The 72,089-nt window shown below is 47.8% G+C and overlaps 1 protein-coding gene across 1 annotated transcript; it reads right to left on the bottom strand.

Moving 5' to 3' along the window:
* Nucleotides 1-5,038: 5,038 nt before the first annotated feature.
* On the bottom strand, nt 5,039-35,085 carry LOC143934798 (integrase/recombinase xerD homolog). The gene is given in 6 exon segments (XM_077458423.1): nt 5,039-5,111; nt 32,377-32,423; nt 33,684-33,764; nt 33,870-34,315; nt 34,318-34,827; nt 34,911-35,085. Coding segments are annotated over 6 exon segments (1,332 nt in total).
* Between the last annotated feature and the right edge of the window lie 37,004 nt (nt 35,086-72,089).

Here is a 72,089-nt window from a genome sequence, read left to right on the forward strand (position 1 = left end):
CCCAGTCAGGTCCCTTATTTTACCACCTTAGTATTTCACACATGATCTCCCTCCTACGGAATCCATCTCCGCTTCGGAGAGGCTAAATTGCATAATAATTTATCTTTTCATTATCTTCTCTTGACGTTTATACAGTAGACGAACTGCAGCTAATGAAACAACCTCCACCGGAGATCTTTCCTACCCCCTTGAATGCTTCTTTCACTCATAGACACGCTGGGTGTCCCCCCCCCACTCACAGCTTGATCCCCATAGAGGTGAGTGGTCGGGAACAACCCCCCAGAAAACGTACACAGTGGACGAGTTCCCGAGTCGACATATGTGGGTCATTCTCCATCTATGTTTTTCTGAAGACCTGCATGTGTCTACTTATTTATATGCAACTACTTGTGTTTTCCTAATGTTTTAGTGTTTCTTTGCTGAGTCATAAATCGCTGCACTTTGTATTTGTACCATTTTACTTTCTGAATGTGCTATACTCAGTATTTGTTTTATGTATATTTGCATTATCTCAATAAATAAAAATATTTGAAACGAAAAAGACTTAAGTCTGTAACTGGTGCCAAAGGAGCTTCACCAAAGTATTGAGCAAAGGCTGTAAATATGTACAGTATCTCACAAAAGTGAGTACACCCCTCACATTTTTGTAAATATTTTATTGTCTTTTCATGTAACACTACTTTACATTGCTACAATGTAAAGTAGTGATTGTACAGCTTGTATAACAGTGTAAATTGTCTCTCCCCTCAAAATTACTCAACCCAAAGTAATGTCTAAACTGCTGGCAACAAAAGTAAGCACACCCCTAAGTGAAAATGTCCAAATTGGGCCCAGAGTGTCAATATTTTGTGTGGTCACCATTATTTTCCAGCACTGCCTTAATCCTCTTGGGCATGGAGTTCACCAGAGCTTCACAGGTTGCCACTGGAGTCCTCTTCCACTCCTCCGTGTTGATATCACCTTGCATTTGAGGATGCCCCACAGATGCTCAATAGGGTTTAGGTCTAGAGACATGCTTGGCCAGTCCATCACATTTACCGTCAGCTTCTTTAGCAAGGCAGGGGTTGTCATGAAGGTATGTTTGGGGTCGTTATCATGTTGGAATACTGCCCTGTGGCCCAGTCTCTGAAGGGAGGGGATCAAGCTCTGCTTCAGTATGTCACAGCACATGTTGGCATTCATGGTTCCTCCAAAGAACTTTAGCTCCCCAGTACCAGCAGCACTCATGCAGCCCTAGACCAGGACACTCCCACCACCATGCTTGACTGTAGGCAAGACACACTGGTCTTTGTACTCCTCACCTGGTTGCCGCCACATATGCTTGACACCATCTGAATCAAATAAGTTTATCTTGGTGTCACCAGACCACAGAACATGGTTTCAGTAATCCATGTCCTTAGTCTGCTTGTCTTCAGCAAACTGTGGGCTTTCTTGTGCATCATGTTTAGAAGAGGCTTCCTTCTGGGACGATAGCCATGCAGACCAATTTAATGCATTGTGCGGCGTATTGTCTTAGCACTGACAGGCTGAACCCTACTTCTTTAACCTCTGAAGCAATGCTGGCAGCAGTCATATGTCTATACACCTAGTCAATCTTTATGTAGACCAACAATTTTTTTTTTCAGATCCCCAGAGAGTTCTTTGCCATGAGGTGCCATGTTGAAGTTCCAGTGACCAGTATGAAAGAGTGAGAGTGATAACACCAAATTTAACACATCTGCTCCCCATTCACACCTGAGACCCTGTAACACTAACAAGTCACATGACACCAGGTAAGGAAAATGGCTAATTGGGCCCAATTCGGACATTTTCACTTGGTGGTGTACTCACTTTTGTTGCCAGCGGTTTAGCCATTAATGGCTGTGTTGTGTTATTTTGAGGGGACAGCAAATTTACACTGTTATACAAGCTTTATATTCACTACTTTACATTGTAGCAAAGTGTCATTTCTTCAGTGTTGTCACATGAAAAGGTATAATAAAATATTTACAAAAATGTGAGGGGTGTACTCACTTTTGTCAGATACTGTATGTATATGGGATTTTTTATTTTTTATTTTTTATAAATTTGCAAAGATTTCAAACAGTCTTCTTCATGTTGTCATTATGGGGTATTATTTGTAGAATTTTGAAGAAAATAATGAATTTAATACATTTTGGAATAAGGCTTTAACATAACAAAATTTGGAAAAAGCGCTGTGAATACTTTCAGGATGCACTGTATGTACAGCACCCTGCTGGCCCCTTTCACCAGCCACAATCTACCTGAATCACATACAGAAGCAGTCATGACATCACTGGGTCTAAAATATGATATGTAACAAAAGTAAGAAGGTTTTATATATACATTTAATTAGCCTATTGGTAGGGGGTAAAATAGCAACCTGAAATGAAAATTATAAGCAGATCAAACTTCAGCTTTACAGAGAAGAAATAAAGGATTTGGCATATGTAGTGTGTTTTGGCAAATGGTGTGTATGATCATATTGTGCTGAACAGTGGCCATGACCTATTCTCAGTGTGTTGGGCCAGGCAGCAGTGGCGAGATTTAAGTAAGAAACCGCCAGAGGGAGTTGGGAGAGGCCTATATGGTCATGCTGGAAATCTGTTCCTGCCTCCCACATCCTCAGTGCACCAATGGGTACCACCTGTGGCAAGGCTCTCCTCTCATCCTATGGCGGGTGCACCACTTGCAGAGGAGAGCCATTTAACTTTATAAAAGTAAAGATGTTAGGCCGCGTACACACGCGCGGACTGTTCGCCCAACCTTGTCCGCTGAACAGTGTTTGGGCGGACAGTCCGCTCGTGTGTGGGGCTTCAGCGGACAGTTTCAGCGGACAGTTGGACGAACAAGGTCTTACGGAAATTCCGAAAAACTGTCCGCTGAAACAAGGTTTCAGCGGACTGTTCGCTCGTGTGTAGGCTTGTTCGGCCAACTAAGTCTCGCGCATGCTCAGAAAGGATTTCCACGCCGAAAGCTATAATGCAGTGTATAGGACGTCGTATTTTTCGTCCCGTCGTACGTGCCGTTCACGTCATCGCGCACGGTTTCAGCAAACTGTTCGTCCGTCGTGTGTGGCCATGTCCGTCCATGCTAAGTTTGAGCGGACTGTTTGCCGAAACTGTTGGACGGACAAAGTTGGGCGAACAGTCCGCGCGTGTGTACGCGGCCTTAGAGTCTATGCAGATATATTATACCACATATATTATAAAAAACTGGCAATCTACAGCACTTATTTGATGTGCCAGCTCTTGGTGTCCACTGGAAATTCTACTACTTTTTCCTAGTGCCCAATAAAAAGTATATTAGTTTCTTGTATTAACTGGAAATTTGGCTGAGTGTGACTTTAAATGTCTGCCTGCAGGCCAAATCAATGGTTTTACCCATTGCTCACACATTTTACAATTTTATTTCATAGCCTTAAATGCTTTCAAAATTATTTTATTAAAGTAATAGGTATTCAAATGGTGGAAAATGTATTTCTGTGAAACTATAAATTTCAACCAAATTAATCCAAAAATGTTGTAAAACCACAAACCAAACCTGTCTGCTCTGCCATAGTTTAGTAAAGTGCGCTGGCACACACTTCCTCAGGGAGCCACAGGACGTCCATGCTGGATGACAACCACAGAGATATTCATCATTTTCTGCTTAATCCAAATGATGCTTTTTTTTTTTTTACAGTATTTGTAATACAGAACATATGAGGGACCCCAGTGGAAAAGTCTTCTCATTCTGCCACTTTCACTTCTTTTCCTCCTCCCTGTGGAGTGACAAATATATGAAATCTTTTCCTTGGATTCTCTGCATCCTGAGGTGATCAATGGAAAATAATACTTGAGGGTATGACTGTGAGAGATCATCCATCATGCTCCACTGACATAATATATGTGATTGATTCCACTGTCTCTGGTCTCACGTTAAAGTTAAACCCTGCTGTTTTTCAAACATATCAGCGTTAACTGTTCTTTTCCATTTCGATAAGTTTTAAATCAACCTAATTCTTATCTTGAGCTCTTATAAATGAGGTTGTGGTTATATAACAAAACAAAGTACTTGCAGAGAAAATTGTAAATGGTAACATACAATATGATAGTTCATACCACTCTTTTGTCAATTGCCCCTTCGAGCTTGTCAGTAAGTTATCAAGGTTATACTGCTGCCTACAGGAGAAATAGACACTAGGCACATAGAAAACTGAAGGGCAGCCTTCCTTGAGGATCTAACCCCTTCCATCTCATGCCTGCTTGGATGTTCCTTCCCTTCTGCTCTATTTTTGAAAGATGTTTTCTACTACAGTTATCTACTGTCAACAGCCACTGGTGGAGTTAGGCTAGATATTGGAAATTCTGGACATTTCTTCAGCTAGGCAATGAGAATAAGTTCTCATAGTTCACAGAGAAACACTGGTCTACCTAGTGAAGATGTAGTTGTAGTCAACAGTGACTACTCGTCTGTGCTTGAGTTCCAAAGGACTCCGCTATTCAGGTCAGGCCAGTATATCTGGGTATTCCTCATGGAGTTATCTAAAACCAGAGCAGTGACCCTTTTCTCCTCACCTTTGACCAGTGTAGTCTAAAGTTCCTTCCCATTCACCCTGTTATCCATTATACTCCACCCCCAATCCCCTTATCCCACTTATCCTTGAAAAATGAGACCACACCTTGATTTGGAGTAAAATGGCCATAACAGATTTATTAACATAACTCAAACACTCCAATCCAATATATATATAAATAACCATGAATAACCATAAATATAACCATATGCAACCATCCGGCATAACAAACAAATAGCATATAACAACCTGTCCTGTCTGGTGATCTCTGACGGTGACCCATAATTTTACCAAACAACCAACTCACTGCGGTACCCATTTTAACTTAACCAGGCCTCCAGCTGTGACCGCTCGGAGACAACTTCCGACAGTGATAACCATAACCGTATTCCATCCAACGTTCTGGAATACACCGGAGGGACCCATACTAGTGATGGGCCCCCCACCCCTTTCAGATGACCTCTGATTTACCACCCACCGTCAAGGGACCACCAGACAAACACCACCAGCATCGTCCGTCCACACCGCTGTCATGACGCCCGATTCACACCACCTGAAAAAGAAGAACAGAAACAACAAAGAAAAAACACCCCAGTAACCCAACATTAGGGAGGGAGGGTGGGAAAACTGCCTCCTCTCTCTGTCTTCTTCCCCGTACAGCACCTTTGCTCCGCCCACTCCACACTTTTATCCAGCTCCTCCCCCCTCTCCTCTCTCTCTCTCTCTTTACTCCTCCCCTACTATTCCTTCTAAACTTTAACCCTTACCTATGCTGCCTTATCCAGCACTGTCATGCCCGGCCCTTCTTTACCTTCCTTCCAGTCCAGCCATTCAGGGCCTCCCTTGACTAGTGTAGTCTAAAGGTCCTTCCCATTCACCCTGTTATCCATTATACTCCACCCCCATTCCCCTTATCCCACTTATCCTTGAAAGATGAGACCACACCTTGATTTGGAGTAAAATGGCCATAACAGCCTTTATTAACATAACTCAAACACTTCAATCCAATATATATAAATAACCATAAATAACCATAAATATAACCATATGCAACCATCCGGCTTAACAAACAAATAGCATATAACAACCTGTCCTGTCTGGTGATCTCTGACGGTGACCCATAATTTTACCAAACAAGCAACTCACTGCGGTACCCATTTTAACTTAACCAGGCCTCCAGCTGTGACTAGCGATGGGCCCCCCACCACTTTCAGATGACCTCTGATTTACCACCCACCGTCAAAGACCACCAGACAAACACCGCCACAGCCCGAAAGGATGACCTCCCTCAACCTTTAGGGCAACCCCACACCCTCAAGGCCTTCTGTATGCCTTCCTGCAACCCCAAGGACCATAGCTCAATGCCTACGTCTGAGAGGTGCACCCCATCCTTCCAAAGATACATCCTCACGTTACACTCAAGCTCCCGGTGCCGAATGACGATCCTGCCATTCCGCACCACAAACCTCCCAACCACTTTATTGACCCTAATGCGGGTCTTGTTAATACTAGCGATGGACCTAGTCCACCTCCATACCGTCCTGGCCACAATGTCAGACGAGACCAATATGGTACCCGGGAAAAGGACCCGCAGTCTCTCGAAATCGGACTTAATGTCCGCAATCAGGTCCCGGACCTTCCGGACTGCCAGATCATTCCCGCCCGCATGCATCACTAGGACATCCGGGGGCCCATCCCTACCCGCATACTTCACCACCTCCCCCAAAATTCTCTCCCACTTCATCCCCGGGACCCCCAACCACCGTAAACAAGCTTCCCGCCTAGAAATACCAAGCTGCCTGCCATCAGGTCTTTGGTCTCCTCTCCTGGCCCCCCAACACACGTAGGAGAGCCACACGATCCAGACGAGGCGAGCCGAACCTCCATCTGAAAAGAAAAAAACAAACATAATTCCAACAGACCGCAAACCACCAACTGCGCCCCTGCAAGATGCACAGCCCTCCACGGATCCTCCCGTTAACTTCCACTCCCAGTTGCTTTTATTTATTTATTTATTTATTTTTTAAATCACAGTTGAAACGCTAACCTTAGTCGACCGCCAACTGCGGCCTCATATAAGTACGAAATCGGCGAGATTCCCATCTGCCAATCCTACGTACCGCCGCCTCGTCCAACCCGCAACGGGCAGCTTCCGTGGCTGCCCCAATACGGAAGGAGTGCGACGCATACTCCTTACAATCTAAACCCACCTCCCGTAAACAACGCCTAAACACCGAAACGAACTGGTACCTGGACAGAAAGGACCCATCCTCATGCCGCAGGAAGGGGCCCTCCCCTCCCCTCCTCATGCTCCTGAACTCCTGAACCGCCGCCACCGGGCACACCCTGAAGCCTGGGAGCGCATACAGAGACACCAATGCTCCCTTACCTCTCTGGTCTGTCTTAGACCTGCGCAGCCAAAGCCCGACTCGGTCCCCATCCAAGCGTACCTCCCCATCCAACAATCCCCCAGCCACCTTCCTGGTAGGGCTCACCAACTCCCCAATCTGGAATGCCCCATAGAAGGCCAGTGAAAACGCGGCCGTGAACAGCTGCACCTCGTAGCCCGATACACAGATGTCCCCCAGCCGGGCACACATCGCCTGAAGATTCGCAAACGTGATCGGCCGCCTGACATCCCTCTGCATGTGCCGCTTACGGTACCCCTTCAATGCCTGCTTTACCCAAAAGTCTTTGGTCCAATCCTCCTCCCGCATCAACTTAAATAAGAACGTGAGACCCGCCAGCTTCCGTTCAATGGCGGACACCGACATCCCCCGCTCAGTATTCCTAGCCACGAAGTAGAGCACTAGCAAACGCCTATCGGGACCCTGATCACTTACCCTTGCTTCACATGCCAATCCAGACCACTCAGACCAAACCCTCGAGTAAGCTGACCACGTTGCCGTACTCACCGACTGCCGGATCCATCCTGCGGCGATGCCAATGGCAGCCTCCAAATCCACTCTGGGCAAGGGACCCCCTCTGCCTCCGCGCCCGGAGCCAGCTCCCTGAACTTGTCCCACTGAAAACGAGACAGGGAGTCAGCCAGCTCGTTGTCCACTCCCGGGATATGCACAGCATAAACAAAAACATTTAACTGCAAACACCGAAAAACCAACTGCCGCATCAGCCGTATTACAGGAGGTGAAGAAGCTGACATGTGGTTCACAACCTGTACCACCCCCATATTGTCGCAATTGATGCGCAACTTCAAATTCTTACACTCGTCCCCCCAGAGCTCCAACGCTAGCACAACCGGAAAAAGCTCCAGCAGAACCAAATTCCCCAGTAGACCTGCCGTCACCCACGACTGCGACCAAGGCTCTGCGCTCCACCTGCCCTTGAAAAATGCGCCATACTCTGTCGAACCAGCCGTATCCGCAACCAGGTCCACGTCAAAGTTGCTGACCGGGCCAGCCATCCACATGGCCCTACCATTGTAGGAGGACAAAAACTCGTGCCACACCCGCAAGTCCTCCCTATGATCCCGGCGCAGCCGCACAAAATGCATCGGGGCCGTCACCCCCGCTGTAGCTGCCGACAGCTGTCGGCAGAAAATCCTCCCCATGGGAATGATCCTGCAAGCGAAGTTCAGCTTACCCAGGAGCGACTGTAAAGTCCGCAACTGGACCTTACTCCGCCCCTGGATGTCCCTGAACTCCCGCTGCAACTCCTCCAACTTGTTCCTTGGCAACCGGCATTCCATCGCCCCTGAATCAATCACTATCCCGAGGAAACTGAGTTCCGACCTTCGGACCCTCCGTTTTCTCCACCGCCAAGGGGACCCCAAACCTGCCTGCGATGTGCTGCAACATAGACAGCAGAATCACACACACAGCGGAGGCAGGCGGGCCCACGCAGAGGAAGTCATCCAAATAATGGATAACCGACTCTAAGCCCGAAACATCCCTCACCACCCACTCCAAAAAAGAGCTAAACGTCTCAAAATAGGCGCACGAAATTGAGCAACCCATAGGCAGACACTTATCCACATAGAATTGACCACGCCAGTGGCACCCCAACAGCCGAAAGCTGTCGGGATGAACCAGGAGCAGATTCGATATCGGCTTTAGCTTTAACTGCCGCATCAAGCGATGTATACGATACCGTGCACACCTCAGGGTCAATTAAATCGTTGACCGAGCCCCCTTTTGGAAAAGACAGATGATGGATCAAGCAAAATTTGGCCACCTCCTTCTTGGGCACCATCCCCAACGGGGAAACGACCAGGTCAGGCCAAGGCCTATCCCTGAACGCCCCCCCCATCCGCCCCAGGGCCACTTCCTTACCCAATTTGTCATCCACCACCCCCGTATGCTGCAAAGCCGATTTTAAGTTCTCCACCACCGGTGGCACCGCCGTCAGCGAGCAGGGAATCCTAAAGCCGTCCTGAAACCCTGCCGCCAGCAACTGAGCCGCTTCCCGCTCCGGATACCTACTTAGAAAAGGAAGCATCCTTGCCAGCATCACCGGCGTCCTCCCTTTTCTGAGCAGTATCTCCTGCCCGCTTCCCTTTTTGGAAACATCTGGACAGCATGTGGGCACCCCCGCAGCCGGAGCACTCGTGCTTGAACTTGCACATTCCCCAAAATTTGCAGGCGCCTTCATTGTTCTGCCAGCACACCCCCATTTTTTTCCGGCCGACAGTCTCGAGGCTGGCACACTCCCGGCCCCCCCCTGAAGAAACTGAGGCGGGGCCTGCCCTGAGGACATAAGCCTCATCCAGAGGCTGATGTTCATGTGGTCCCAGCGCAGTTCAGGCCGCACCACCTTTATCAACAAATACAAAGCTTCCTCAGATTGACTGAGGCAGAGGGATAACATTAAGAACTCCATATCAGCCAATCAAACAAATCCTTTATTCATTGATAAAATAAAAGGCTTCCTGTGAATGGCTGAGCAGAGATCAGCCAGACTTGATTTTGTTCATGCAGCAGATGGGAAGTCCCCATTCCACTGCCAGAATACAGCGCTGTACACTGTACAACGTAGCTGACGCTACAAACAGTTGTTACAGCACTGAAAGCGAGTATATCTGTTCATAAAGGAAATTGTTTATTTGGACCAGATTGGCGCTAAAGGAACTATTTAAAGTCACTGTAAACATGAAGTTAGGTTTTAACCCCTCCACTGTGCTATAAGGGTAGTGGGACCTGCTCTTCCACCTCCATCCAGACTACACGCTTGGCCATCAAGGGATGGACTGCAGAGCCAGGGGACCATGTGGACACCAGGTACAAGAGGGGGGCCCAGAGCATTGCTGACTACTTCTGGCTTGGTTAGGACATAGTAGGGGAGATTGATCACCATCAGGAGGTCATACATCTGTAGCATCGGTGTAGTGTGAAGCCTTTGCCCACCTTTTTTTTTTTTTTTTTTATACAATGTTTACAGAGATTTGCTGCCACCAGTAAAGTTTTGCCTCAAGGGGACTGCATATTCTAGGCTTTATATGACATAATCCTGGCCCCTGTAATATTTATAAGGTAGGCTGTATGTTGGAAAGCATATGCAATGGGAAAATTTTACAAACTAATATGCTGAAGTTTGTTAGACTCCTGGCACAGTAATTAAAGCATATTTTTGGGGTACAAGGGCTGTGATATATGATATCGTACACACAGTGAGTAGGGTTTTAAGCACAATTTTTCCACACCCACAATTTCTCACCGTGTGGCAGACACACAAATTAATTATTGTCCCATGGGTACCCATGGCTGAACCCCCCCAGGAAGAAAAATGATCTATGGACCTGCCAGTAGGACCCAGGAGCATTGATGATGGTGCAGACTGCACACAGCTGGAAGCAGGTTGCAATGGTAAGTGCAGCAGACAGGATCAACAGGTGAGTAATGAAGGTAGGTGCTGCAGGCTGGGTACAGCAGATAGGCACCAAGGCAGATTACAGCAGACAGGGCTCAGCAGAAGGTATAGTTGGGGAGGGTAGGAGAGGTCAGTGAGAAGTCAGTGAGCCAGTGGTCAGCAGATCGGGTAGCAGAGTTTTGGTATGGCAAGCTGGGGTCATACAAAGGGCAGAAGACAAGAGAAGATCCGTGAACAATCTGAGATCAGAGCTAGGAGCGAGACAAGAGAAATCCAAGGGCAAGCTGAGTCGATAACAGGTCACCAGAAGCAAACATAGGAAGGGGGAGCAGGAAGCTGAAGACCAGTCAGAGATATCCATGTGCCACCGTCATCCTTTTAAATGCCTGAGGGCACCAGTATCTGACATGCATTCCAAGCGCACACATCTTTGCCATGGCAAACATGCGTTTGCAATACACGTGCGCATATTCGTGTGGGTGAAGCCATATTGAGAATTGGCTGATGTGCCAGGCCTGCGCATGATGATCCTCCAGCTAGGGATGAGCCCAACACCTCCCCGGTTCGGTTCGCACCAGAACTTTCGAAAGGACTGGAAATTCGTACAAACTTTAGAACCCCATTGAAGTCTATGGGATTCAAACATTCAAAATAAGAAGTGCTCATTTTAATAGCTAATATGCAAGATATTGTCCTAAAAAGGGTTTGGGGACCCGGCTCCTGCCCCAGGGGACATGGATTAATGCCAATTTTTTTTCTTTAAAAGGCCTGTTTTTTCGGGAGCACTGATTTTAATGACGATTAAAGTGAAAAAAACATGCAGTGCAAACAAGACAGGGACTGTGTAGGTTTGTTGTGTTAAGTAGAATCTGTTTGTAATTTTGAAGGGGTACATTTTTAAAGTGTAGCTCCAGTCAAAAAAATTATTTTTAAGCTTTTTGGAAAGCATAGGAAAGGGTTATCACCCCTGTATATTTTTTTTTTTTGCCGTCCGTCTTTTGTTATCTCCCTTCCTGTTGTCTCCTTCAGTTTGCAAGTAGGAGACGTTTGTAAGTTGGATGTTTGAAATTAGGGGCCTGCCCTATATGCTCTGCAGAAATGTGGGCCTAAGGTGTTGGTGTTGCCACAACACTGTAAGCCCTCAAAGTGACACTTGGTGGGCACTGGAGCGCCCTGCTGTGAACGATTATATCAAAAATTGTAATCACACGCCCCTGTTAAACAGGGGCTGAAAAATTGGGCCTTAGGCACTGGTGCTGGTGCCACGACACTGCAACCTCTCCCAGATACTCTAGTTCAAGTGCAGGAATGAGCACCGCTGCAAAGCATTGCATCAAAAATTCTAATTACATGCCCCTGATAAACAGGGGCTGAAAAATTGGGCCTTAGCCACTGGTGGCGTCACCCAGAACCAAAAATGTTCTTCCAAGCTATCAGCAGGATCATTGAGGACGAAGAGGATAGTCAGTCAACATAACAGGACAGTCACTCAGCATCAGCATAGGCAGTCTTGAAGGGATGTGACATTTCAATTAAAATTATTCGGTTACATCAGCTTCAGGTGCTTGGTAGCTGGTGGTGATCCAAGACTGATTCATCTTTATGAAGGTCAGTCAATCAACCGAGTTGGTGGACAGGCGCCCCCTGTGATCGGTTACAAAGCCTTTAGCAGCACTGAAGGTGCTTTCCTGGAAGAACGCCGGATGCAGGAGAGGCTAGTAGCCCAATTGCATACCGTGCAAGCTCTGGCCAGTGATCCATCCTCAAGACCCAGTAAGCCAGAGGATTTTCGGTGGGAAAGGTGTCCAAGTCTGACCTTGCCCCTAGGTATTCCTGCACCATGTAAATCAGATGCTGGCGATGGTTGCTGGAACCGATCATACCTTGGGGCTGCGGACTAAAAAATTGTCTGAACGCATCGGTCAGACGGCCACCTTCTCCACCGCTCCTTCTGTGACTGACCGAAGCCTCAGCAACACATTGTCCAGCACCAGGAGTTTGTAACCTTCCAGTCTCTGGGAACACGTTGTACAGACCTTTCTGCAAGGCCTCCCAGAGATGTCTCATCCTCTGCTCCCTCTGCGACAGCAAGATAAGGTCCGCAACCTTACCCTTGTACCGTGGATCAAGGAGAGTGGTTAGCCAGTAATGATCCCTCTCCTTGATTCGAAGAATACAGGGATCCTTCTGCAGGCTTTGCCGGATCAGGGAGGCCATGCAGTGTAAGTTAGCTGAGGCATTCGGTCCGGAGACTTCTGGGTCACTAAGGACAACATGATCCGCAGCCACCTCCTCCCAGCCACGTACAAGTCCACAGGTTTCTTGGGACTGTAAATCATCCCTAAAAGACTGCTGCTGCTGATGCTGAGTGCAAGGCTCCACCTCCATGCTGACACAAGCCTACTCCTCCTCCTCGTCCTTTTCCTGTGTGATGGGTGGGACAGCAGGAACACTGTCGGGATAAAGGGGGCCTTGAGAGGCAAAGAAGTCCTCCTCTTCCTGCCTCAAATGCCCTGTTCATTATTCCACGCAGCGTATGCTCCAACAGGTGGGCGAGAGGTACAGTGTCACTGATGCATGCACTGTCACTGCTCACCATCCTCGTGGCCTCCTCAAATGGTGACAGGACAGTACATGCATCCCTGATCATGTGTCACTGGTGTGGTGAAAAAAAACCGAGCTCCCCTGACCCTGTCCTGGTACCGTAGTCGCACAGGTACCCCTTGATGGCCCTCTGCTGCGTGTGCAGCCGCTGAAGCATGGCCAACGTTGAGTTCCACCTGGTGGGCATGTCACATATAAGGCGGTTCTTGGGCAGGTTCAACTCCTTTTGGAGCTCAGCCAGCCGAGCACTGGCATTAAATGATCGGCAGAAATGCACACAGACTTTCCTGGCCTGCCTCAGGACATCCTGTAAGCCCGAGTACCTGCCCTAGAACCGCTGCACCACCAGATTAAGGACATGAGCCACACAGGGCACATGGGTCAGTTGTCCCTGGGAGAAAAGGTTGGTGCCATTGTCGCAAACCACCATTCCTGGCTTAAGCTGGCGTGGCGTCAACCACCTCTCGGCCTGCCCCTGCAGAGCTGACAAAATATCTGCCCCAGTGTGGCTCCTGTCCCCCAAAATAACCAGTGCAAGCACGGCATGTCATCCTTTTGCCTGCGTACTTGCGTAGCCCCTTGAACACCTACAGAGCACCGCTGGTTCCGAGGACAAAGCACTGAAAGAGGCCAATGGAGGAAGAAGAAGAGGAGGGGGTGGAGGAGAGAGGTGTGTCACAACCAGTAGTAGCATTTTGGAGGGGTGGTGGCGGAACAACCTCCAACACTACTGCACCTTGTCCTGCATCCTTCCCAGCTGCCAGAAGAGTGACCCAATGGGCCGTGAAAGATAGGTAACGTCCCTGTCCATGCCTGCTGGACCATGAGTCAGCGATAATATGCACCTTACCGCTGACCGCCCTGTCCAGCGAGGCATGGACATTGCCTTCCACATGCCGGTAGAGAGCCGGAATCGCCTTCCGTGGGAAAAAGTGGTGTTTGGGGACCTGCCACTGAGGAACCACACATTGCACAAACTCACGGAAGGGGGCCGAGTCTACCAACTGAAAAGGCAGCAGCTGAAGTGCTAGCAATTTAGCCAAGCTAGCATTCAACCGCTGGGCATGTGGATGGCTGGGAGTGAACTTCTTTCGATGGTCCAGCAGCTGGGGCAGGGAAATTTGCCTGGTATAATCGGACGTTGGTGTACTGCTAGCAGAGTGTCCGCAAGTACTTGGCTGTGACACGCCTAATTCTACACCTTCATTTATCTCAGTGCAGGTTCCAGAGAGGACTGATGGTCTAGTGGGGTTGGAGATCCCAGCTGATGAGGAGCAAGGAGAGGTCCACTTTGTTTTTTGGTGTGGGTCTTTAACCACTTAAGCCCCGGACCAAATAGAGCCTTCTTTTGATGGTATTTGATTGCCACTGCAATATTTATTTTTTACGATATAAAAGGAAAAAGACTGAAAATTAAAATATATATATATATTTTCTACTCTTTGTTATAAGAAAAATCGAATAAACTAAATTTTAGTCATACATTTAGGCCAAAATGTATTCAGCCACATGTCTTTAGTAAAAAAAATGTCAATAAGCGTATATTTATTGGTTTGCGCAAAAGTTATAGCGTCTACAAACTAGAGTACATTTCCTGAAATTTACACAGCTTTTAATTTATGACTGCCTATCTCATTTCTTGAGGAGCTAAAATGGCAGGGCAAGTACAAACCCCCCCCCAAATGACCCCATTTTGGAAAGTAGACACCCCAAGGAAATTGCTGAGTGGCATGTTGAGCCCATTGATTATTTATTTTTTTTTGTCCCAAGTGATTGAATAATGATACAAAAAAAAGTTTACAAAAAGTTCTCACTAAATGATATATTGCTCACACATGTCATAGTTATATGTGGAATTGCACCCCAAAATATATTCTGCTGCTTCTCCTGAGTATGGGGATACCACATATGTGGGAATTTTTGGGAGTCTAGCCGCGTACGGCACCCCGAAACCAATCACTGCCTTCAGGATTTCTAAGGGTACACATTTTTGATTTCACTCCTCACTACCTATCACAGTTTGAAGGCCATAAAATGCCAAAATAACACAAACCTCCCCCCCAAATGACCCCATTTTGGAAAGTAGACACCCCAAGGAAATTGCCGAGGGGCATGTTGAGCCAATTGAATATTTTTTTTTGTCCCAAGTGATTGAATAATGACACAAAAAAAAAAAAGTTTACAAAATGTTGGCACTAAATGATATATTGCTCACACATGCCATAGTTATATGTGGAATTGCACCCCAAAATATATTCTGCTGCTTCTCCTGAGTACGGGGATACCACATATGTGGGACTTTTTGGGAGCCTAGCCACGTACGGCACCCCGAAAAGGTGCAAATTTTTGATTTCACTCCTCACTACCTATCACAGTTTCGAAGGCCATAAAAACACACAAACCCCCCCCCATGACCCCATTTTGGAAAGTAGACACCCCAAGCTATTTACTGAGAGGCATGTTAAGTCCATGAAATATTTTATATTTTGCCACAAGTTGCAGGAATATTACAATTTTTTTTTTTTGCACAAAGTTGTCACTTAACCACTTCCCGACCAGCGCACGACGATGTACGTCGACAGAATGGCACGGGCAGGCATATTGGCGTACAGGTACGTCCAATATTCAATGCTGCCCTGCCATCGGGAGCGCGCCTCCCGCGGCGAGCTGCCGCGCTGGTCGGGACCCCCATGAGTCCGGTCGCGGGACCCGCGGACTCGATCGCCGCGGGCATCCCCGCGATCGTCTCACGGAGTGGCCGAATGGAGGAAATGCTAAGTAAACAGCATTTCTCCATTCTGCCTAGCAACTAGTGACGCTGATCTCTGCTTTATGTGATTGGAGCAGAGATCAGTGTTCACTAAATGAAAGCCCAACCCCCCCACAGTTAGTAACACACCCCTAGGAACACTTGACCCCTACACTGCCACCCACTGGTTAACCCCTTCACTGCCAGTGTCATTTACACAGGAATCACTGCATTTATATAGCAGTGATTACTGTATAAATGACAATGGTCCCAAAAATGTGTCAAAAATGTCCGATGGGTCCCCCACAATGTCGCAGTCACAATAAAAATCGCTGATCGCTGCCATTACTAGTAAAAAAAAAAATAATAAAAAATTATTAATAAAAATGCTATAAAACTATCCCTATTTTGTAAACACTATAACTTTTGCGCAAACCAATCAATAATCGCTTATTGCGATTTTTTTTACCAAAAACATGTAGAAGAATACGTATCGGCCTAAACTCTATTTTTGTTTATAGCGCAAAAAATAAAAACCGCAGGGGTGATCAAATGCCACCAAAAGAAAGCTCTATTTGTGGGAAAAAAAGGACATCAATTTTGTTTGGGAGCCATGTCCCACGACCGCACAATTGTCAGTTAAAGCGACGCAGTGCCGAATCGCAAAAAGTGGTCTGGTCTTTGACCAGCAAATTGGTCCGGTCTGAAAGTGGTTAATGATATATTGCTCACACATGCTATGGGCATAAGTGAAATTACACCCCAAAATAAATTCTGCTGCTTCTCCCGAGTACGGGGATACCATATGTGTGGGACTTTTTGGGAGCCTAGCCGCGTACAGGACCCCGAAAAACCAAGCACTGCCTTCAGGATTTAAATATAAAACGCTACCAGAAAAAAACTGTTAGTGACCGCAGGGATCAGGCCTGACTCTGCAAATGCTGCAGTTATGTGTTTAGTGTTTTGTAAGTGACAGTGATCGATCGATCGATACTTCACTTGGGTGGGCTGGGCGGAGGGGCAAAACGCAGGTGCTAGCAGGTATCTGGGCTGATCCCGCTAACAATGCGTTTTTTTGGAACCCTAAACTGCTGGGGACGCTAGTATAGATCTGATCAGATCAGATATTGATCTGTTCAGATTCTATACCACTACGGGAGGTGTATGCTTTGCACGTGGGTGTTAGCGGTACTGGCACTAACCTAACGCTGCCTGGGGCGACGCAGACCCTCACCCTAAAACCTAATTGATATCACTCGCCGAGTGATCAGGGGGTTAAACCTTTATTGGGTAATAAATGGTGGGTGCCCTGATGCTATAAAAAGCAAACTAACTAACCAGAGTCACCCGTAACACTTATACGGTGATCACTGGTGAAAGGGTTAACTAGGGGCAATCAGGGGGTTGAAAACTTTATTAGGTAGTATATGGGGGGTCCCTGACGCTATATAAAAACCTGACGGGGAACCTAAATAACTAACTGGCTAATCAGCGTCACCAGTGACACTTATACGGTGATCGCTGGTGAAAGGGTTAACTCTAGGGGCAATCAGGGGGTTAAAACCTTTATTGGGTAGTATATGGGGGTACCTAATGCTATAAAAACCTGCCGGTGAACATAAAAAATAACTAGCTACCTAGCGGCACCAGTGACACTAATGCAGCGATCAGAAAAATGATCGCTTAGTGACACTGGCAAAAGGGGGTGAAAGGGTTACCTGGGGGCAATCAGGGGGTTAAAACCTTTATTAGGTAGTATATGGGGGTCCCGGACGCTATATAAAAACCTGACGGGGAACCTCAATAACTAACTGGCTATCCAGCATCACCAGTGACACTTATACAGTGATCGCTGGTGAAAGGGTTAACTCTAGGGGCAATCAGGGGGTTAAAACCTTTATTGGGTAGTATATGGGGGTACCTAATGCTATAAAAACCTGGCGGTGAACCAAAAAAAATAACAAGCTACCTAGCGGCACCAGTGACACTAATGCAGCGATTAGAAAAACGATCGCTTAGTGACATTGGCAAAAGGGGGTGAAAGGGTTAACTAGGGGCAATCAGGGGGTTAAAACCTTTATTAGGTAGTATATGGGGGTGCCGGACGCTATATAAAAACCTGACGGGGAACCTAAATAACTAAATAACTAACTGGCTATCGAGCGTCACCAGTGACACTTATACGGTGATCGCTGGTGAAAGGGTTAACTCTAGGGGCAATCAGTGGGTTAAAACCTTTATTGGGTAGTATATGGGGGTACCTAATGCTATAAAAACCTGGCGGTGATCCTAAAAAAATAACTATCTACGTAGCGGCACCAGTGACACTAATGCAGCGATCCGAAAAAGGATCGCTTAGTGACACTGGCAAAAGTGGGTGAAAGAGTTAACTCTAGGGGAAATCAGGGGGTTAAACCTTTATTAGGTGGGTAGGGGGCTACCCTGGACCTAACACTAACTGCCCTGACACTTTTTACTGTCACAACTGACACTAAATGCAGTGATCAGTAAATAAACGATCACTGCAATCAGTGACACTGTGACTGGGGGGGCGATCAGGGGGTGATTTGTGTGCCTATGTGTACCTACATGTCAGTGTAGTGTTGGTGCACTTACTATTGTGTTCTCCTCGCAGTCTGGTCAAAAAGACCGCCCGAGGAGAATGACATCACTTCCTCCCTGCCTGTGTTTACACTACACAGGCAGGGGAAGCTTCTCATTCGCCAGGAGCGATCGAGAGGGTATGGCCAGAAACCAATGGCCATCCCCTCATACCGAATCGCTCCTAAAGCGGAACGGACCGCCGCAGCCAGCGGGAGGGGGTCCAATTCGGACCCCCCAGCCGCTGGAAGGCAAGCACGTACATGTACGTGCTTGTGCCTGTCGGTGCCATTGTGCCGACGTACATTTACATGCGGCGGTCCTTAAGTGGTTAAGGTACGCTTGCCAACAAGCTGCATGGCAGGTCAACATATGTCTGTTCAAGCATGTGGTGCCCAAGCGGCTGATGTTTTGGCCATGCGAGATACGCTTGGGACATATGTTGCAGATAGCAGCGGTGCTATCTGCAACTTTTGCAATAACGCGCAGAGGCAGAGCCCTGCACAGGCGGATCTCTTTGGTGTGATTCAGTCGGTGTGCTGCCCCTAAGCTGGCCCCCGGAGGGCATCCTGCCTCATTGGAGATGTGCCTCCTTCTCCTCCTCTCTCCTATCAGGCACCAATGTGGAGTCAGTGACCATATCATCCCCTCCCTCTTCATCACTGGAGCAAACCTGGCAGTATGCTGCAGCTGATGGAACATGACTGCCAGATTGCTGTCTTTCTTGAGCATCCCCTCTCTCTGTGCTCACGCTACTGCCTTCCTCGAGCTGGGTATCCTCATAAGAACCTTCAAAATGCTGGGCATCCTCCTGGAGCATGTACCAGTGGCGGCTGGTGAAGTTTTTGGATGGGGGGCGCCAGACCCCGCCCATCATGACCCCGCCCATCATTTTGGCCCCTCCCACTTCTCATAAAACACGCCCCTTATGTAATCTGAAAAAAAATTTGACATGGGTTCCCCCTCCGAGAGCATACCAGGCCCTTAGGTCTGGTATGGATTCCAAGGGGAACCCCCTACGCCGAAAAAACGGCGTGGGGGCCCCCCCCAGATCCACACCAGACCCTTATCCGAGCACGCTACCCGGCCGGCCAGGAAAGGGGGTGGGGACGAGCGCGTCTGGTGTGGATCTGGGGGGGACCCCCACGCCGTTTTTTCGGTGTAGGGGGTTCCCCTTGGAATCCATACCAGACCTAAGGGCCTGGTATGCTCTCGGAGGGGGAACCCACGTCAAATTTTTTTTCAGAAATTTGGCGTGGAGTTCCCCCTTCAGAGCTCATTCTCTGATTGGCCACGGCAAAAGTCGCCTGGCCTGGGGAAACCTTTCTGGCTGTGAAAGCTTTTTGCATTCATTCAGCTAAATGCACGAACATTCTCCACAAAGTAGAAGCTAGAAAGCCTTTATGCGGTGACTCACCTCTCACTGTCTGGCAGCTCCGCTCGGGCTAAGGAACGGAGCTGCCTACATCACTTCCGGGTTTCGTGAAGCAGCCGAAAGCCGGAAGTGACTGCCTGTCTAAGAATGACAATGCTCCCGCCCGTAGAATCACAGTGATTTTACGGGCGGAAGCTAGTCGGCGTTCTGCAGTGCGCCGCAAGGCGGGTTTTTAACCCGCAAATGAAGCGCCATGGATGCAATCTTGTGATTGCATCGACGTGGCGCTTCTCATAGTGCACTGTGACCGGCGCCACAGTACACTATGTTAAATTGTTAAATGACATTTTTTTTTTTTTTTTAATGTCTTAAAGGGCCCGTTTTTTTTTTTTGTTTTTTTTTACTTTTTTTTTTTTTTTACACCTAGGGAGAGGGGGGGGCGGTGCCCGGGCGCCCCCTATGGGCGGGCCGCCACTGGCATGTACTCAACACTGGTCAAGCAGTTCGGGGGACTCCTCAGGAGGACATGGTGGGTCTAGGGAAGGAGTGACTGATGACATTGAGATGAGGGAAGAGGACACGTTGGCAGCTGCTTTGCTAGTACCCTGAGCCTGGGTGAGAGAGGATGAGGAGGAGGGCTTGGTCATCCACTCTACCAAGTCTTCGGCATGATGCGGCTCAAAACGTCCAGCTGTCGAAAATAAGGACAAGCGTGTCCCATGGCCACGTGCTGATGATGATGCACCGCGTCCACGATCAGCACTGTTGTCTCTAGACACAGAGCCTGCTTGCCCTATTTTATTGGCTCGTGACTGTCTACCTCTCCTTGTTGGCCTTTCAGACATAGTAATGGCCTGCAGGGAGATAGGAAAACCAGCAGTTGGGTAGCTTTCGGTGCACACTGAGCAGATGACACAGTACACTGTAATTACTGCAGCTGCCTGCCTGTGTTACAGAAACAGAACAACACGAGCAATAAGGGGTAGCTTCGGGTGTATACTGTGCTGGAGGCACACAACGCCCACTTTAACTGCTGCAGATGCCTGTATTACAGAACACCAGCAATAAGGGGTATCTTCAGTTGTATACTGTGCTGGAGGCACACAGCACCCACTTTAACTGCTGCAGATGCCTGTATTACAGAACACCAGTAATAAAGGGTATGTTCAGGTGTATACTGTGCTGTAGGCACACAACACCCACGTTAACTGCTGCAGATGCCTGTTTTACAGAACACCAGCAATATGGGGTATCTTCAGGTATATACAGTGCTGGAGGCACACAAAACCCACTGCAACAGCGCTAGGTTTTCAAGCCACGAAGACACTGTCCCTGCCTATCCTGCTCTTTCCCTGACCGCCACAACACACTACACAAGGCCGCCGCGCTGGCAGCCTTATATAATATGGGGCATGTACTTAACCCCCCTGAGCTATAATTGGCCACAGCCATCGTGCCTGTGGCCAATTATGTCTCTACTCGCTGCCGGCGATGTGATTGGCCAAGCATGCGGGTCACAGTGCATGCTTGGCCAATCATGAGCCAGCAATGCACTGCGATGGCGTAGTGCTTTGTGGGCCATTCGCGCCACACAAATATGGTGCGAATTGTCCACAAAGTTCTGAATTTGCCGAACGGCCGTTGTTCGAGTCAAACCTGTGTTCGACTCGAACAACGAGCTCATCCCTACCTCCAGCTAGTTCCCTGACAACAGCTCCTTTCCTGATCCCTTGGACAACCTTTTCTTGTGTCTTGTTTCTGGTGAATCTTGAACTCTTTACTCCTCCCATGAACTTCTTGATTTAAGCCATGTCTCTGCACTTCCTGTTTGTCTGATTATTGTGTTATCTCCACTCAATATTTTGTTCCTTTGCGTACCTGCAGCTGTTCTTTTCTTCACTACCACTTGTTATCAATTTTGGCTTTTTCATTGATTAAGCTTCCCTCTGATCTTTTCTTACTAATACTAGTCATTGTAAAAGCAAAAAGAAGGGAAAAAAGCACCACTACTAAGTGTGGCACATATGAAATGAAAAACAATAATCATGCACTGACATTTACAAGCTATTAAAATGTGTATTGATAAGTCTCCAGCAGTGTCTGGATTTATCACATGGATGAGAACCACTGTGGACAGCAAGGAAGAGTTGTAGGTGAACAAGATGGCTGTGATGATGTCCTTTTACATAAATAGGTGCGGTTATGCTTTTTGGGGTGTGGCCTCCCCCCCTGTCAAAATACTCATGACTGACCCATGGATTGTTAATCAACTATGCTTCTGCGTGTTTCTTATGCCGCGTACACACGAGCGGACTGTATGGCGTACTTAGTCTGTCGAAACACATTTCAGCGGACAATCCGCTCGTGTGTGGGCTTCAGCTGACTTTTTCAGCGTGCAGTCTGGCGTACTAAGTATTTCGGTTTTTTCGAAATTCTGTCCGTCGTACTTTGGTTTCAGCGGACAGTACGGTCGTCAGTATGCTAGTTCGACAGACTAAGAATGGCGCATGCCCAGAAATGATTTACACGGCGGAAGGGTGCTTTGCTGTGTCTTGGACTTCCTATTTCTAGTCCCGTCGTACGTGCTGTACACGTCATCGCGCAAGCTTTCGACGGACTGTTTGTGCATCCGTGTGTGGTCAAGTCCGTTCAGTGGAAAGTACGACAGACTGTCCGTCAGATTGTATGACGATGAAGTATGCCATACAGTGCGCTCGTGTGTACGCGGCATTATATGCTTCTCAACTGCTTCAACCACTGGCCTCTGAGCCTTACTACAGACCATGACACTCTTAGCCCTTGTACACACGATTGGAGATTCCTTCGGAATGTGTCCGATTGGAGCGTTTTGTCGGATATTCCGACTGTGTGTGGTATGCATTGGACGGTTTCCGTCGGAATATCCGTCGGACCAAATTTTCCAACTTGCCGGAAATATTTTCCGACAAACTGCTCCGATCGGACTCCGATCATGTGTAGCCTACTCTGACGGACAAGGTGCCACGTATGCTCACATTCAAATTCCGTAACGGAAGCTCTCGTTCAGGTAAAACTACTGCTCGTAATCGATATAGCACATTCGTCACGCTGCAATGTTAAAAATTCTTTGCAAGCACATTCTCTTGTTCTTTACAATGCTGCAAGAAGGAACTTCTTTTGATGCTCATAGTCACACACACTTCTCCCGAACGTATTTCATTACTCTTTTTTTAACCATTTCGGCAATACAATTTTTGTTTTCGTCACATCTACACAATTTTAGATTTTGTTTATTCTTTTTTGGATGTTTTTTTTTTCCTAAAAATCTCCTTTAACCACTTTCAGACCGGACCATTTTGCTGGTCAAAGACCAGACCACTTTTTGCGATTCGGCACTGCGTCGCTTTAACTGACAATTGCGCGGTCGTGCGACTTGGCTCCCAAACAAAATTGACGTCCTTTTTTTCCCACAAATAGAGCTTTCTTTTGGTGGTATTTGATCACCCCTGCGGTTTTTATTTTTTGCGCTATAAACAAAAATAGAGCGACAATTTTAAAAAAAACGCATTATTTTTTACTTTTTGTTATAATAAATATCCCCCAAAAATATATAAAAAAACATTTTTTTCCCTCAGTTTAGGCCGATACGTATTCTTCTACATATTTTTAGTAAAAAAAAAATCGCAATAAGCGATTATTGATTGGTTTGCGCAAAAGTTATAGCGTTTACAAAATAGGGATAGTTTTATAGCATTTTTATTAATAATTTTTTTATTATTTTTTTTTTTTACTAGTAATGGCGGCGATCAGCGATTTTTTTATTGTGACTGCAACATTGTGGGGGACCCATCGGACATTTTTGACACATTTTTGGGACCATTGTCATTTATACAGTAATCACTGCTATATAAATGCAGTGATTACTGTGTAAATGACACTGGCAGTGAAGGGGTTAACCAGTGGGTGGTAGTGTAGGGGTTAAGTGTTCCTAGAGGTGTGTTACTAACTGTGGGGGGGTTGGGCTTTCATTTAGTGAACACTGATCTCTGCTCCAATCACATGGAGCAGAGATCAGTGTCACTAGTTGCTAGGCAGAATGGAGAAATGTTATTTACAACGGCATTTCTTCATTCGGCCGCTCCGTGAAACGATCGCAGGGATGCCCGCGGCGATCGAGTCTGCGGGTCCCGCGACCGGACTCACGGGGGTCCCGACCAGCGCGGGAGCGCGCCACCCGATGGCAGGGCGGCAAATTTAAAGGGACGTACATGTACGCCCATTTGCCTGCCTGTGCCATTCTGTCGACGTACATCGTCATGCGCTGGTTGGCAAGTGGTTAAAGACAGTTTGCTCATTTCTCCTTTTTTTGTTTTTTTTTTTTGTTTGTAAACTTCCCACAACAACATTATTGTATTTTTTTATCTTTGGTTTTTCGTTTTTAATCTACAGGAGGTTGTTTAGTGTTGGTACCCCTTGTTATTCATTTCTTCCTTTTGGAAGGAAAACACATATGCAAGTATTTCATCAAACCAAAAAAACCTTTATTTCGGTCGGAATAAAATAAAAAGAGAAACGCAGCGCTGGAGAAACTTGTTACTTTGGTGCAGCCTTTGGCCCCCAGTGCAGACATGAACAAATTAGAATAAGAAAAATTGGTGGCCTGGGGAGTACATATCTCAGGGAGAGAAGTCTGGTCCCGAAGTCCTAGAGAACAGGAAATTCAGATGCCATTTATGTCCCCAGGATGTGGTTCTTCAAGAGGCTGCATCTTCTGGCAGACCAGACTGAACCCAGGCCATCACTCGCTCGTCTTCCTTCGGCACTTCCCAACAGGCATCCTTCGAGGCTGTGGCTGGGCTCCTGTAGTTGGGGCAGGAGGAGGAGAACGTTGGTCGACCTCCTGACTGCCACTTGCCACAGCCTCCCCCCGACTGAGGTCTTCCTGTTTATGAAAAGGGGACATAGTTTTAGTTTTTTGCTCATCAATCACACCATTTTGTGCTCCTGGCTTTTGCAAATTGAATGTTACAAAATAGAACAGACTATCATTCTGAGCCCAGCATTTTTATTTCTCGTCCCAATCATTTTTGGTCACTACTGTCTCTTGAGATGTAAACCACTTTGTTAAATCCCAACTTACTGATCAATAATAAAATCTAGTTAACATCATTAAATGTAACACAAGAAATATGTTCAACAATGCAATACCTGTCTCAAGCTGGGCCCCACCACATGTTGCTGCCTGGAAGGCCCAGGTTGGACGTTGGAAGCCTCAGCTGGGGGTGAAGGATGCCTTGAAGGAAGACGGTCGAGTGGTGGCCTGGGTACCCCCTGGTCTACCAGAAAATGCAGCCTGTGGAAGTAAACCATCCTGGGGTAATAAACGGCATCTGGATCTCCTGCTCTCAAGGACTCCAGGTGCTTCTTTCTCTCCCTGAGATATGTAATCTTCATGGCCCCAATTTTCATATTCATATAGGCCATGTCTGCCATGGGGACCATGATCCGCACCAAAGAAAGACGTTTCTCCAGCGCTGCCTTCCTCTTTCTTATGTCGTAAAAAAAATCGTTGTGGATCTGCCACAGGCAGGGCATCTCCCTGTACATTTGGAGGAATAGCCCCATAAAATTGGGGTTTTGGAATGGATCCATCTTGTCTGCAAGACACAACACAAGACAAACCCTCAAATACTAATAATGCCATTAAAAACCCTCCTAATCTTGTCCCAACATCGGCCTAGATAGAAGCAGTCTAGCCTAGTGATGCACCAAGTTACAATTTTTGCCTTCATTTGCACGATCATCGCGTCCGCGCCTCACTCTCTTCCCAGATCGTACAGACGATACATGCGTGTTGCGTTTTATATACAGTGTGCATGTGTGAAACTCCGCCCGCCCCTGACGTTCTTTCTAGACTATTCCCTGCCCCTTCGCTTTCGGCGCAGTGGGGAGAGCACATGGCGGAGAGAACGCAGGTGCGGAATCACAGTTCCACTAACAAGGAGGAGGGGGAGGAAAGCCCGGAGCCTGAAACGTCCCGATCCAGGAAGAGAAGATTTAAGGTCTCAAATATGTCTTTTGGAGAGATGTTGGAGATGGTGGACATATTGAACAGGACCGACTATGTTGGGAAGTATGGACCTTACCCAAACCCAAATATCAGACTAAAGTTGTGAAGAGTCTTCAGAAGAATTTTGGGGTACAACGATCCAAGGATCAACTGAGAAAACGCTGGTCAGACCTGAAACTGAGGGAGCACGAACAGTACATAATGATCAAGTGTGTTCTTCAAAAAAGTAAGTAGGTGTCGTGTGTTCATATGATTATTCTTGCTTGCATACTGCTCCATGTGCTTTGATTTCATGTTGTGCATTTTAAAATGGCCACTTTCAATTTCATGGTTTCATTCGTTCGTAAGAAACATCGTTCTGCAGGTAATTATTCCAGCTTAACAAAGGGTCCACAATAATGTTCTCACCTTGGAACTCGGCCAAAAAACACAATTGTACAACACTTCCAAGCAATGTTTCAGATTCCTATTTCTGCCTCATAGGGGAGAGAAGACTCGGCAAGTATGAGGACACCAGGGACCACACCCCTCCCAAAGAAGGGCAACTTCGAAAACCAGAAACAAAGGAGCAGGAGGAGGAGGAGGAGGAGGAAGGAGAGATCGTTGAGGTTGGGCAAATTGTCACCACAATAGGTGAGTGTCGGAGAACACAGCTTCGGTAAGCTCATCAATGTATGTCACCATATTTAGTACATGGTGTGTTTTTTTGCTTTGTTTTGTAGGTGATGGGGAAGAAGATTCCCGTTTTACCAGTGAAAGTGCCCAGATCCTGATTGGGGGGATAATGGGGTGCAATCGGGATTTGGAAAATATACAGCAAAACATCAATGATGTTACAAAATAAAATGAAGAACATCATTGATGTTTTGAGGAGAGTGTGAAACAGAAAAAACTAGATAGGGTTTTAGTTTTGCTATTTTAAAACACAACTTTTGTATTTATCAAAATTACAAATTTGGAAGATGCACAGAGTGGGTAAACAAAACACATGTTTTGTATAAAGTGGTTGAGATGAAGGGGTTGCAGCCCCAAAGCATGTACATTGATCCCCCATGATGGGAGATAGCACATGTTGACACACTGTGTGCATCTTCCAAATTTGGATTTTCCAGGGGTGACACCCCATGTGATGAAGGTAATATCAGCCCAGTTTGTACATACTCATGTCTGATATTGTCTTCACTTTTCAAAGTTGAACTTTGTAAGCTCCTGTGTTCTGTATTTTACGCTTTAATACATGCCTGTTTACACAAAAACACCAAGTAAACAAAATTTTACAGAAACTCTGTTTTTGATACACACAATTTCTTGGTTTGTTGTAAAAACCTTTTCTAAACGCACATGTGAATGTGCTTGGACTAAAAAGTTAAATTATCAACAATGTGTGGCTTCCTTTTTCATTGTGCCAAAAATGTATTTGGAGTAAAATTTTAGTTTGTGCTGAGAAGGAGTGTGATTTACTAAAGGAAACTCCACATGTGCCTTTAGTAAAAAACACCCACAGTGGGGTGTAAATTTGGACAATCATGCCATTTTCCTGCCATGGTGCTGAAAATGAGCACGATTTTGGTCAGTAATCCACTACATACATTAGTTACCAAAAAAAAGGTGTGTGTGTAGCAGACCCACAACATAATAAGATTATCTGAAGAAGAGACTGTCCCCTCATCTCACTCTGAACTTGGGTTTGCACTGTTGTTGAAAAAGGCACAACTTGAAAAAACATAAATATACCTAGGAGACACCTAAAACCAAGCCAAGCAGTAAATGAAGGAGTTTCTGAGAATTTTTTTTTGGGGGAAAATGCCTCTCAGACATTGTCTGGCATATCAATGGCCCCCCTACCCACAAAGTAGTCCATGTATTGGGTTATAACCTCACGGGCGCTTTGGGGGGGGCAAGCCAGGATGAGCAGGTTCAAGGCCCGTGAGGTTATCTTCATTTTCCAGCAAGTCTGCTTCTTGTTGGCCAACTGAGACCGCATAGTTCACAGAAACTTTTTTAAGAAAATTGTGCAGAACACAGCACGCCAGCACTATGTGATTCAGTTTGTATTCCGCTATGTGAATAGGCGTAAGAAAAAGGCGGAACCCGCTGGCCAGTATTCCAAAGGTGTTCTCCACCACTCTTCGGGCTCTGGACAGGCGGAAATTAAAAATCCTCTGGTCTGGGGTGAGGGTGCTCATCGGGAAAGGCCGCATCAGATGGTTCGCCAGGGCAAACGCCTCATCCGCGACGAAGACGAACGGGAGTCCTTCCTGATTCTCCTCTGGGGGTGGCAAGCCCAGACTGCCATTCTGGAGACGCCAGTAGAACTCCGTCCGTGCGAAGACTCCACCATCCGACATCCGTCCATTTTGCCCCACGTCCACATACAAAAACTCATATGTCACAGACACCACCGCCAACATCACGATACTATTAAACCCCTTGTAGTTAAAATAGTACGACCCCGAGTTGGGTGGTGGGACGATGCGGACGTGCTTCCCATCTATTGCTCCTCCATAATTGGGAAAGTCCCAATGACTGGCAAAGTGGGAGGCCACAGTCTGTCATTCCTGTGGCGTTGAAGGACACTGTGGAGTGAAACAAGAACCAAAATTAGTAATTTGACAAATCAACATTGCAAGCAGATTAGACACCAACATTTTTGGTCAGAATTAGTATAACATTTTGGGAACTGAGTATTTAAAGCCTAAAGTATAAGGTCCCCTTATGAGAGTCATCACCCCCCCCCCCCCCATCTGATGGGCCCTTGCTAAAAAATGAGGGGGGATGTTTTGGACAGGTAACCCTCTCCACTTGATTGAGAGCTGAATGCCTAAATAATGTGTGATACTTTCCTTAGTTACACTATTGGCAGCCCACCTTACAGGTAATAAGTGTCATAATACCAAAAAGAAACCAAAATGGAAGCACATTTTGACAATCTGCTATTACATATCAAGATAATTAATAGGTGAAAAAACTAAATAAAAATAGCATTTGAAAGTATTGAGGCAGGCCCTTGCACTACATGCTTAGGTGAATTCATCCATAAATGTCATCATCAAAAAGGTAGGTATAGTGTGTATTGGGTTTGGTAAAGTCATCAGATAGAGGATTGCTATCAGCTGAGCTAGCAGTTGGGGGGAGGGGGGTTCCTATTGAGTTTGGCACAACCCCAAAAATTAAAAAAAGTGACTCTGTACGAATTGAAGCACACACATCACATTTGTAGACATTATAGGGGGTGTTTAGGGGAAAACAATACTATGGACAAAAAGCTGACAAAAGACATTGGTACGTGACTAGACTATAGTTTTATGGGCCAAGAAGAGCATGGTGGGGAAGTTAGTGAGGCAAATATGCCTGAGGACAAAGGGGCAGAGCATATGAATTAGAGCATATTGCAATGATGGTAATTAGGGAATGAGGAAAGAAATGCAAGACATTAGCAATCATGAAATACATAGAATGTGATGTTAAAGGATAAAACTTACCTTCATATAGTCCTTCTGCAGGACCTGAATGATGGCAGAACAGGTCTATGGAATAATGATACCCAGAGCCTGGGGGGAGATGCCTGTAGAGAACTTGAGGTCCTGAAGGCTTCTCCCTGTCGCCAAGTAGCGCAACATGGCGATGAGGCTCTGCTCCGGAGTGATGGCTTGCCGCATGCAGGTATCCTGCCTGCTGATATAAGGGGTCCGCAAAGCCAGCAGACGGTGAAAAACGGGGTCCATCATCCGGAGATAATTCCTGAAATCATCAGGATTATTCTCCCGGATCTCATGGAGCAAAGGCATGTGCGAGAACTGGTCACGCTGGCGCAACCAATTCTTGGTCCACAAACGCCTCCCCTCCCTGTTCATGGACCGGGCTTGTGTCAAAGTAAGAACCCCAACACGAAGCCCCTGCACAGCACAAACTCTACGACGAGTACGTAGACGAAACATGGTTTCAAAACGGTTGGCTGGTCAGAACGGACAACAGAAAGCACCGATAAACAGCAAGGCCTGAAAGAACGACCTGAATAGCAGAAGCAAGTAGACAATAAGAAATTCCTTTCAAAGCGTACTATACCAAGATATAGTCCACAATGAGAAACAAATACTTACTGACTGCACGCACTGATTATCAGATACGCACACACAAGCACAAACCGAAAAGGAGTAGCGATCTGAATCACTAATCTGAAAAGCGCGAATCGTCTCTCACCAAACTTCTACTAACATGCGATAGACACGAGATCAGCAGAAGGAGCCCAAAGGGTGCTGGACGTGATGCTGAACTTCCCTTTTGTAGGCCCGCCATACACGGCTTACATCACCGCTTTCCGACAACTTGGTACGACCATGTGTATGCAACATCACTCCGAATTAAGCCGTCGGAATAACTCCGACGGATTTGGTCGTCGGAATCTCCGATCGTGTGTACAAGGGCTTACAGGTTTAGGGCAGCTGAATAAGAATGACAGGTACATGAAAACAAGGGTAAAGTTAACAGGTACAAGGTGCAAGTACAAGTACAGAAGCAAGATCTCTGGCTAAAAGGCAGCAGAATCAGGATGTTTGGCACACAGGACAAAGGAAGTATGAGCCACCTGAGGTGGAGGTGGAGACTAATTTATAAAACCGGTTGACTGCTGTGAAACACCTGTTGGTGGACACTAGAACTAAACTAAATTCTGACCCAAACGGAGAACCCTACCCTAAGTTTATGGGACCCAAACTTAAAAAAGCAAAAGTCCCCATTTTGAAGCACGTATATGCACGTTATTGGCCATAAAAAGGGTATGGAACTCTGGAAAACCACCAAATGTCTGCCATTTGACAGTTCTTATATAGGTAAGGGCAGGGCCACCTGGCGACATCACCTGGTTTGACCACCCCCTTGTGATGTCACTGACCCAGCATGCACTGGTCAGTGATGTAACAAGGGGGCAGTGCCAGGTGGCTCCACACCTTACCTATATAAGAACTGTCAAACGGCAAGCCAGGCATTCGGTGGCTTGCCTTAGTTATATGTAATGGCAAGGACACCTGGTGACATCACCTGGTGGCACCACACCCTTGTGACATCACCAACTCAGCATGCCCCAGTCAATAATGTCACAAGGGGGTGTCACCAGGTGGCTCCACCCCTTACCTATTGTCAGGGAAATGGTCAAAGAATGGGCAATCCTGCCAGCACTTGTTATGGTTGCGCCAGACACGTCCTCATGCGCGCACGCAGGTGCTCGAAGGAGGGTGCACACAGACGCACTTGCACACCATGACAGATGACGGCGCCCCCCTGGCCTATTTAAACCTGCCACTGACACTTGTAGAATGCTGTTATATCTTCAGCTTCCCAAGTCTCCTGTGCCTTGTGTATCCTGATCATTGGACTTCCCACTACCAACCCGGCTTGCTGTACCTGTGGTACCACCTTGCACGGCTGCCAACACAGTTTACCCAGCGGACCCTAGCTGCTCTCTGCTAACCAGCTCATCCAACAGCAGTATCGGCAAACCGTGCTTCTTTGGGCACTGCACTCCCTGTATCACTCCCAGGGGTGCGGTGCTCTTAGCCGCAAGGGACACCCTCTCAGAAACCCGGCCTTACACCAAAGACTTGACACCTGTATAAGAACTGTCAAATTGAAAGGCAGGCATTCTGCATTCTTTATTTAAAAAACTGTCAATTTTTTGGGGGTGAATGGGTAGGGGTATTATGTACCCCTACCCATTCACATGGCGGGTGGGATCTGAGGAGACCATTCTCCAACAACATGGGGACAAGATGCTTTAGGGCAGAGGGAGCAGAGCCCCCCACCCCAAAGCACCTAACCCCCCCATGTTGAGAGCATGTGGCCTGGTAAGGTTAGAAGGGCACTTGCTCATCCCACCCTTTCCATGCTTGGATAAGGATCTGGTATGGATTTGAGAGGGGGGCTGCGTGCTGTTTTTTTTGTTTTTTTTTGGCATGGGGTTCCCCTTAAAATCCATGCCAGACCTGGAGGGCCTGGTATGGATTGGGGGGACCCCCACGCCCTTTTTTTTTCACTTTTTATTGTTGGCAATGCTTTTTCTTTTATCAAGCTTTCAGCAGGGAAGCCCATTGACAGCTGATTACTTCTCAATTGTTAAGGATGCGGCGGGCAGCTTCCCAGGCTTGCTCCTTAACAACCAGCCATTCACTATGCCATGAATAAAGTATAACTGATGTTGCCCCCTTTGTATGTTGCTACCCAGCCACCCAACTCCCTCTGTCACCTTCCCATTAAAGAGACCACACCTTTACTTGGAGTAATAAGTGGCCGTAGCAGCCTCTTTATTAATTAAACATAATAAACATATCAAAAGAAACAATGAACTTATCATATAACTGAATACACTGAAAACGCGTTGGTCTTCTACAGGGCCTTCCCTCTCCCCACCCATTAACATACCAATCAACCGGCACTGCAATCGTATTAACTGTACCAGGCCTCAAGCTGATATGCTAGCTCAGAGGCCACCAACTCTTGACCGCAGTGCCCCCCATTCACCATCTTCCATATAACCATTGTTATATGGCATCAGCAACGAGCCCATATCTCCAATGGGTCCTGCATCAACTTCTCTGTGGGGAGGGGTTATCTTCCATTACCTGACAGGAACCAACATCCGCCAACCGCTACGACATCCAACCAACATCTGAAACAAAAACATGTTAACACCTCCTGATAACAAAGGATTGCCACGCCCATCCACCAGTACCCCGTCCCCCCTCATCGTATGCAACTAGGGAGGGAGGGTGGGAATCTTCTAACCCTGACTGACGCTGGGGCGGGCAGCGCTCACTCCTCGTGGCGCTAAGCTCCGCCCCCCTGCTCTATCTACCTATCCTTGCTTCCCCAGTTCACTTCATTCATGCATCTCTCCGCCTATCCCCTGCGTGGACGTCTTCGAGCTTTCTTGAATAAAGTATAACTGATGTTGCCCCCTTTGTATGTTGCTACCCAGCCACCCAACTCCCTCTGTCACCTTCCCATTAAAGAGACCACACCTTTACTTGGAGTAATAAGTGGCCATAGCAGCCTCTTTATTAAACATAATAAACATATCAAAAGAAACAATGAACTTATCATATAACTGAATACACTGAAAACGCGTTGGTCTTCTGCAGGGCCTTCCCTCTCCCCACCCATTAACATACCAATCAACCGGCACTGCGATCGTATTAACTGTACCAGGCCTCAAGCTGATATGCTAGCTCAGAGGCCACCAACTCTTGACCGCAGTGCCCCCCATTCACCATCTTCCATATAACCATTGTTATATGGCATCAGCAACGAGCCCATATCTCCAATGGGTCCCGCATCAACTTCTCTGTGGGGAGGGGTTATCTTCCATTACCTGACAGGGACCAACATCCGCCATAGCAAGCAAGGATAAAACCTTAACCTTGCGCGCACCGCCACACCTGCAATGCCCGTTCAATCCCCTCCTGGAGACCCAAGGACCACAGATCCACCCCCACGTCGTTCAGGTGTACCCCATCTACCCGTAGGTACCTCAATGTGTCCACCTCCAGCACCGCGTGTCGCACAGCCAGCCCCCCATTGCGTACCACGAAACGGCTGATGTCTTGATTTACCTTCCTCCTGGCCTTGTTTATCTTTTCGACGGACCTGGCGAACCGCCATGTGGACCTGGCGACCATGTCCGACCACACTATGATCATCCCAGGAAACGCCGCCCTAAGGCGCAGGAAATCGTACTTAATGTCTCTTGTGATGTCTAACTTGGTGCGCAAGCCCAGGTCATTACCCCCTAAATGCAACACCAATACATCAGGGGGCCGATCAAAGCCCGTGAAGCGGTGAACCTCGTGGACCATCCTGCTCCAAAGCATGCCCGGGAACCCAAACCATTTTATGTAAGCCTCCCTCCTTGAGATGCCCAGTTGCCTACCCTCCGGTCTGACATCACCCCTCCTGGCTCCCCAGCACACATACGAGTGCCCCATAATCCAGACCAACCCCGGTGGACTACCTGAAAGAAAGAACAAAAAAAAAAACACATAACAGTCACAGGACGTTCACCACACAAAAACCCATGCCGACAGCCCCCCCTATTGCTATCCAACTAAACACACACCAACTCCGGTCTAACATAGGACCTAAACCTCCGCGATTCCCACCGGCCGATCCTCTTCACCGATTCCTCATCCAATCCCCACCGGACCACTTCCATCGCAGCCCCGATCCTGAACGAATGAGAGGAAAAATTTTCCCCCCCTAAACCCAAGGCCAGTAAACATTTCCGAAAAACCGGCATGAACTGGAAACGCGACAAAAATTCCCCTCGTTCGTGCAGCAGCAAAGGACCCAGCAGAGCCGGTCGGCAATCCAAAAATTCCCGCAGGACGAGAACCGGACACAGATGGCAGCCCGGAATCGCAAACACCACAACTTCCTTGCCTTTCCCATTCTGATCCGTTTTAGACCTGCATACCTTCATGGTTACCCTGTCAGTCAAGCAAGCAACCTCCTCCACAAACAAGCCTCCCCGCCCCCGCTTAGAAGGGCTGACCAATTCCCCTATCGGAACGCCCCGAAAAAGGCCAAAACAAATGCGGCTCTAAACAACACAACCTCGTACCCCGAGGCACACACCACCCTCAGCTTTTCACAAATTCTGCCCAATAATTCAAACGACACCGGCCTCCTGTCGTCCTTTACCTGGCGACCCTTCCGGTAACCCTTCACCGCCTGACGCACCCAAAAATCTTTAGTTAAGTCCGGCTCACCTCTCAGCTTGAACCAGAACGCTAAACCCGCCAATTTCCGCCCCACACTGGCCACCGATATGCCGTCCTCCAAATTCCGAGCCACAAAGTACAGCACCAACAGCCTATGATCCCGCACGTCCGCCTGCACCTGCCCACACAAGGCTTCCCACTCATTCCAAGTCCTCTCGTACGCCGACCACGTTCCCCCACTCACCGACCTTCTGATCCAACCGGAGACTCTTCCAACGCAAGCCTCCACAGTCACTCTGGGCAGGGGATCCCGTGTTCCTCCGCTGCAGGAGCCAACTCCCAGAATTTGTCCCACTGGAAACGAGAGAGTGCATCAGCTATAACGTTGTCTATCCCCGGCAAATGCACTGCATGTAGAAAGATGTTCAGTTGCATACAGCGAAAAACCAAATGGCACAGCAATCGCACCACTGGTGGGGATGCCGCCGACATTCTGTTCAGCACCTGCACCACCCCCAAGTTGTCCACATGGAAACGCACTTTCCGATCCCGGAAAGCTTCCCCCCAAAGCTCCACCGCCAGCACCACCGGAAAAAGCTCCAGCAGCACCATGTTCCGCAGCAGCCCCCCAGATCTCCAGGACGTGGGCCAGGGGCCCGCACTCCATGCCCCTTGAAAGAAAACCCCGAACCCAGCTGCCCCAGCCGCGTCCGTGTAGAGTTCCATGTCGAAGTTACTCACCGGCCCCGAAATTCAACAACGCCCATTGAATTGCTCCAAAAACATGTGCCAAATCCGAAGGTCTTCCCGATGTGCTTTCGACAAGCTCACGAAGTGTTTCGGGGAAACCACCCCACCTGTACTGGCCGCCAACCGCCAACTGAAAACCCGTCCCATTGGTATAATCCGGCATGCAAAGTTTAACTTCCCCAGCACAGACTGAAGAGTCCTGAGCTGAACTTTGCGAACGCCTACCAACCTCCGTACCTCCTCCTTCAATGCCTCCAGCTTGTCAACCGGCAGCCGACACTCCATGGCCCCCGAATCCAAAACTATGCCCAAAAAGCTGAGTACCGTGGTCGGCCCTTCCGTCTTGTCCGGGGCCAGAGGAATTCCAAAACTCTCCGCCACCCGCTCCAGTGTCGTCAACAGCACAGCACAGAGCGCCGATGAGCTGGGTCCCACGCACAGGAAGTCATCCAGGTAGTGGATGACCGAACTCACTCCCGCGACGTCCCTGACCACCCATTCCACGAAGGAACTGAAACGCTCGAACAACGCACAGGACACGGAGCACCCCATTGGCAGGCACCTGTCAACATAGTATTCATCCCGCCAACAGCAACCGAGCAGGCGAAAACTGTCAGGGTGCACTGGCAACAATCGAAACGCCGCTTCGATGTCCGTCTTCGCCATCAGCGCCCCCCCCCCCCTACCGTATGGCCTCACCCAGAAAACCGCCGCATCGAAGGACGTGTATGACACCACGCTCAGCCTGGGATCGATGGCATCATTAACCGATCCCCCTTTTGGGTGCGACAAGTGGTGTATCAGCCGATACTTACCCGGTTCCCGTTTGGGCACCACCCCTAAGGGCGAAACCACCAAATCCTTGATGGGCATATCCTTGAACGGTCCCGCGACGCGCCCCAGCACCACCTCCTTCCGTAATTTCTCAGAAACCACCTCCGGATGCAGCAGTGCCGACCGCAGGTTCCGCGACACAGGAGGGGCCACCTCCAATACCGCTGGAATTCAAAACCCCTCCGCAAACCCCGTACCCAAAAGCCGCACTGCTTCCCTATCCGGATATCGATCGAGAAAAGGCTGCATCCTTTCCAGCCTCACCGGCGTCGTCCCTCTTCTGCGCAGAATCTCCAACCCTACCTTTCCCTTGTTTAAAACAACGTGAGGCCGGGTGGGCTCCCCCACAACCCGAGCACTCGTGTTTGTATTTGCAGCTCCCCGCAAATCTACAACTGCCCTCGTTGTATTGCCAACAGACTCCCTTTTTTCTAGTGGCCGATTGACCAGAAGTCCCAGATCCACCGCCCCCCCCCTGAAAAACTGAGTCGGTATCCTTGCAGAAGACATCAAACGCATCCACAAGCTGATGTCCTTATGGTCCCAGCGCAGCGCCGGTCTGACTGCCCTCCGTTGTCGAAACTGCTCATCATACCGCAGCCACGCCAGTCCCCCGTAGACTCTGTGCGCCTCCCCGATCGTGTCCAGATAGCAAAAAAGCGCTGAACACTGCTCCGGGTTCTTTTCCCCTATCACGCTGGCCAGAATCGCAAAAGCCTGTAACCAGTTCGGAAAAGTCCGCGGTATCAGCCGGTACCGCCGTTTCTCCTCGTCCTCCTTCTTGTTGTCGTCCGGCTTCACCCTGTCCAAATTAAACTTCTCCAGGGGCAACAGCGAAAATATTTCCACGTATTCCCCTTTCCAAATCTTGTCCCTAACCTCCTGCTTCAAATGCGCGCCCAGCGGTCCCTCAAAACACACAACATACACCTCGCACCGCGCCGCATCCGCCAACCGAATCACATCTTGTTTTTTACCCGCGTCCCCCCCAGTCCCCGTCTTTTCCCCGGACGTACCTGGCAGAACCGCGGCCTCCGCGGTCGCCACCGCAGCACCCGACCCCCCCCGGTAACCTCCGTAGGCGCGGCGGGCGGAGGCGCCACCACCACAACCCCACTCTGCGCTGGGGCAGGCAGGACACCGGCCCCCGACCCATCCCTTGCCCCCCCCGCACCCCCTTCCCCCGGCGCGGCCCACGCAGCCCCCGGCGCCAGCGGCACGGGACCGACTTGCTCATAGCGGCCCACCAACTCTTTCAGCCCCGCCAAGAAGCCCATCAACCCCCCATCCGCCGGTGCGCAGTCCAAGACCCGCGGAGCCAGAGGGGGGCGGAGCGGGGAGGATGTCCCCCCGCCCGGGGCCGGCGCCCCGACCCCTGTACTACCCACCACCCCCAAGCCCCCCCCCAAATGACCCATAAGAAAAGCTGACTTACCGTGCCGCCTGGAAGAACTCCCACCAGCCGCCGACCGACCACCAACCGTTGACGGACCGCCACCCGGCACCTCATCTTTGGACGCCGACAATTCGTCTTCGGATCGATCCGGACTCTGATCGGCTTCTCCAAGCTGGCGACTGGACGCACCCGACTGCTCCGCAGGAGAGTTGTGCCTGGGCCGTCCCCGACTCCGCCCGGCGGGTGCCTTGCCCACCGACTGGTCCCTCCGCTTGGCTCCATCACGCTGGTTGGCTCCCTTCAGGCACCCGTCCGGCGACCCTCGGCTCCCTCTGGATGGCCCAGCGGGCCCGGCTGTGGCCTCTCCTCATCTCCCACCGCTGAGCCCCGCCCCCGCCGATGCTGTGCCAGGGGACAGGCCCGAACCTCCTCCAGGAAAGGTGCTCACCTCCTGCGATGCCACTGCCGGACCGGACTGCGGCCTGGTGGCACTGCGCCTGCCCGCCCGCCTCCTCCCTAAGGCCTCCACCGCCGCCATTGCCGGCCGTTTTGCGGGAGGCTCGCGGGGGCGGAGCCAGCGTTCCCCGCTCTGCGGAATGCAGCAGACCCCGGAGATTCCGGGGAGAAATGAGCCGGCGGGCGGGAGCGCCGCGCCCGAGCCACGTCCTCCCCCTGCACACTGCCGCCGTCCCCTGCCGGTCCCAACACGGCCGCCACTTGATCGTGGAGCCAGCGCTCCCCGTTGGCTGGCACCGCTCCCCTCATTTGTGCCACCAAGTCCGACAGTGAGGAAGCCATGGTCTTCTCTCACCAATCTTCTAACCCTGACTGACGCTGGGGCGGGCAGCTCTCACTCCTCGTGGCGCTAAGCTCCGCCCCCTGCTCTATCTACCTATCCCTGCTTCCCCAGTTCACTTCATTCATGCGTCTCTCCGCCTATCCCCTGCGTGGACGTCTCCGAGCTTTCTTGCAGTGTGCAGTGCATTATGCCTTTCAAATTCGGGTGGTTGCCAAACTTTTGCTCGGCCTGAACCGCTCGCCCAATTCTAGTTGTTGGTTTTAGCAAAAATGTAATCTCCTGATCAACATCCTAGAGTTTTAAGCAATTTATGTGTCACTACTTAACCGGACACCTGTTCTGACTGAAGATGGGAGGGTGTCATGCTCGCTGACCCCCCTCCTTTCCGGGCCACCCAGGCTGCATGCCCCAGATAAGGGTCTTTTTATGAATTTTAAGAGGGACCCCATGCTATTTGATCCTTTAAAGGACAGCACCATTTAGAACATTTTGGCATGGGGTCCAGGCATTATCAGCAGTAACAAGGCTGCCAAACTTCTCCTCAATCTTCATGAGGATGCTGCTCTACAGGGAGACAACCCTGAGTGAAATCACCCGCAGACAACATAGCCTCATCACTTTGAAGAGAAACCTTAGGACTGGCAGGATCACCGGGTATTTAATACAGTATATATGAAGCAATTGACACTAAGGCTCCAGTTTATTTCCTATTTACAGTATAGGATGGATTTTTTTTTTATGCTGTTTACTTTATTTGTTATTCTTGAATATTTTTTCTTTGTGTGACTGTATAATGTAATGTAAGTGCTTGTTCTCTCAAGGTGCTTTACTGTGGGCCCCATGCAGGTCTGTGTTTTCCTGGTGTTGCGTGCATTCCCGTGCTGGCGTCCCATTAATTTCTATTGGGACATGCAGCTGCATGGACACAGCTGCGGTCCTTATATGACATGTGATGGGGTGCGGGACCCTGAACACACCCTGTATACGTTTGGGGACCCATACTTGCACTCACCTGCTGCATGTTGATGCATGCAGCAGGGAAAATACAGGCCTGCAAGGGGTGCCGCAGTACAGCCCCTCGTGTGAAGGAGTCCTAAAGAGAAATAAAGTCAAAAGAGCCTAAGCGCTGATACGATAGTATATATGTGATAAGAATAAAAATAGAAAAAACCTTAATGATCAGGCTGCGACCATAGATAGTGTTCTGTCACTCAAAAGGTTAATAAATCAAATAATGGTGCGCACTAATCAATTTTCCATTTAACCACTGCAATGGACAGGTATAAATACTACTCTATATAATTACATGCATATAAAGTGCTAAGTGCAATCATCCATCCTCCGTATATACCCCAAAAGGTGCTAAATATTATCAAAATCAATATACCGAAATAATTATAAAGTGGCAAAGCACTGTGCAAAAATGATCAAATCGTATGTGCAAGAGGAAATATAATACATACAATACATCATAAATGAAGTGCTAAAAATTGTGCAGAAAGCTCATAGATGAAACTACAAATATATGTGCAAAATTTGCTGTGCAGAGTAGATATGTTATATCATACATGCAAAGAAAAAAATGGTTCTATATCACTCGCACCTATAATTAAAGTGCACAGTGCAATAGGATACCCCACTAAAACGGAGTAATAACTCCAATCAGAGTGTTATATCACACCACTGATTATGGCTCCACAAACCAAGAACTGAATTATAAAACTAAATTAATAGTGATCAGACAAATACTTAGTCCATTCCCATATACACGGCTTCAAATTGTATTGCAATCGCACCACGGTTGATGTTCAGCTAAAGGATTCTAAATGATGCCACTTCAATCTTCAGATATTGTATTTCACCATCATGTTTCTCCTTGTCATGAAAGATAAGCAGAAGAAAACACACATTGCGAAGTGAATAAAGCTCCCTTATATCAGGTACAAGCTGTTTCACTCACATAGCCCAAAAGCGGTGGCAGCGCATGTAAAACAATCCGCTGTTAAAGGCGTTTCCCCATACAGACTACACCACTCGCTGTGTTCACCGAGACACTTCACTGAATTACGTCACTGGCTCTTCCCGCCGCATTGCGTCACATGTCACGTGACTTTATCAAGGGTAGGCATGTGATCGCTTATGCTGCTTATATAGGACTCCTACAGCGTATTTATGAAGGAGTATATGTATTATATTTCCTCTTGCACATACGATTTGATTTGAGGATTTTTGCACAGTACTTTGGCACTTTATAATTATTTCGGTATATTGATTTTAATAATATTTAGCACATTTTGGGGTATATACGGAGGATGGATGATTGAACGTAGCACTTTATATGCATGTAATTAGTAGTATTTAGTATTTATTTAGTATTAGTGTGCACCATTATTTGATTTGATTTTTTTTTTAAATCTAAATTTCCAAAGTTCGGAAATTCAGAGATTCAGAATTCAGAAATTCGGAAATTGAAAAATGTCAGAAATTGGAAAATTTCGGAAGTTCCGAATTTTGGAATTTCGGTAATTCGGTAATTCAAAATTAGGAAATTTAGAAAATTTGAAAATAAGAATGAAAATTCAAAAATCTGAAATAATAACTAATAATAACTATTAAATTATAGGTATTGGAATTTCCTTTCAAATTTGGCTGTTAGTGAACGTAACGATTATGAATTTATCCAAAGTTACGAATTATCTGAAATAACGAATACTGCATCTAAAAGAATAGAATGTAACAATCTAAAATTAATTAATAATAATAATAAAACTTTTTTTTATATTATTATTTATTATTAATTTGTTCCATTTGTTTAGATGCGCCATTTGTTGTTTCTGATAATTCGTAACTTCAGATAAATTTGTATTAGTTACTTTCACAAACAGCCACATTTGAAAGGAAATTCCAATACCTATAATTTAACCTTTTCCTGACCAGTTTTACTGCGGCAGAAAGGTACAGGCAGGCGAGACGCCTTTATGCTACGCTGGGCGATCGGCCGGCGAGGAGGCGCACACGCACCCAACCGCGGCCGCGACGATCAGATTCGATCAGGAACAGATCATTCCCCAGGCCCAGGCCAATGATTTCTGGCCTGGACCTGGTGATCGTTCCTGACAAATGATATACTTCCCCTGTCTAAGTGTAAACACAGACAGGGGAAGTGATATCATCTCCCTCATGTCGGTCTTTTCTGTTCCAGACCGAGAGGAGAGAACATCACAAGTGAGTTGCGCCAACAGCACACTGACACCAGGTCACGTAGGCATACAATTCACCCCCGATCACCACCTGTCACTGTGTCACCCAGTACAGTAATACGTTTTTTTTGATCGCTGTACTATGTCATTAGTGACACTACTCAGTGTTATGCCGCGTACACACGAGCGGACTTTTCAACATCCAAAGTCCGACGGACTGATTCCGTCAGACTATTCGATCGTGTGTGGGCTGCAACGGACTTTTGATTTACCAAAGTCTGACGGACTTTAGAATACGGAACATGCTTCAAATTTTCCCGACGGAACTCCGCCGGACCCGGTCCCTTCGAAAAATTCGCTCGTGTGTAGGCTATTCCGACGGACTAAAACCGACGCTAGGGCAGCTATTGGCTACTGGCTATGAACTTCCTTATTCGAGTCCAGTCGTACGTCATCACATTCGAATCCGTCAGAGTTTAGTGTGATTGTGTGTGGCCAAGTCCGCTCAGTCGAAAAGTCCGTCAGAACTCTGTCGGAACTCCGGCAGAACTCCGGCAGAACTCCTTCGGAAGTCTGTCGAACATAAGTCCTCTCGTGTGTACGGGGCTTTAGGGTAACTAGTATTAGGCTCAGATAGGACTAGGGACCCCCCTAACTCCCCAATAAAGGTTTAACCCCTTGATTACCCCTGTATCACCTGTGATCACAGTATAAGTGTCACGGGTGACGCAGTTTAGCTAGTTATTTTTTTATTGTGTCAGGGCACCCGGCGTATTTTACCCAATAGAGGGTTTAACCCCCTGATCACCTGGGTCCCTCGTATGGAGCAGAGCAGTACTATCGCCGCTATTCCTTCTGGTGAACTGGCAAGCACCAGTGGCCTAGTATATCCTGGTCATACATCCAGCACTGCAGTATCACCTGGTGACGTGGCAAGTCCAGTTCAAGCTGGCGAGTTGGCAAGCACAAGCAGTGTGCCGCTGCCACCAAGAAGACAAAGACAGGCCCGTCGAGCCCATAGTGCCCTTCCCGCTGCATTCGCCAATCCTAATTGGGAACCCACCACTTCTGCAGTACCTGTACTTCCCCCATTCACTGGCCAACCTGGCATTCAGGTGGAAACAGTTGATTTTACGTCACTTGATTTTTATTCGAAGATCTCTATAGATCTATTGTGAACCAAAGCAATTTGTATGCTGGTCAATACATCGCCGCTAATCCCCATCTGACCCTTGCCAGAGATTGGAGACCAATTACAGTCTCCAAATTTAAGACCTTTCTAGGCCTTTCCCTCCTCATAGGCATAGTTAAAAAAGAGTGAGTTGCGGTCATATTGGTCCACTGACCCAATTCACCATATGCCCGTGTTCAGTGCCTCCATAACCAGGACACGATATGAGCAGATATTGCAGTTCATGCACTTCAGTGACAATGAACTCTGTCGTCTTCGGGGTGACCCTGAATTTGATCGGCTCTACAAAATTCGGTCCCTCGCATCTCAACCAATGTTTTGCAGCCTTGATTGCTCTCGATCAAGTTGTCTGTGTTGATGAGTCGCTGATTAAGTTTTCTGGCCGCTTGTCATTTAAACAGTACCTTACCAGCAAGCGTGCCAGATACGGGGTCAAGATTTATAAGCTCTGTGACAGGGCCACAGGCTATACATGTAGTTTTATGGTTTACGAGGGAAAAGATAGTCACATATTAGGCTCAGATAGGACTAAGGACCCCCCTAACTCCCCAATAAAGGTTTAACCCCTTGATTACCCCTGTGTCACCTGTGATCACAGTATAAGTGTCACGGGTGACGCAGTTTAGCTAGTTATTTTTTTATTGTGTCAGGGCACCCGGCGTATTTTACCCAATAGAGGGTTTAACCCCCTGATCACCCGGGTCCCTCGTATGGAGCAGAGCAGTACTATCGCCGCTATTCCTTCTGGTGAACTGGCAAGCACCAGTGGCCTAGTATATCCTGGTCATACATCCAGCACTGCAGTATCACCTGGTGACGTGGCAAGTCCAGTTCAAGCTGGCGAGTTGGCAAGCACAAGCAGTGTGCCGCTGCCACCAAGAAGACAAAGACAGGCCCGTCGAGCCCATAGTGCCCTTCCCACTGCATTCGCCAATCCTAATTGGGAACCCACCACTTCTGCAGTACCTGTACTTCCCCCATTCACTGGCCAACCTGGCATTCAGGTGGAAACAGTTGATTTTATGTCACTTGATTTTTATTCGAAGATCTCTATAGATCTATTGTGAACCAAAGCAATTTGTATGCTGGTCAATACATCGCCGCTAATCCCCATCTGACCCTTGCCAGAGATTGGAGACTAATTACAGTCTCCAAATTTAAGACCTTTCTAGGCCTTTCCCTCCTCATGGGCATAGTTAAAAAAGAGTGAGTTGCGGTCATATTGGTCCACTGACCCAATTCACCATATGCCCGTGTTCAGTGCTTCCATAACCAGGACACGATATGAGCAGATATTGCGGTTCATGCACTTCAGTGACAATGAACTCTGTCGTCTTCGGGGTGACCCTAAATTTGATCGGCTCTACAAAATTCGGTCCCTCGCATCTCAACCAATGTTTTGCAGCCTTAATTGCTCTCGATCAAGTTGTCTGTGTTGATGAGTCCCTGATTAAGTTTTCTGGCCGCTTGTCATTTAAACAGTACCTTAACAGCAAGCGTGCCAGATACGGGGTCAAGATTTATAAGCTCTGTGACAGGGCCACAGGCTATACATGTCGTTTTATGGTTTACGAGGGAAAAGATAGTCACATAGAGCCGCCAAACTGCCCTGACTACATAGGAAGCACTGGCAAGATTTTGTGGGACTTGGTGTCACCCTTATTCAGAAAGGGGTTCCACTTGTATGTGGACAATTATTACACAAGCGTACCACTGTTTAGTAATTTGTTTGATCAACAGATTGGAGCATGTGGCACCGTGCGACCTAATTGCCAGGGCTTTCCCCAGTGGCTTGTAGATTCCTGTCTTAGGCTGGGGGAGAGAGCCTACTTGAGATGTAATAATTTGCTCGCTGTGAAGTGGAGGGATAATAAGAATGTTTTCGTTCTTTCCTCCCTTCATGCAGACACGACTGTTGTGGAGAAACCCCTCTGTGTCCACGAATAACCTTAATACAAGTTGTTGGCGCCGTACCTAATTGCCCGTAAGGCCAGACGCTGGTACAAAAAGTGTCTGTATACTTATTTCAATTGGCTTTGCTGAATGCTCATGTGCTATACAGAGCTTCTTCAGGACGAACTGGATCCTTTGTTAAATTCCAGGAAGGGATCATCAGAGCCCTTCTGTATACAGATGGTGCTCTGGCCCAACTTCCCAGTGCAAATGTAGTAAGCCGGCTGCATGAGAGGCATGTCCTCTCTGGTACCCCTACCCAAAGAAACCCCCAAAGAAGATGTCGTGTCTGTAGAAAGCGTGGATATAGGCGTGACACCCGCTTTTATTGTCCCTCCTGTCCTGACCAACCTGCTCTTTGCATTGGTGACTATTTTGAACGCTACCACACACTAGTTGAGTATTAGCGTAGGGAACAGCACCACACAGTCACAGGCACACGTACACAGGATCTTGGGGTCTCGAAAGATGTGATGGCCATCACATTTTGAGAGACCCTAATATGCAACGTTCAGTTTATAGTTTTTTTTTTTTTTACAGTTTTTATAAAAGTGAAAAAAAACACACACACACAAAAACACAAAAAAAAATAAAAATAAAAAAGCCAAAAATAGGGGTGGTTGTATTTTTCTTCTCTCTCTTATGTTCACTCTCTACTTTCCACTCTACTGTTTGCTCACTATTGTTCTATATCTATTGTTCTCTCTGTTTTATTTTTACTATGTTTTATTGCATTTTCTTTGCAGGTATGGTATGTTGTACTGTAATGTTTGTTTTATTGTTAACCATCATTTTCTTAGCAGGTACACCATTCAGTTGCAGCACGGATTTATTTAACTTGACAGCAACAGCGTTTGCTCCCATGATAGATAAAGCTGTGACTCCAGCGCTGTCGGAGGTGATTTCACCACCACAGTTAAAAAAAGAGCATATATGCCGAAGCATGGGGGCAGCAGGGGTTGAGAAGCGTTTTGCTCCTACCTTTTTGGTGCGGATGCCCCCATGCTTCGGCACATATATATATATATTTTAGACTCAGATTGCGTTAAATGTTTTCTTTTTTACTGTGTTTTTTTGAATTTGCTTTGCAGGTATGGTAAGTCTTACTGTTATACTGTAATGTTACTTTGTTTTATCGTTAACCATAATTTGCTTAGCAGGTACGCCATTCAGTTGCAGCACGGATTTATTTATCTTGACAGCAACAGCGTTTTCTCCCATGATACATAAAGCTGTGACTCCAGCGCTGTAGGAGGTGATTTCACCACCACAGTTAAAAAAAAGAGCATATATGCCGAAGCATGGGGGCAGCAGGGGTGGAGGAGAGATTTACTCCAACCTTTTGGGGCGGATGCCCCCATGTTTCAGCATATATAAATGGTGCATGTATGCCCATCATTAGAAGTGGGTGGATGAAGGGAGGTATTTTAATGGTGGGCATAACCATCAATAAATCTCTTTTTTTCGTTCAGCCCATAGGCTGCATGAAAACAAAAAATTTAAATATATGCCCAACAAGGACCAGTAACGTACTGGTATGTTGCTGGACTTTGAGTGGTTATACCAGAATGATGCCTGCAGGTTTAGGTATCATTTTTGTATCATTCTTTTCAGCCAGAGGTCGGCTTTCATGTAAAAGCAATCCTAGCAGCTAATTAGCCGCTAGACTGCTTTTACAAGCAATGGAAAGTAATGCCCCCCCCATCTTCCATGGTCTTCTCTGGCTCTCCTGTCCTTTTTTCAAAAAAGAGTATCTGTCACTACCTATTGCTATCATAGCGGATATTTACATGAGATAGCAATAAAAATGATAAAAAAGAAAAAAAAATGAAAGGGACAGTTTAAAAATAAGATAAAAAAGCAAAAAAAAAAAAAAAAAGCACTCCCGTCCCCCCCTGCTCTCACGCAAAGACGAATGCAAGTGTTGGTCTGGTGTCATATGTATACAGCAATTGCACCATGCATGTGAGGTATCACTACGAAGGTCAGATCAAGGGTAGTAATAAAAGCAGTAGACCTCCTCTGTAAATCTAATGTGGTAACCTGTAAAAGCTTTTAAAAATGTATGTAGTTTGTCGCCGATGCACGTTTGTGCTAAATTTTAAAGCATGACGTGTTTGGTATCCATGTACTCGGCATAAGATCATCTTTTTTATTTCATCAAACATTTGAGCAAGATATTGTGTTTTAGTGCATTAAAATTAAAAAAAGTGTGTTTTATCCCAAAAAATGTTTTGAAAAATCGATGCGCAAATACTGTGCGGAAAAAAAAATGAAACGTCCACCATTTTAATCTGTAGGGCCTTTGCTTTAAAAAAAGATATAATTTTTGGAGGTTCAAAGTAATTTTCTTGCAAAAAAAATAAACATTTTCATTTAAACAAAAAGTGTCAGAAAGGGCTTTGTCTTCAAGTGGTTAGAAGAGTTGGCGATGTGTGACATAAGCGTCTAAATGCCAGGACAGTTTAACTCCCCCCACCCCAAATGACCCCATTTTGAAAAGTAGACACCCCAAGCTATTTGCTGAGAGGCATGTTGAGTCCATGGAATATTTTATATTTTGGGGTGTAATTCCACATATGCCCATGGCATGTTTGAACAATATATCATTTAGTGACAACTTTGTGTAAAAAAAAAAAGTTTGTAATTTCCTGCAACTTGTGGCAAAATATAAAAAATTCCATGGACTCAACATGCCTCTCAGCAAATAGCTTGGGGTGTCTACTTTCCAAAATGAGGTCATTTGGGGGGGTGGGTTGTGCCACCTGGGCATTTTATGGTCTTCAAAACTGTGATAGGTAGTGAGGAGTCAAATCAAAAATATATGCCCTTAGAAATCCTGAAGGCGGTGCTTGGATTTCGGGGTCCCGTACGTGGCTAGGCTCCCAAAAAGTCCCACACATGTGGTATCCCCGTACTCGGGAGAAACAGCAAAATGTATTTTGGGGTGCAATTCCACATATAACCATGGAATGTGTGAATGTGTGAGCAATATATCATTTAGTGACAACTTTTTGTAAAAAAAACTTTTTTTTTTTTGTCATTCAATCACTTGGGACAAAAAATTTTAATATTCAATGGGCTCAACATGCCTCTTAGAAATTTCCTTGGGGTATCTACTTTCCAAAATGGGATCATTTGGGGGGGGGGGGGTGTTTGTACTGCCCTGCCATTTTAACACCTCAAGAAATGAGATAGGCTTCATAAACTAAAATCTGTGTAAATTCCAGAAATGTACCCTAGTTTGTAGACGCTATAACTTTTGCGCTTACTGACATTTTTTTTACCGGAGACATGTGGCTGAATACATTTTGGCCTAAATGTATGGCTAAAATTGAGTTTATTGGATTTTTCTTATAACAAAAAGTAGAAAATATCATTTTTTTTTCAAACTTTTCGTTCTTTTTCTGTTTATATCACAAAAAATAAAAATCGCAGAGGCAATCAAATACCTTTTAAAAGAAAGCTCTATTTGTGGAAAAAAAAGGATGCAAACTTAGTTTGGGTACAAGATTGCATGACCGCACAATTATCAGTTAAATTTCCCAATTCCGAATTTTCGAAAGAAGTAAAAAAAAAAAAGAATGAAATGAAGACAAACTGATTTTTTTTGTGAGTGCACATGTCTAAAAATCAGCTCCGTTCTTAGGTGTCAGAATGCAGCCAAATATATACAAATTAACACATAAATAAGAATCATAAGAACACCAGCTTTCACAGTGGACTGAGCATCAGATCTATATTTTGATGTGCTCCGGTGTAATAATAAATGATATTTATTACCTCTCACACAAATCACAGTACTACCATTAGCAATTTTTTCATTTGTTTTTCTCTCCAGAAAGATGTCACCAACTTTCACCATCAACAGACCCTCAACACAAATACAGCTCAAAATCGATAATTTTTAATGAGTGCGTTTATAAAAGTAGAGCATGATGTAAATGTCAAGCCGCATCACAAAACATCAGAATTTTGATTTGTGACCTGTAATGTGCCTGATATTTCCAGCATGGTGTTTGGGAATGGAGAGAGAGAGAAAAACATGGAAAGTCTGAAGATGGCAAATGAAAGGCCCAGATCTAGCAGATTGTCTCCTGTATTTTCCCAGATTGGGAACAAATGACAGAATCACAATGGACTACTATATTGGGATAAGTGTGTCTGGAAAGCAACAACAAGTTTTCAGAAATTAGCATGAAACAACATTGATGTGTATGGGTGGCAAAGCTTACTTTGATTGCAGCACCTCCAGATGATTTGTTTCAGTTTGTATTCATTTGAAAAACAGTATTCCCTTTTAAGAAGTTAACCCATGCCCTTACTATTTATGCAGGAAAGGGAGGGCAGTGAGCATATATCTCCCCCTTCCTGCACCAGACCAGGTCATTTTTTTTCAACATTTGGGGGCTACCTTGCAAGGTGTGGTGGCAGTTTTACAGAACTTCTGACTTCTGTCTTTATTTAACCACTTCCGGACCACCCACCATCGTTATACGTTGGTACTTGCTAACTACCATAACCCCAGTATCCTCTTCTTCGTCTGCTTTCAGATAAAAGTGTTCTCTGCGACAGATTTAGCCCCCTCCCCATCTCGCCACTCTCCAGGGCCCTCCGCCGCTTACCAGAGGCGATCGGATTTTCACCCTTGCTGGGCATGGAAACAAGTGAGGGGAAGATGGCCCCCACCTATCTCCATATCATTGCAGGGTGGAAGCAACATCAAAAGATCACTTCCACCCATAGCTCTTAAGGGGACATTTTTTATTTATTTTTTAAATGACAATTATTTTTTTTATTATTGCATTTTAGTCTAAATATGAGATTGGAAGTCTTTTTGACCTCAGATCTCATATTTAAAGTGGTTGTAAACCCTTACAAACCACTTTGACCTACAGGTAAGCGTAGATTAAGGCTTACCTGTAGGTTCAAGAAATATCTCCTAAACCTATATGGCATGCGCCGTAGACAGCGGCGCGCAGGCGCACTGAGCGCGGCATTCTCAACGACGGAGCTGCCGTGCGTGTCGGCTCCCGTGCGCTTGCGCGGGAGTGACGTCATAGGAATAAAAGTAACACATTTTTTTTTAAAAACAGTGTAAAAATAAAAGGTAAAATAAATAAGGAATTTTTTTTTTTTTAAACATGCCCTATCCTACCAAGCTTGCGCGCAGAAGCGAACGCATACGTGAGTAGTGCCCGCATATGAAAATGGTGCTCAAACCACACATGTGAGGTATCACCGCAATCGGTAGAGTAAGAGGAAGAATTCTAGATCCCGTCTGTAACTAAAAACATGCAATCTGTAGAATTTTTTTAAACATCGCCTATGGAGATTTTTAAGGGTAAAAGTTTGCTGCCATTCCACAAGCGGGTGCAATTTTGAAACGTGACATGTTGGGTATCAATTTACTCAGTGTAACATTATCTTTCACAATTAGGGATGAGCTTTGTGTTCGAGTCGAACATACGTTTGACTCGAACATTGGCTGTTCGCCCGTTCGGCGAATTCCGAACGTTATGGGCCGTTCGCGCCAAATTCGTGTGGCGCTCACGGCCCACAATGCACTGCGTCATTGCAGTGCATTGCTGGCTCATGATTGGCCAAGCATGCACTGTGACCCCGCATGTTTGGCCAATCACAGCGCCAGCAGCGAGGAGAGCCATGATTGGCCACAGGCAGGATGCCTGTGGCCAATCATAGCTCAGGCTGTGTAGTACACGCCCCACACTATATAAGGCCGCCAGCGCGGCGGCCTTGTGTAGTGTGTTGGCGTCTGAAGCAGTTAGTGGGTGTTCTGTGTACCTTCAACACAGTACACACCGATCGTTATCGGCCGATTTTCGATCTTGCTCTTCTGTAGTGGTTGTTGTCTGCTTGCCCTGACCGCAGTATACACCGTTATATTCACCTCACCTATATAGCTAGTGATCTATCTTTTATAATAGAGCTTGCAGTCAGTAGTGTTAGGAGCTTGTGCGTGCTGTCTGCGTGCTCTGTACCCAGTACACACCGCTATATCCACCGACATAGCTCTTCTCTATTTGAGCCCACTTGCCATCTGCAGGAGTTATTGGAAGTTGTGTGTGCCTCCAGCACAGCACAGTATACATCTGTATATACCGCTTTATCTCTGGTGTTCTATAATAAAGGCATCTGCAGGGCTTAGTGGGTGTTGTGTGACTCCATTACAGTATACCCCTTTATCTCTGGTGTTCTCTAATAAAGGCATCTGCAGGAGTTAGTGGGTGTTGTGTGCCTGAAGCACAATATACACCTGTATCTACACTTTATTGCTGTTCTCTAATAGAGCCATCTGCAGGGCTTAGTGGGTGTTGTGTGACTCCATTACAGTATACCCCTTTATCTCTGGTGTTCTATAATAAAGGCATCTGCAGGAGTTAGTGGGTGTTGTGTGCCTCCAGCACAATATACACTACCCAACTGCTGTTCTACCCAACTCCCTTCAGGACATTACCATGTCTGGAAGGCCAGCAAGGAGAGGCAGACAGGCGCGAGCCGATAAAAGAGGGCAAGCAGGCTCTGTGTCTAGAGACAACAGTGCTGGTCGTGGACGCGGTGCATTGTCATCAGCACGTGGCCATGGGACACGCTTGTCCTTCTTTTCGGCAGCTGGACATGTTGAACCACAACATGCCAACGACTTGGTAGAGTGGATGGCCAAGCCCTCTTCATCCTCCTCATCCTCTCTCACCCTGTCTCAGGGTACTAGCAAAGCAGCTGCCAACGCATCGTCTTCCCTCGTCTCAATGTCATCATCAGTGACTCCTTCCCTAGACCCACCACGTCCTCCTGAGGAGTCTCCTGAACTCTTTGAGCACAGTGTTGGGTACATGCTCCAGAAGGATGCCCAGTGTTTTGTAGGCTCTGATGATGACACTCAGCTAGAGGAAGGCAGTAGCGTGAATGCAGAGAGAGGAGATGCTCAAGAAGGACAGCAATCTGGCAGTCATGTTCCACAAGCTGCAGCATATTGCCAGGTTTGCTACAGCGATGAAGAGGGAGGGGATGATGAGGGCACTGACTCCACGTGGGTGCCTGGTAGGAGAGAGGAGGAGGAGGAGGCACATGTCCAACGAGGCAGGATGCCCTCCGGGGGCCAGCTTAGGGGCAGCACACCGACTGAATCACACCGCAGAGCTCCGCCTGTGCAGGGCGCTGCCTCTGCGCGTTATTCTAAAAGTTCTTTGGTGTGGGCCTTTTTTGAGACAAGTGCATCAGATCGCACCGCTGCTATTTGCAACATATGTCTCAAGCGTATCTCGCGTGGCCAAAACATCAGCCGCTTGGGCACCACATGCTTGACCAGACATATGTTGACCTGCCATGCAGCTCATTGGCAAGCGTACCTCAAAGACCCACACCAAAGAACAAAGCGGACCTCTCCTTGCTCCTCATCAGCTGGCATCTCCAACCCCACTAGACCTTCAGTCCTCTCTGAAACCTGCTCTGAGAGGAATGAAGGTGTAGAATTAGGTGTGTCACAGCCAAGTGCTTCCGGGCACTCTGCTAGCAGTACACCCACGTCCGATTATAGCAGGCAAATGTCCCTGCCCCAGCTGCTGGACCGGCGAAAGAAGTTCACTCCCAGCCATCCACATGCCCAGCAGTTGAATGCTAGCTTGGCTAAATTGCTGGCATTTCAACTGCTGCCTTTTAAGTTGGTAGACTCGGCCCCCTTCCGTGAGTTTGTACAATGTGCGGTTCCTCAGTGGCAGGTCCCCAAACGCCACTTTTTCTCACGGAAGGCGATTCCGGCTCTCTACCGGCATGTGGAAGGCAATGTCCTTGCCTCGCTGGACAGGGCGGTCACCGGTAAGGTGCATATTACCGCTGACTCATGGTCCAGCAGGCATGGACAGGGACGTTACCTGTTTTTCACGGCCCATTGGGTCACTCTTCTGGCAGCTGGGAAGGATGCAGGACAAGGTGCAGTAGTGTTGGAGGTTGTTCCGCCACCACGCCTCCAAAATGCTACTATTGGTTGTGACACACCTCTCTCCTCCACCCCTCCTCTTCTTCTTCCTCCATGGCCTCTTTCAGTGCTCTGTCCTCAGAACCAGCGGTGCTCCGTAGGCATTCCAGGGGCTACGCAAGTATGCAGGCAAAACAATGCTATGCCGTGCTTGCGCTGGTTTGTTTGGGGGACAGGAGCCACACTGGGGCGGATGTTTTGTCAGCTCTGCAGGGGCAGGCCGAGAGGTGGTTGACGCAACGCCAGCTTAAGCCAGGAATGGTGGTTTGCGACAATGGCACCAACCTCCTCTCTGCCCTCCGACAGGGACAACTGACCCATGTGCCCTGTGTAGCTCACGTCCTTAACCTGGTGGTGCAGCGGTTCTTGGGCAGGTACCCCGGCTTACAGGATGTCCACAAGCAGGCCAGGAAAGTCTGTGGGCATTTCCGCCGATCATTTAATGCCTGTGCTCGGCTGGCTGAGCTCCAAAAGGAGTTGAACCTGCCCAAGAACCGCCTTATATGTGACATGCCCACCAGGTGGAACTCAACGTTGGCCATGCTGCAGCGGCTGCACACGCAGCAGAGGGCCATCAATGAGTACCTGTGCGACTACGGCACCAGGACAGGGTCAGGGGAGCTCGGTTTTTTCTCACCACGCCAGTGGGGCATGATCAGGGATGCATGCACTGTCCTGTCACCGTTTGAGGAGGCCACAAGGATGGTGAGCAGTGACAGTGCATGCATCAGTGACACTGTACCTCTTGTCCACCTCTTGGAGCATACGCTGCGTTGAATAATGGACAGGGCACTTGAGGCAGAACAGAAGCAGGAAGAGGAGGACTTCCTTGCCTCTCAAGGCCCCCTTTATCCAGACAGTGTTCCTGCTGTGCCACCCATCACACAGGAAGAGGATGAGGAGGAGGAAGAGGAGGAGGTGGATGATTGTGTCAGCATGGAGGTGGAGGCTGGCACTCAGCATCAGCAGCAGCAGTCTTGTAGGGATGTTTTACAGTCCCAAGAAACACGTGGACTTGTACGTGGCTGGGATGAGGTAGCTGCGGATCATGTTGCCCTTAGTGACCCAGAGGACTCCGGACCGAATGCCTGAGCTAACCTACGCTGCATGGCCTCCCTGATCCTGCAAAGCCTGCGGAAGGATCCTCGTATTCTTCGGATCAAGGAGAGGGACCATTACTGGCTGGCCACTCTCCTTGATCCACGGTACAAGGGTAAGGTTGCCGACCTTATCTTGCCATCACAGAGGGAGCAGAGGATGAGACATCTCCGGGAGGCCTTGCAGAAAGGTCTGTGCAACGCGTTCCCAGAGACTGGGAGGTTACAAACTCCTGGTCCTGGACAATGTGTTGCTGAGGCATCGGTCAGAAGGAGCGGTGGAGAAGGTGGCCGTCTGACTGATGCTTTCAGACAATTTTTTAGTCCGCAGCCCCAAGGTATGATCGGTTCCAGCAACCATCGCCAGCGTCTGATTTACATGGTGCAGGAATACCTAGGGGCAAGGTCAGACTTGGACACCTTTCCCACCGAAAATCCTCTGGCTTACTGGGTCTTGAGGATGGATCACTGACCAGAGCTTGCACAGTATGCAATTGAGCTACTGGCCTGTCCTGCATCCAGCGTTCTTTCGGAACGCACCTTCAGTGCTGCTGGTGGCTTTGTTACCGATCACAGGGTGCGCCTGTCCACCGAATCAGTTGATCGACTGACCTTCATCAAGATGAATCAGTCTTGGATCACCCACAGCTACCAAGCACCTGAAGCTGATGTAACCGAATAATTTTTTTTTGAAATATCACATCCCTTCAAGACTGCCTATGCTGATGCTGATGCTGAGTGACGGTCCTGTTATGTTAATTGTCTATCCTCTTCCTCCTCCGCTGATATGTTGGAAGAACATTTCTAGTTCTGGGTGATGCCATCAGCCCAATTTTTCTGCCCCTGTTTAACAGGGGCGTTTAATTACATTTTTGGATGCAATGCTTTGCAGCAGGGCTAATTCCTGCAATAAAAATAGAGTATATGGGAGAGGTTGCAGTGTGGTGGCACCGGCACCAGTGCCTAAGGCCCAATTTTTGTGCCCCTGTTTAACAGGGGAGTTTAATTACAATTTTTGATGCAATGCTTTGCAGCAGGGCTAATTCCTGCAATAAAAATAGAGTATATGGGAGAGGTTGCAGTGTGGTGGCACCAGCACCAGTGCCTAAGGCCCAATTTTTCTGCCCCTGTTTAACAGGGGCGTTTAAGTACAACTTTTGATGCAATGCTTTGCAGCAGGGCTAATTCCTGCAATAAAACTAGAGTATATGGGAGAGGTTGCAGTGTGGTGGCACCAGTGCCTAAGGCCCAATTTTTCTGCCCCTGTTTAACAGGGACATGTAATTACAATTCTTGATATAATATTTCACAGGAGGGCCCGTTCCTGTGCCCACCCAGAGTAACTGTGAGGACTTATAGTGTTGTGGCACCAGCACCACAACCACCAAAGGTAAATTTTTCTACCACTGTTCAACAATGGCATGTAATTACAATTCTTGATATAATCGTTCACAGCAGGGCGCTCCAGCGCCCACCAAGAGTCACTTTGAGGGCTTACAATGTTGTGGCAAAACATCTCCTACTTGCAAACGGAAGGAGACAACAGCAAGTGAGATGAAAAAAGATGTACGACAAAACAAATTATACAGGGGTGATAACCCTTCCCTATGTTTTCCAAAAAGCTTAAAAATAGTTTTTTTTGACTGGAGCTACACTTTAAAAATGTACCAGTTGAAAATTACAAACAGATTCAACTTAACACAACAAACCTACACAGTCCCTGTCTTGTTTGCACCGCCTGTATACTGCTGTTCTGAGTATATAGGGCCTGGGGGCCACACGCATTTCCTTTTTTTTAATATGGGTACGGGGTTCCCCTTAATATGCGTACAAGACCCAAAGGGGCTGGTAATGGGCAGGGAGGGCTACCCATGCCATTTTTCTCAATGATTTTCAACCATATTGCAGGAACCAGATATAACATTAAAACCGCAAGCAGTTTTAAATGATGTTATTTCCGTTTAATGTCATTTTGTGCAGGGACTGTTCTAAACACGGGAAACACGTGGCACTTCACAGGCATACTACAGACACCCCCCAGGCACGATATTTAACCACCTTCAGACCGGACCATTTTGCTGGTAAATGACCAGAGGTCTTTTTACAATTTGGCACTGCGCTGCTTTAACTGGTAATTGCGCGGTCATGCAATGTTGTACCCAAACAAAATTTGCGTCCTTTTCTTCTCACAAATAGAGCTTTCTTTTGATGGTATTTGATTGCCTCTGCGATTTTTATTTTTTGCGATATAAACGTAAAAAGACCGCAAATTTTGAAAAAAAATGATATTTTCTACTTTTTGTTATTAGAAAAATCCAATAAACTCAATTTTAGTCATACATTTAGGCCAAAATGTATTCAGCCACATGTCTTTGGTAAAAAAAAAGTCAATAATTGTATATTTATTGGTTTGCGCAAAAGTTGTCACATCTACAAACTAAGGTACGTTTTCTGGAATTTACGCAGCTTTTAGTTTACGACTGCCTATCTCATTTCTTGAGGTGCTAAAATGGCAGGGCAGTACAAAACCCCCCCAAATGACCCCATTTTGGAAAGTAGACACCCTAAGGAAACTGATAAGTGGCATGTTGAGCCCATTGAATATTTTATTTTTTTGCCTCAAGCGATTGAATAATGACAAAAAAAAATTTTTTTTTATTTTTTTTTCACAAAGTTGTCACTAAATGATATATTGCTCACACATGCTATGGGCATATGTGAAATGACACCCCAAAATAAATTCTGCTGCTTCTCCTGAGTACGGGGATACCACATATGTGGGACTTTTTGGGAGCCTAGCCGCGTACGGGGCCCCGAAAGCCAAGAACCGCCTTCAGGTTTTCTAAGGGCGTAAATATTTGACTTCACTCCTCACTACCTATTAGGCCGCGTACACACGCGCGGACTGTTGGCCCAACTTTGTCCGTCCAACAGTTTGAGCGAACAGTCCGCTCAAACTTAGCATGGACGGACATGGCCACACACGACGGACGAACAGTTTGCTGAAACCGTGCGCGATGACGTGAACGGCACGTACGACGGGACGAAAAATACGACGTCCTATACACTGCAATGCAACCTTCCGACGTGGAAATCCTTTCTGAGCATGCGCGAGACTTAGTTGGCCGAACAAGCCTACACACGAGCGAACAGTCCGCTGAAACAAGGTTTCAGCGGACAGTTTTTCGGAATTTCCGTAAGACCTTGTTCGGCCAACTGTCCGCTGAAACTGTCCGCTGAAGCCCCACACACGAGCGGACTGTCCGCCCAAACACTGTTCAGCGGACAAGGTTGGGCGAACAGTCCGCGCGTGTGTACGCGGCCTTACAGTTTTGAAGGCCATAAAATGCCAAGATGGCACAAAACCCCCACAAATGACCCCATTTTAGAAAGTAGACACCCCAAGCTATTTGCTGAGAGGCATGTTGAGTCCATGGAATATTTTATATTTTGCCACAAGTTGCGGGAAAATTACAAACTTTTTTTTTTTTTTTTTTTTCACAAAGTTGTCACTAAATGATATATTGCTCACGCATGCCATGGGCATATGTGAAATGACGCCCCAAAATAAATTCTGCTGCTTCTCCTGAGTACGGGGATACCACATATGTGGGACTTTTTGGGAGCCTAGCCGCGTACGGGGCCCCGAAAGCCAAGCACCGCCTTCAGGCTTTCTAAGGGCGTTACAGTTTTGAAGGCCATAAAATGCCAAGATGGCACAAACCCCCCCCAAATGACCCCATTTTGGAAAGTAGACACCCCTAAATTTAGGGGTACACTAGTGAGACTAGGTAATAAATGGCGGGTGCCCTGAAACTATAAAAAAAAATAACTAACCAACCAGCGTCACCTGTAACAGTTATATGGTGATCACTGGTGAAAGGGTTAACTAGGGGGCAATCAGGGGGCTTTATGCGGTAGTATATGGGGGTCCCTGGCGCTATAAAAAGCTGCGGCGAACCTAAATACCTACCTGCCTAACTAGCGTCACCTGTGACACTAATACAGTGATCAGAAAAACGATCGCTTATTAGGCTGGGTTCACACTGGAGCGATGCGGGAACGCCACGAATGCGCGGCGGGTTCCCGCATCACATGCCTCCCGGCGGCAGTTCACACTGCCCTATGCGAACTGCTGGGAGTGTCAGTGAAATGTTAATGACACCCCCCAGATCAGTTTGCATATCGCAGTGCGATCTGCAAACTCGGATCGCATGGTGTGAACACCCATGCGATCCGATTCTGCTGCGGACCAAAAAAAGGGTCCCGTGCGAGTTTGCGGCGGGTGCGGCGGGTGTGACACAAATTCAGCCATACTATCTGTATGGCTGAACTCGAATCGCACAGAGATCGGATGTGATTTGCACTGCAGTGCGGTGCGAATCACATCCGTTCTCATAAACCGCTGCAATGTGAACCCAGCCTTAGTGACACTGGCGACGGGGGGTGATCACGGGGTTAAACCTTTATTGGGGGGGTTAGGGGGGTACCTTAGAACTAAAGGGGGCTAACCCTAACTGCCCTAACAGTTATTACAGTCACAAATGACACCCGCCGGGTGATCAGGGGGTTAAACCTTTATTAGGTAATAAATGGCGGGTGCCCTGAAACTATAAAAAAATAACTAACCAACCAGCGTCACCTGTAACAGTTATATGGTGATCACTGGTGAAAGGGTTAACTAGGGGGCAATCAGGTGGCTTTATGCGGTAGTATATGGGGGTCCCTGGCGCTATAAAAAGCTGCGGCGAACCTAAATACCTACCTGCCTAACAAGCGTCACCTGTGACACTAATACAGCGATCAGAAAAACTATCGCTTATTAGGCTGGGTTCACACTGGAGCGATGCGGGAACGCCATGAATCTGCGGCGGGTTCCCGCATCGCATGCCTCCCGGCGGCAGTTCACACTGCCCTATGCGAACTGCTGGGAGTGTCAGTGAAATGTTAATGACACCCCCAGATCAGTTTGCATATCGCAGTGCGATCTGCAAACTCGGATCGCATGGTGTGAACACCCATGCGATCCGATTCTGCTGCGGGCCAAAAAAAGGGTCCCGTGCGAATTTGCGGCGGGTGCGGCGGGTGCGACACGAATTCAGCCATACTATCTGTATGACTGAACTCGAATCGCACAGAGATCGGATGTGATTTGCACTGCAGTGCGGTGCGAATCACATTCGTTCTCATAAACCGCTGCAATGTGAACCCAGCCTTAGTGACACTGGCGATGGGGGGTGATCACGGGGTTAAACCTTTATTGGGGGGGTTAGGGGGGCACATTAGAACTAAAGGGGGCTAACCCTAACTGCCCTAACAGTTACTACAGTCACAAATGACACCAATGCAAAAAAAAAAAAAAAAAAGCAATTGGTGTCACTGTGACTGGGGGGGCAGAGGTAATTGGGGGGTGATCGGGGGTAAAGGGGGGGTGTGAGTGTGCCTGGCATGTTCTACTGTATGTGGGGTGTGTTGGTGCAACTCACCGAACCTCTCTCCTCGGTGCCGGAACGAAAACTACCGACACGGAGGAGAGAATACATCACTTCCTCTCCTGTGTTTACATTACAGGAGAGGAAGTGATGTCACCGGACATTTTCATTCGCCGGGAGCGATCGAGAGGGGGTGGCCATGAATGAATGGCCGTCCCCTCGTCCGGGATCGCTCCCGAACGAATACCGACCGCCGCAGGCACCGGGCGGGGGCCCGATCGGGCCCCCGACCGGCGGGCAGGCAAGGACGTACATGTAAGCCCTTATGCCTACCCGTGCCATTCTACCGACGTACATCGGCGTGCGGCGGTCGGCAAGTGGTTAAAGGAATATTTCACTTTTTTTTCACTTTAATCGTCATTAAAATCAGTGCTCCCGCCAAAACGGCCATTTTTAAAAACATTTTAGGCATTGACCCATGTCCCCTGGGGCAGGAGCCAGGTCCCCAAACCCTTTTTAGGACAGTATCTTGCACATTAGCCGTTAAAATTAGCACTTTTAATTTCGAACGTTCGAGTCCCATAGACTTCAATGGGGTTCTAAAGTTCGTACGAATTTGGGGTCCGTTCGAAAAATTCTGGTGCGAACCGGGGGGTGTTCGGCTCATCCCTATTCACAATATAAAAAAAAATGCGGCTAACTTTACCGTTTTCTTATTTTTTAATTCAAAAAGTTGTATTTCTTCTAAAAAAAAAGAGCACTTCTAAGACCGCTGTGCAAATACGGTGTGACAGAAATGATTGCATTGACCGCCATTTTATTCTCTAGGGTGTTAGAAAAAAATATATATAATGTTTGGGGGTTCTAAGTAATTTTCTAGCAAAAAAAAACCCTGTTTTTAACTTGTAAACAACAAATCTCAGAAAGAGGCTCAGTCCTTAAATGGTAAATTAATTTTTGGCAGCTTGCCACTGCATATATCTTCTCACAAGAGTCAAAGATTTTTCAGCTAAGATTTCATTTGAGCAATGGCTGTTATTTACGAAAGGCAAATCCACTTTGCACTTGAAAGTGCAGTCGCTGTAGATCCGAGGGGGACATGCTAGGAAAATAAAAAAACAGCATTTTAGCTTCCACATGATTGGATGATAACATCAGCAGAGCTTCCCCTCATTTCAGATTTACCCCTTTAGATTTACAGCGACTGCACTTCCTTTGTAGTGCAAAGTGGATTTTCCTTTCGTAAATAACCCCCAATGTATGAATTTTGATTGAAATCTGGGTGAAAAACAATGCAAAACTCACCTTTCATACAGCTTTTTCAGATGCAAATCAATTTTTTAGATGTCCTCAGTCTTGCTGATAGAATGAGGCCCAACATCATGCCACCACGAAGACTGAAGACATAAGTCTTTTTTTTGCTATATAAACAAATAAAGACCAAAAATGTAAAAAAAAAAAAAAACTTTCCTAGTTTGTTACATTTTTTTGCAAACAGGTATCTGATGAGGCTGTTTCCTTTCAGCTAACAGGTTTAGTTTAGTTAAAAAAATTTAAAAATAAATAACACAATCCTGTATAAGAACAATGGTCAGGGTACAGGGTCCAAAAGTGTCTTCTCTTTTTCCACTCCATTATCAGAGGATGCACCCACTAAGGGCACCTCTCCCGATTAAGTCATCTTTAAACGATAATGGAAAGTACTAATATAATGCCCATACATATAGACATATATACAGATACACACTTTAAAATAAATGTAAACAAACATTTTGAAATGTATTAAAATAATTTTTAATAATTCAATACATTTTACATCTTATGGCAGAGCTGGCTAGAGGAAGAAAGTGGGGTGGGGGATTGGATCAGTTGGCAGTGGTGGGGGGGGGGGGGAATGGGATCAGTGGCAGTGCTAAGGGGATGGAATGAGTGGAAGTGCTGGAGGGCATGAGATCAGTGGCAGTGCCTGGAGGGGGGGTTGATCACTGGCAGTGCTGGGGGGTGATAAGTGGCAGTTGTTGTGGGGTGTAATGGGATCAGTGGCAGTACTAGGATGGGATCGGTGGCAGTGCTGGGTGGGGGATGGATGGGATCGGTGGCAGTGCTGGGTGGGGGGATGGATAAGATCGGTGACAGTGCTGGGTGGGGGGATGGATGGGATTGGTGGCAGTGCTGGGTGGGGAGATGGATGAGATCGGTGGCAGTGCTGAGTGGGGGGATGGATGGGATTGGTGGCAGTGCTGGGTGGGGGGATGGATGGCATCAGTGGCAGTGCTGGGTGGGGGGATGGATGGGATCGTGGCAGTCCTGGGGGGGGATGGATTGAATCGGTGGCAGTGCTGGGTGGGGGGATGGATGGTATCAGTGGCACTCACTTGCTCTCAGTGTGGACTCCATGCTTGCAGTGTCTCTGGCCCCCTCCAGGCTTCACGTGTTTCCTCACACAGTGGAGATCTCCTCCGCTCTTCCTACTGGATCAGCTGGCTATTGCTAGTCCCCCGGACGCCATGCCCCCATCTGCCTGCTGCTGTAAATTCAATGGGCGGAGCCGTGGAGAAGCTGGGTGGGCGGTCCTGCAGCAGTTACAAAATGAAGGAGAGGGGCAGCGGGGTGACATATAGAACAACCGGGGCTCTGCATTTTCCTCCATGCAGCCCCTGAATGCTTGCTTATCCTCCTCTTCCTCCCGAAGGCATTCAATGGCTGTAGGGCGGAAAATGCAGAGCATCGGTTGTCCTATATGATGTCTGCTGCCCCTCTCATCATTCAGGTGTAGACAAGTAGACAAGTATGTCAGGGGATTAGGGTGTGCCCAGGCACACCCGGCACCCACCCGCGCACGCCTATGTGCCGATAAAAGCAGATATGGTAAATTAATGAAAATTCTGCAAAGGGAATGCACACAGCTAATAATGAGAAGCCCATAGAAGAAGAAAGTGATTTCACTAGTAATGTAACTCTTTTACAGCCAGATACAATTTTTTCAACATTTACGCACATGCTAAAATGCACATTTTAGGCCAGAAGTTAAAGTAAAAGTGTGTGCAAAAACCTGAGTAATGTTGAGCATAGGTGAGTAAAGGTGCGTAAACCTGTAGATGAGCAAAATTCTTCTTAATTGCCAGTGTTAGGGATGAGCCGAACACCCCCCGGTTCGGTTCGCACCAGAACTTTCGAACGGACTGAAAATTTGTGCAAACTTTAGAACCCCATTGAAGTCTATGGGACTCGAACGTTCAAAATAAAAAGTGCTAATTTTAATGGCTAATATGCAAGATATTGTCCTAAAAGGGGTTTGGGGACCTGGCTCCTGCCCCAGGGGACATGGGTCAATGCCAAAATTGTTTTTAAAAACTGCAGTTTTTTTGGGAGCACTGATTTTAATGATGATTAAAGTGAAAAAAAGTGAAATATTCCTTTAAATATCGTGCCTGGGGGGTGTCTATAGTATGCCTGCGAAGTGCCACATGTTTCCCGAGTTTAGAACAGTCCCTGCACAAAATGACATTTAACGGAAAAAAAGTCATTTAAAACTGCTTGTGGTTTTAATGTAATATCTGGTTCTGGCAATATGGATGAAAATCATTGAGAAAAATGGCATGGGTAGCCCCCCCTGCACATTACCAGCCCCTTTTGGTCTTGTATGGATATTGAGGGGAACCCCATACCTAAAAAAAAAAAGGAAAGGCCCCCAGGCCCTATATACTCAGAACAGCAGTATACAGGCGGTTCAAACAAGACAGGGACTGTGTAGCTGTGTTGTGTTAAGTAGAATCTGTTTGTAATTTTGAACTGGTACATTTTGAAAGTGTAGCTCCAGTAAAAAAATCTATTTTTAAGCTTTTTAGAAAACATGGGAAGGGTTATCACCCCTGCCATCCGTTTTTTTTCCTCTCACTTCCTGTTGTCTGCTTCCGTTTGCAAGTAGGAGACACTTGTAAGTTGGATGTTTGAAAGTAGGGGCCTGCCCTACATGCTCTGCAGAAATTTCCACAACACTGTAAGTCCTCAAAGTGACTAATGGTGGGCGCTGGAGCGCCCTGCTGTGAACGATTATATCAAGAATTGAAATTACATGCCATTGTTGAACAGTGGTAGAAAAATTGGGTCTTTGGTGGCGGTGGTGGTGCTGGTGCCACAACACTATAAGTCTTCACAGTTACTCTTGGTGGGCACAGGAACGGGCCCTGCTGTGAAATATTATATCAACAATTGTAATTACATGCCCCTGTTAAACAGGGGCTGAAAAATTGGACCTTAGGCACTGCTTGCTGGTGCCACAACACTGCAACCTCTCCCAGATACTCTAGTTGGAGTGCAGGAATGACCCTTGCTGCAAAGCATTGCATCAAAAATTGTATTACATGCCCTTGTTAAACAGGGGCTGAAAAATTGGGCCTATACACTGCAACCTCTACCATATACTCTAGTTGGAGTGTAGGAATGAGCCCTGCTGCAAAGCATTGCATCAAAAATTGTAATTACATGCCCCTATTAAACAGGCCCTGAAAAATTGGGCCTTAGGCACTGGTGCTGGTGCCACGACACTGCAACCTCTCCCATATACTCTATTTGAAGCGCAGGAATGAGCCCTGCTGCAAAGCATTGCATCAAAAATTTTAGTTACACGCCCCTGTTAAACAGGGGCTGAAAAATTGGGCTGGTGGCATCACCCAGAACCAAAACTGTTCTTCCAAGATATCAGCAGGATCATTGAGGAGGAAGAGGATAGTCAGTCAACATAACAGGACAGTCACTCAGCATCAGCATAGGCAGTCTTGAAGGGATGTTACATTTAAAAAAAAAAAATTTGGTTACATCAGCTTCAGGTGCTTGGTAGCTGGTGGTGATCCAAGACTGATTCATCTTTATGAAGGTCAGTCGATCAACCGAGTCGGTGGACAGGCGCACCCTGTGATCGGTTACAAAGCCACCAGCAGCACTGAAGGTGCGTTCCGAAAGAACGCTGGATGCAGGACAGGCCAGTAGCTCAATTGCATACTGTGCAAGCTCTGGTCAGTGATCCATCCTCAAGACCCAGTAAGCCAAAGGATTTTCGGTGGGAAAGGTGTCCAAGTCTGACCTTGCCCCTAGGTATTCCTGCACCATGTAAATCAGACGCTAGCGATGGTTGCTGGAACCGATCATACCTTGGGGCTGCGGACTAAAAAGTTGTCTGAACGCATTGGTCAAACAGCCACCTTCTCCAACGCTCCTTCTGACCGAAGCCTCAGCAAAACGTTGTTCAGGACCAGGAGTTTGTAACCTCCCAGTCTCTGGGAACGCGTTGCAAAGACCTTTCTGCAAGGCCTCCCGGAGATGTCTCATCCTCTGCTCCCTCTGCGACGGCAAGATAAGGTCCGCAACCTTACCCTTGTACCGTGGATCAAGGAGAGTGACCAACCAGTAATGGTCCCTTTCCTTGATCCAAAGAATATGCGAATCCTTCCGCAGGCTTTGCAGGATCAGGGAGGCCATGCAGCGTAGATTAGCTGAGGCATTCGGTGTGGAGTCCTCTGGGTCACGTAGAAGTCCACGGATTTCTTTGGGACTGTAAATCATCCCTACAAGACTGCTGCTGCTGATGCTGAGTGCCAGGCTCCACCTCCATGCTGACACAATCCTCCTCCTCCTCCTCCTCCTCTTCCTGTGTGATGGGTGGGACAGCAGGAACACTGTCTGGATAAAGGGGGCCTTGAAAGGCAAGGAAGACCTCCTCTTCCTGCCTCTGTTCTGCCTCAAGTGCCCTGTCCATTATTCCACGCAGCGTATGCTCCAAGAGGTGGACAAGAAGTACAGTGTCACTGATGCATGCACTGTCACTGCTCACCATCCCTGTGGCCTCCTCAAACGGTGACAGGACAGTGCATGCATCCCTGATCATGCCCCACTGGCGTGGTGAGGAAAAAACGAGCTCCCCTTACCCTGTCCTGATGCCGTAGTCGCACAGGTACTCATTGATGGCCCTCTGCTGCGTGTGCAGCCGCTGCAGCATGGCCAACGTTGAGTTCCACCTGGTGGGCATGTCACATATAAGGCGATTCTTGGGCAGATTCAACTCCCTTTGGAGCTCAGCCAGCCGAGCACTGGCATTAAATGATCGGCGGAAATGCACACAGACTTTCCTGGCTTGCTTCAGGACATCCTGTAAGCCCGGGTACCTGCCCAAGAACCGCTGCACCACCAGGTTAAGGACGTGAGCCACACAGGGCACATGGGTCAGTTGTCCCTGTCTGAGGGCGGAGAGGAGGTTGGTGCCATTTTAGCAAACCACCATTCCTGGCTTAAGCTGGCGTGGCATCAACCACTTCTTGGCCTGTCCCTGCAGAGCTGACAAAATATCTGTCCCAGTGTGGCTCCTGTCCCCCAAACAAACCAGCGCAAGCACGGCATGGCAACTTTTTGCTTGCATACTTGCGTAGCCCCTTGAACGCCTACGGAGCACCACTGTTTCCTAGGACAAAGCACTGGAAAAGGCCATGGAGGAAGAAGAAGAGGAGGGGGTGGAGGAGAGAGGTGTGTCACAACCAATAGTAGCATTTTGGAGGCGCGGTGGTGGAACAACCTCCAACAGTACTGCACCTTGTTCTGCATCCTTCCCAGCTGCCAGAAGAGTGACCCAATGGACCGTGAATGACAGGTAACATCCCTGTCCGTGCCTGCTGGACCATATGCACCTTATCGCTGACCGCCCTGTCCAGCGAGGCAAGAACATTGCCTTCCACATTCCGGTAGAGAGCCTAAAAAACCTTCCGTTAGAAAAAGTGGCGTTTGGGGACCTGCCACTGAGGAACCACATATTACACAAACTCACGGAAGGGGACCGAGTCTACCAACTGAAAAGACAGCAGTTGAAGTGCTAGCAATTTAGCCAAGCTAGCATTCAACCGCTGGGCATGTGGATGGCTGGGAGTGAACTTCTTTCGACGGTCCAGCAGCTCGGGCAGGGAAATTTGCCTGCTACAATCGGACATGGGTGTACTGCTAGCAGAGTGCCCGCAAGCACTTGGCTGTGACACACCTAATTCTACACCTTCATTCCTCTCAGTGCAGGTTTCAGAGAGGACTGAAGGTCTAGTCGGGTTGGAGATTCCAGCTGATGATGAGCAAGGAGAGGTCCGCTTTGTGTTTTGGTGTGGGTCTTTAAGGTACGCTTGCCAACGAGCTGCATAGCAGGTCAACATATGTCTGGTCAAGCATGTGGTGCCCAAGTGGCTGATGTTTTGGCCACGTGAGATACGCTTGAGATATATGTTGCAAATAGCAGCGGTGCGATCTGATGCACTTGTCTAAAAAAAGGCCCACACCAAAGATTTTTGGAATAACGCGCAGAGGCAGTGCCCTGCACAGGCAGAGCTCTGCTGTGCTGTGCTCTGCTGTGTGATTCAGTCAGTGTGCTGTCCCTAAGCTGGCCCCCAGAGGGCATCCTGCCTCGTTGGAGATGTGCCTCCTCCTCCTCCTCTCTTCTATCAGGCACCCACGTTGAGTCAGTGACCTCATCATCCCCTCCCTCTTGATCACTGGAGCAAACCTGGCAGTATGCTGCAGCTTGTGGAACATGACTGCCAGATTGCTGTCCTTCTTGAGCATCCCCTCTCTCTGCGCTCACGCTACTGCCTTCCTCTAGCTGAGTATCATCATCAGAGTGTCATGGTCCCTATAGTGTCTTTTAGATGGCCAGGCTTAGTCGCGCCCCAAGTGGCTCTGGGTGGTATTGAACTAATGACTGTTCTTGCTCCTGTTTCTTTACCTCTGAGCCACACCTCAGTTCTATTCTGCCTGCTTTCCAGTGTTCAAGTTACAGTATTCCAAGACTGACCCCGGCTTCTGACACTGACTTGTATATCGTTTATGCTGACTTCTGGAATCCCAGACAACGGCTTTACTTTGATGATCCCTTGGCTTTTCTGGTCAAGCCCCATGCACAGATTCACATTAGAGGTAGCTTATCTCTTTGTTACCGTGGGCTGTGTGTATTTGCAAGGGGGAGCATACATCTCTGCACCATGGACTCCAACCTAGGTAAGACCTCACACAGAGCCTTCAAACACTGGGCATCCTCCTGGAGCATGTACCCAACACTGTGCTCAAACAGTTCAGGGGACTTCTCAGGAGGACATGGTGGGTCTAGGGAAGGAGTGACTGATGATGACATTGAGACGAGGGAAGAGAAACGTTGGCAGCTGCTTTGCTAGTACCCCAAGCCTGGGTGAGAGAGGATGAGGAGGATGAAGAGGGCTTGGTCATCCACTCTACCAAGTCTTCTGCATGATGCGGCTCAACGCGTCCAGCTGCCGAAAATAAGGAAAAGCGTGTCCCATGGCCACGTGCTGATGACGATGCATGACCAGCACTGTTGTCTCTAGACACAGAGCCTGCTTGCCCTCTTTTATTGGCTCGTGACTGTCTGCCTCTCTTTGTTGGCCTTCCAGACATAGTAATGGCCTGCAGAGAGATGGGAAAACCAGCAATTGGGTAGTGTATATTGTGCTGGGGGCACACAACACCCACTAACTCCTGCAGGTGTCTGTATGATAGAACACCAGCAATAAGGGGTAGATACAGGTATATACTGTGGTGGAGGCACACAACACCCACTAACTCCTGCAGATGGCTCTGTTAGAGAACAGCAATAAAGGGTAGATACAGGTGTATACTGTGCTGTGCTGGAGGCACACAACACCCAGTAACTCCTGCAGATGGCTCTGTTAGAGAACAGCAATAAAGGATAGATACAGGTATATACTGCACTGGAGGCACACAACACCCACTAACTCCTGCAGATGGCTCTATTAGAGAACAACAATAAATGGTAGATACGGGTGTATACTGTGCTGTGCTGGAGGCACACAACACCCACTAACTCCTGCAGATGGCTCTATTAGAGAACCCCAGCAATAAAGGGTAGATACAGGTGTATACTGTGCTGTTCTGGAGGCACACAACACCCACTAACTCCTGCAGATGGCTCTATTAGAGAACACCAGCAATAAAGGGTAGATACAGGTGTATGCTGTGCTGGAGGCAAACAACACCCACTAACTCCTGCAGATGGTTCTATTAGAGAACTCCAGCAATAAAGGGTAGATACAGGTGTATACTGTGCTGTTCTGGAGGCACACAACACCCACTAACTCCTGCAGATGGCTCTATTAGAGAACACCAGCAATAAAGGGTAGATACAGGTGTATGCTGTGCTGGAGGCAAACAACACCCACTAACTCCTGCAGATGGCTGTATTGGAGAACAGCAATAAAGGGTAGATACAGGTGTATATTGTGCTGTGCTGAAGGCACACAACACCCACTAACTCCTGCAGATGGCTCTATTAGAGAACAGCAATAAAGGGTAGATACAGGTGTATATTGTGCTGTGCTGGAGGCACACAACACCTACTAACTCCTGCAGATGGCTGTATTAGAGAACACCAGCAATAAAGGGTAGATACAGGTGTATATTGTGCTGTGCTGGAGGCACACAACACCCACTAACTCCTTTAGATGGCTCTATTAGTGAACAGCAATAAAGGATAGATACAGGTGTATATTGTGCTGTGCTGGAGGCACACAGCACCTACTAACTCCTGCAGATGGCTGTTTTAGAGAACACCAGCAATAAAGGGTAGATACAGGTGTATATTGTGCTGTGCTGGAGGCACACAACACCCACTAACTCCTTTAGATGGCTCTATTAGTGAACAGCAATAAAGGGTAGATACAGGTGTATATTGTGCTGTGCTGGAGGCAAACAACACCTACTAACTCCTGCAGATGGCTGTATTAGAGAACACCAGCAATAAAGGGTAGATACAGGTGTATATTGTGCTGTGCTGGAGGCACACAACACCCACTAACTCCTTCAGATGGCTCTACTAGAGAGCAGAAATAAAGGGTAGATACAGGTGTATATTGTGCTGTGCTGGAGGCACACAACACCCACTAACCCCTGCAGATGGCTGTATTAGAGAACAGCAATAAAGGGTAGATACAGGTGTATATTGTGCTGTGCTGGAGGCACACAACACCCACTAACTCCTGCAGATGGCTGTATTAGAGAACTCATGCAATAAAGGGTAGGTACAGGTGTATACTGCGCTGGAGGCACACAACACCCACTAACTCCTGCAGATGGCTCTATTAGAGAACAGAAATAAAGGGTAAATACAGGTGTATACTGCGCTGGGGGCACACAACACCCACTAACTCCTGTAGATGCTTAGAGAACAGCAATAAAGGGTAGATACAAGTGTATACTGCGCTGGAGGCACACAACACCCACTAACTCCTGCAGATGGCTAGAGAACAGCAATAAAGGGTGGATACAGGTGTATACAGCGCTGGAGGCACACAACACCCACTAAGTCCTGCAGATGGCTCTATTCGAGAACAGCAATAAAGGGTAGATACAGGTGTCTACTGCGCTGAAGGCACACAACACCCACTAACTCCTTCAGACGCCGGAACACTACAAAAGGCCACTCCAATCTGTAAAAAAATAAAATAAAAGACAGAAGCTACAAGTACTGTTGCTGCTGACTTTTAACATAAGGACACTTACCTGTCCAGGGATCCAGCGATGTCGGCACCCCGAGCCGATTGATCAAACAGCCAATTTCCTACTGCAAATGCGCAAATTGCGCTGCACTTTCAGATTGGTTCCACCATCTTTCGGGACCTGCGACGTGTGGCTCAGAAGGCAGCGAGGAGGAGGAGGGGTGGAAATGTCATAGCTCGCCAATGACGATTTTACTCTTTTACTTTGGGGGGGGAACCAAACGGGGCCAAATGTGGCAGTGGAGGGGGGAGGGTGCGAAAAAGCAGAGCTTTTGGGTGGAGTTATGCTTTAGACTCCAAATAAAAAGATGAAATACAAACAGTATATGGGAGCTGTTTTACCACACAAAGCATTTCCATTTCTGTCCACCTAGTTCTGAGATAAAACACAGCTCTTCCCATAATGTGAAAGTGCTTAAAAATAATGGCAGAAACAGCTCCTAGTGTTCCCTCTTTATGTACTCCCCCTCTTCACACCATCATCACCACTGCCATCTTCTCTTTGTCTTCTTCTGGTTCTAGAGCCTTTTGTCTTCAGGCATTGGTTGCTACAGATTACATAATCCCTTCCATGCATATACTACCCTGTTTCCCCGAAAATAAGACTTAGCGCTATTTTCCAGGAGGGCTGCAATATAAGCCCTACCCTAGTTTGAAGTGCTTGTGTGCTTTTTGGGGAAACACTGTATAATCCTCTGTTACTATGGTGTGTAGTGCGCTGTGTGTGTGTATGGAATCACAGGGAGTCAGCAGGGGATCTTGGCCCCAATCCCTGCAGTGTTCAGAGACCGGAGAACACAGCTTGGGGCTGGCCATGGAAGCGCCAAGTGTCGGCGGGGGATATCAGCCCCCCTCCCTGCAGTGTTCAGAGCAGAGAAGACGGCTTGGGGCAGGCGATGGAATCGCAGGGAGTCAGCAGGGGATCGTGGCCCCCCTCCCTGCAGTGTTCAGAGCAGAGAAGACGGCTTGGGGCAGCCAATGGAAGCGTCGAGTGTCGTGGGGGATCTCGGCCCCCTCCCTGCGGTGCTCAGAGTGGAGAACACAGCTGGGGGCTGGCCATTGGAGTGCTGGGTGTCACCTGGGGATCTCAGCAGAGAAGACGGCTTGGGGCAGGTGATGGAATTGCAGGGAGTTAGCAGGGAATCTCCGCCCCCCTCCTTGCAGTGTTCAGAGCAGAGAACACAGCTTGGGGCTGGCCATGGAAGCTCCAAGTGTCAGTGGGAGGTCTCGGCCCCCCTCCCTGCAGTGTTCAGAGCAGAGAAGACGGCTTGTGGCAGGCAATGGAAGCACCGGATGTCGGCGGGGGATCTCCGCCCCCCTCTCTGCAGTGTTCAGAGCAGAAAAGACGGCTTGGGGCAGGCAATGGAAGCACCGGATGTCGGCAGGGGATCTCCGCCCCCCTCCCTGCAGTGTTCAGAGCAGAGAAGACGGCTTGGGGCAGGCGATGGAATCGCATTGAGTCAGCAGGGGATCTTGGCCCCCTTCCCTGCAGTGTTCAGAGCAGAGAAGATGGCTTGGGGCAGGCAATGGAAACGCAGAGTGTCAGTGGGGGATCTCGGCCCCCCTCTCTGCAGTGCTCAGAGCGGAGAACACAGCTGGGGGCTGACCATGGAAGTGCCGGGTGTCAGCGGGGGATCTCGGCCCCCCTTCCTGAAGTGTTCAGAGCAGAGAAGATGGCTTGGGGCAAGCGATGGAATCGCAGGGAGTCAGCAGGGGATCTTGGCCCCCCTCCCTGCAGTGTTCAGAGACCGGAGAACACAGCTTGAGGCTGGCCATGGAAGCTCCAAGTGTCGGCGGGGGATCTCGGCCCCCCTCCCTGCAGTGTTCAGAGCAGAGAAGACAGCTTGGGGCAGGCGATGGAATCACAGGGAGTCAGCAGGGGATCATGGCCCCCCTCCCTGCAGTGTTCAGAGCAGAGAAGATGGCTTGGGGCAGGCAATGGAAGCGTCGAGTGTCGGTGGGGGATCTCGGCCTCCCTCTTTGCAGTGTTCAGAGCAGGGAACACAGCTGGGGGCTGGCCATGGAAGCGCCGGGTGTCAGCGGGGGATCTCGGCCCCCCTCCCTGCAGTGTTCAGAGCAGAGAAGATGGCTTGGGGCAGGCGATAGAATCGCAGGGAGTCAGCAGGGGATCTTGGCCCCCTCCCTGCGGTGTTCAGAGCGGAGAACACAGCTTGGAGCTGGCCATGGAAGCGCCGGGTGTCACCTGGGGATCTCAGCAGAGAAGACAGCTTGGGGCAGGCGATGGAATTGCAGGGAGTCAGCAAGGGATCTCCGCCCCCCCCTCCCTGCAGTGTTCAGAGCAGAGAACACAGCTTGGGGCTGGCAATGGAAGCTCTGAATGTCAGTGGGGGTTCTCGGCCCCCCTCTCTGCAGTGTTCAGAGCAGAAAAGACAGCTTGGGGCAGGCAATGGAAG

Source organism: Lithobates pipiens, unplaced genomic scaffold (genome assembly GCF_037356315.1).
Source record: "Lithobates pipiens isolate NorthernLeopardFrog02 unplaced genomic scaffold, aLitPip1_a1.2 Scaffold_28, whole genome shotgun sequence".
NCBI classification, from domain to species: domain Eukaryota; kingdom Metazoa; phylum Chordata; class Amphibia; order Anura; family Ranidae; genus Lithobates; species Lithobates pipiens.